Raw genomic sequence first — 64,405 nt, forward strand, 5'->3', positions numbered from 1 at the left:
ATGTATAACACAGGCAGACACATAAACACTCAAAATCTGGGATTTGGCGATCTTTGTTCGACGGGGAGGTATTTAGGGAAAGGCCAGGATGTGATGGCCAGCTCTGGTTTCCCGAGGAGATGTCGGTGAGGTGACTTTGTGAAAGGAAGCTGCCAGGGGGACTTGCAGCAACTCTGACCCATCAACAATGAAGAGATAATGATGTTTTTCCAAACAGGGTAGGACAGGTCACAGAGTGAGTGTGCAGGATCGGCAGGAACTCACCGAGGCTCCTTCGACAGCACCGTCCAAATCCGCCACCTCTACCATCCAGAGGGACAAGGGCAGCAGACACATGGGCAACACCCACTGCCTGCAAGTTCCAAACCCCTCACTCGCCATCCTGACTGGGGAATACATCGGCCGTTCCTTCACTGTCGCAAGAGTCCCCGACACTGTGGTAACCACTGTGCCACCCCCACTGGTTGGAATCGATTGGGTCGTTGATTGAGTCCCGGTGTTGGCCATTCACTCTAGACTGAACTGTACTCGTGAACAAAAAGGATGTGAGTCGTCCAGAAGGCAGTGTGTGTGTGTGTGTGTGTGCGCGCGCGCGTGTGTATAACCAGGTTCATGCCAGCTACTTGAGTTCCAAGCATTGGCCATTTGGAGCAGTTTATTTTCTACCTGTGAAGTATTTGCTTGGGACACTGACCGGCCATCAGTTGCCACCCTGAACATGTGAGGATCTGACAGGAATGAATCTCCCGCCACCCCGCCCAAGGGTAGGAGCCAACATTTCCCCAGCGCGCTACCACGCGTGCAGACCTGGTATAGGAGCTCAGGATTAAAACAGCCACAATACAAACACAGCAAATAGAACATCTCTCTTTATGGAGAGCTTTGGAAACATATATATTCAGCTTCATTAGGTAGAAAGACGCCCTGTACAATTAATTACAAGCTATTGAAATCTGACACAAACCCGAGTGGAAGACACGGAGTGGCAGATCCCAGCAGCACTTCGACTGCAGGAGGCCTCTCAGGTCAGGCCTCCCATCAGCAGTTAATACGTGCCCACATCTGCCCCGACAGAAATGTTCCATCTTTTCCAATCCCACGCGCTGCCAGACACCATTCCTGGCCGGCACTCAGCAAGCGCACACCCGTACGTCAATAACATCCTCACTCTCCATATCGTTTTCCAGTGGGGTGCTGCTCTCCAATAACTCGGTGCCGTCAAAGTGGAAGGTCATTCGACTTCTCTGTAGTCCCATCTTGTTCTTATAGTCGTCCATAAGCCTCTTTAGAGACTCAGCCTGTCTCAGGAGGGGGAGAGAACAGATAGAAAGCGAGTTACTGACTGGAATCTAATCGAAGGGTTCGGGGTGGTTTATATATAGAATAACAGATACCCGGGGGTGAGTTACACACTGGAATCTAATCGAGGGGTTCGGGGTGGTTTATATATAGAATAACAGATACCCGGGGGTGAGTTACAGACTGGAATCTAATCGAGGGGTTCGGGGTGGTTTATATATAGAATAACAGATACCCGGGAGAGAGTTACAGACTGGAATCTAATCGAGGGGTTCGGGGTGGTTTATATATAGAATAACAGATACCTGGGAGTGAGTTACAGACTGGAATCTAATCGAGGGGTTCGGGGTGGTTTATATATAGAATAACAGATACCCGGGAGTGAGTTACAGACTGGAATCTAATCGAGGAGTTCGGGGTGGTTTATATATAGAATAACAGACACCCGGGAGTGAGTTACTGACTGGAATCTAATCGAGGGGTTCGGGGTGGTTTATATATAGAATAACAGATACCCGGGGGTGAGTTACCGACCGGAATCTAATCGAGGGGTTCGGGGGGGTTTATATATAGAATAACAGATACCCGGGAGTGAGTTACAGACCGGAATCTAATCGAGGGGTTCAGGGTGGTTCATATATAGAATAACAGATACCCGGGAGTGAGTTACAGACTGGAATCTAATCGAGGGGTTCAGGGTGGTTTATATATAGGATAACAGATACCCGGGAGTGAGTTACAGACTGGAATCTAATCGAGGGGTTCGGGTGGTTTATATATAGAATAACAGACACGCGGGAGTGAGTTACAGACTGGAATCTAATCGAGGGGTTCGGGGTGGTTTATATATAGAATAACAGATACCCGGGAGTGAGTTACAGACTGGAATCTAATCGAAGGGTTCGGGGGGGTTCATATATAGAATAACAGATACCCGGGGGTGAGTTACAGACTGGAATCTAATCGAGGGGTTCGGGGTGGTTTATATATAGAATAACAGGTACCCGGGAGTGAGTTACAGACTGGAATCTAATCGAGGGGTTCGGGTGGTTTATATATAGAATAACAGGTACCCGGGAGTGAGTTACAGACTGGAATCTAATCGAGGGGTTCGGGTGGTTTATATATAGAATAACAGATACCCGGGAGTGAATTACAGACTGGAATCTAATCGAGGGGTTCGGGGTGGTTTATATTTAGAATAACAGATACCCGGGAGTGAGTTACAGACTGGAATTTAATCGAGGGATTCAGGGTGGTTCATATATAGAATAACAGATACCCGGGAGTGAGATACAGACTGGAATCTAATCGAGGGGGTCGGGGTGGTTTATATATAGAATAACAGATACCCAGGAGTGAGTTACAGACTGGAATCTAATCGAGAGGTCCGGGGTGGTTTATATATAGAATAACAGATACCCGGGAGTGAGTTACAGACTGGAATCTAATCGAGGGATTCAGGGTGGTTTATATATAGAATAACAGATACCCGGGAGTGAGTTACAGACTGGAATTTAATCGAGGGATTCAGGGTGGTTTATATATAGAATAACAGATACCCGGGAGTGAGTTACAGACTGGAATTTAATCGAGGGATTCAGGGTGGTTTATATATAGAATAACAGATACCCGGGAGTGAGTTACAGACTGGAATCTAATCGAGGGATTTAGGGTGGTTTATATATAGAATAACAGATACCCGGGAGTGAGTTACAGACTGGAATCTAATTGAGGGGTTCGGGGGGGTTCATATATAGAATAACAGATACCCGGGAGTGAGTTACAGACTGAAATCTAATCGAGGGGTTCGGGTGGTTTATATATAGAATAACAGGTACCCGGGAGTGAGTTACAGACTGGAATCTAATCGAGGGGTTCGGGTGGTTTATATATAGAATAACAGATACGCGGGAGTGAGTTACAGACTGGAATCTAATCGAGGGGTTTGGAGTGGTTTATATATAGAATAACAGATACCCGGGAGTAAGTTACAGACTGGAATCTAATCGAGGGGCTCGGGGTGGTTTATATATAGAATAACAGATACCCGGGAGTGAGTTACAGACTGGAATCTAATCGAGGGGTTCGGGGTGGTTTATATATAGAATAACAGGTACCCGGGAGTGAGTTACAGACTGGAATCTAATCGAGGGGTTCGGGTGGTTTATATATAGAATAACAGGTACCCGGGAGTGAGTTACAGACTGGAATCTAATCGAGGGGTTCGGGGTGGTTTATATACAGAATAACAGATACCCGGGAGTGAGTTACAGACGAATCTAATCGAGGGGTTCGGAGTGGTTTATATACAGAATTACAGATACCCGGGAGTGAGTTACAGACTAGAATCTAATCGAGGGGTTCAGAGGGGTTTATATATTGAATAACAGATACCCGGGAGTGAGTTACAGACCAGAATCTAATCGAGGGGTTCGGGGTGATTTATATATAGAATAACAGATACCCGGGAGTGAGTTACAGACTGGAATCTAATCGAGGGGTTCGGGGTGGTTTATATATATAGAATAACAGATACCCGGGAGTGAGTTACAGACTGGAATCTAATCGAGGGGTTCGGGGTGGTTTATATATATATAGAATAACAGATACCCGGGAGTGAGTTACAGACTGGAATCTAATCGAGGGGTTCGGGGTGGTTTATATATATAGAATAACAGGTACACGGGAGTAGTTACAGACTGGAATCTAATCAAGGGGTTTGAGTGGTTATGTATATAACAACAGACACCCGGGTGTGGATTGCATACTGGAATCTAATTGAGAATTCAAAGTGCTTCTTTCACTTGTATTTCTCTGGATCTGATTACTCCACCCATCGCAAAGTTCTCCATATCTGCACTTTTAATCCAAATTGTTGTCTGTCCCTCTGCATGATTAAGCCTCACAATGTTATGATCACTACTCCCTAGTTGCCCTCCGACTGACCTTCTCCACTAGACCCCTCCATTGTCCGGGCTTCAATTCAGTACCAACTCCTTGCTCTTTGGACTGGAGGCTCCCTGCCTCGCTCACCGCCCCGGAAACCCATGGTGGGGTTAGTGTAACGGTTGGTAACCCCCCCCCCCCCCCCGCCATCCTCCTCCTCTTCCCCCCCCCCCCATCCTCCTCCTCCCCCCCCCCCCCCCCCCCCCCCCACCCCCACCACGCAGGCCTTCCCTCTGCACTCTTCACCTCAAAATGTCCCCACTTGATACTTGGGTTCCCCCTCATTCCCGTCTCCCTCCTGCAGTCATCCGGGCTGACCTTTCCAATGGTGATGAGTTGGAAGGAGTTTTTCTCCACTCCCCGCACCCTCAGGCAGATCTTGTCCTGAGGCAGGGACTGCTGAGCGGGAGCCGACAAGACGAAGCAATCTGCAGAAAATAAACAGAGAAGCAACAATGTCAGCAGAACACTCAGTCCTTGAGGAGGTGGGAGAACATGTGGGCAGGTTATTATTTCAGAGATAATGTTTGAGGTTGGGCCAAGATTCTCGCTGTCAAGAGGAGGCAAATGAAAAACGCTGGTCCTTCCTGATTGCAAAGACAGTGAACAGAAAATGGGAGGTCCAAAGGTTACTCCTCAAGTGGAGCCCAAATCCTGCGGACGCTCGCGGTCTGAAATAGAATTAAAAAATCAACACCGCCCCCTCCATCAGTGATGTACACACCGCCCCCCGCACCACCCCCTCCCTCGGTGATGTCCATACCGCGCCCCCCCACACACCGCCTACCCCACACCGACCCAACCTCAGTGATGACCACACCGCCCCCACACACACCCCCGACACCACCCCCTCCCTCGGTGATGTCCATACTGCCCCCCCCGCCCCCTCCCTCGGTGATGTCCATACCGCGCCCCCCCACACACCGCCTACCCCACACCGACCCAACCTCAGTGATGACCACACCGCCCCCACACCACCCCCCCACACCGCCCCCTCCCTCAGTGATGACCACACCGCCCCCCCCCACAGCGCTCCTTCCCTCAGTGATGACCACACCGCCCCCCCCCACACCGCCCCCTCCCTCAGTGATGACCAGACCGCCCCCCCCCCCACAGCGCTCCTTCCCTCAGTCATGACCACACCGCACCACCCCCAGACGGCCCCCTCCCTCAGTGATGACCACACCGCCCCCCCCACACGGCCCCCTCCTTCAGTGATGACCACACCGCCCCCCCCACACGGCCCCCTCCTTCAGTGATGACCACACCGCCCCCCCCCCCCACACCGCCCCCTCCCTCAGTCATGACCACACCGCACCACCCCCTCAGTGATGACCACACCGCCCCCCCCCCACACCGCCCCCTCCCTCAGTCATGACCACACCGCACCACCCCCTCAGTGATGACCACACCGCCCCCTCCCTCGGTGATGTCCAGACCGCCCCCCCCCCACACCGCCCCCTCCCTCGGTGATGTCCACACCGCGCCCCCCCCCACACCGCCCCCTCTCTGTGATGACCACACCGCCCCCTCCCTCAGTGATGACCACACCGCCCCCTCTCTGTGATGACCACACCGCCCCCTCCCCCAGTGATGACCACATCGCCCCCCTCACAGTGATGACCAAACCGCCCCCCTCCCACACACCACCCCTCCCTCAGTGATGACCACACCGCCCCCTCCCTCAGTGATGAACACACTGCCCCCCCCCACCGCCCCCTCCCTCAATGATGACCACACCGCCTCCCCCACACCATCCCCTCCCTCAATGATGACCACACCGCTCCCCCCAACACCGCCCCCTCCCTCTGTGATGTCCACACCACCCACTCCCTCGGTGATGACCACACGCCCCCCCCCCACACCGCCCCCTCCCTCAGTGATGACCACACCGCCCCCTCCCTCAGTGATGACGACGGCGCCCCCCCCACACCGCCCCCTCCCTCAGTGATGACCACACCGCCCCCCTCCCTCAGTGATGACCACACCGCCCCCCCCCCCACACCGCCCCCTCCCTCAGTGATGACCACACCGCCCCCCCCCCCACACCGCCCCCTCCCTCAGTGATGTCCACACCGCCCCCTCCCTCAGTGATGTCCACACCGCCCCCTCCCTCAGTGATGACCGCACCGCCCCTCCCTCAGTGATGTCCACACCGCCCCCTCCCTCAGTGATGACCACACCGCCCCCCTCCCTCAGTGATGTCCACACCGCCCCCTCCCTCAGTGATGACCACACCGCCCCCTCCCTCAGTGATGTCCACACCGCCCCCTCCCTCAGTGATGACCACACCGCCCCCCTCCCTCAGTGATGTCCACACCGCCCCCTCCCTCAGTGATGACCACACCGCCCCCTCCCTCAGTGATGTCCACACCGCCCACTCCCTCAGTGATGTCCACACCGCCCCCTCCCTCAGTGATGACCACACCGCCCCCTCCCTCAGTGATGTCCACACCGCCCCCTCCCTCAGTGATGACCACACCGCCCCCCACACCACCCCCTCCCTCAGTGATGACCGCACCGCCCCCTCCCTCAATGATGACCACACCGCCCCCACACACCACCCCCTCCCTCAGTGATGACCACACCGCCCCCCCCCACCCACAGTGATGACCACACCGCCCCCCCCCACCCACAGTGATGACCACACCGCCCCCCCCACTCCGCCCACTCCCTCAGTGTTAACCACACCGCCCCCTCCCTCAGTGATGTCCACACCGCCCCCCCCACACCGCCGCCTCCCTCAGTGATGTCCACACCGCCCCCTCCCTCAGTGATGACCACACCGCCCCCTCCCTCAGTGATGACCACACCGCCCCCTCCCTCAGTGATGACCACACCGCCCCCTCCCTCAGTGATGACCACACCGCCCCCTCCCTCAGTGATGTCCACACCGCCCCCTCCCTCAATGATGACCACACCGCCCCCTCCCTCAGTGATGTCCACACCACCACCCCCACACCGCCCCCTCCCTCAGTGATGCCCACACCGCCCCCTCCCTCAGTGATGTCCACACCACCACCCCCACACCGCCCCCTCCCTCAGTGATGCCCACACCACCCCCCCCACACCGCCCCATCCCTCAGTGATGCCCACACCGCCCCCTCCCTCAGTGATGTCCACACCACCCCCTCCCTCAGTGATGACACCGCCCCCTCCCTCAGTGATGTCCACACCACCCCCCCCACACCGCCCCATCCCTCAGTGATGCCCACACCGCCCCCTCCCTCAGTGATGTCCACACCACCCCCCCCACACCGCCCCATCCCTCAGTGATGCCCACACCGCCCCCTCCCTCAGTGATGCCCACACCGCCCCATCCCTCAGTGATGCCCACACCGCCCCCTCCCTCAGTGATGTCCACACCACCCCCTCCCTCAGTGATGACACCGCCCCCTCCCTCAGTGATGTCCACACCACCCCCCCCACACCGCCCCATCCCTCAGTGATGCCCACACCGCCCCCTCCCTCAGTGATGACACCGCCCCCTCCCTCAGTGATGTCCACACCACCCCCCCCACACCGCCCCCTCCCTCAGTGATGCCCACACCGCCCCCTCCCTCAGTGATGACACCGCCCCCTCCCTCAGTGATGACCACACCGCCCCCTCCCTCAGTGATGCCGACACCGCCCCCTCCCGCAGTGATGACCACACCGCCCCCTCCCTCAGTGATGCCGACACCGCCCCCTCCCTCAGTGATGCCGACACCGCCCCCTCCCTCAGTGATGACACCGCCCCCTCCCTCAGTGATGACCACACCGCCCCCTCCCTCAGTGATGTCCACACCGCCCCCTCCCTCAGTGATGCCCACACCGCCCCCTCCCTCAGTGATGACACCGCCCCCTCCCTCAGTGATGACCACACCGCCCCCCCCCACACCGTCCCCTCCCTCAGTGATGTCCGCACCGCCCCCTCCCTCAGTGATGACCACACCGCCCCCCCTCAGTGATGACCACACCGCCCCCTCCCTCAGTGATGACCACACCGCCCCCCCCCACACCGCCCCCTCCCTCAGTGATGACCGCACCGCCCCTCCCTCAGTGATGACCACACCGCCCCCCCCTCAGTGATGACCACACCGCCCCCCCCCCCACACCGCCCCCTCCCTCAGTGTTAACCACACCGCCCCCTCCCTCAGTGATGACCACACCGCCCCCTCCCTCAGTGATGACCGCACCGCCCCTCCCTCAGTGATGACCACACCGCCCCCTCCCTCAGTGATGACCACACCGCCCCCTCCCTCAGTGATGTCCAGACCACCCCCTCCCTCAGTGATGACCACACCGCCCCCTCCCTCAGTGATGACCACACCGCCCCCCCTCAGTGATGACCACACCGCTCCCTCCGTCAGTGATGTCCAGACCACCCCCTCCCTCAGTGATGACACCGCCCCCCCCCCACACCGCCCCCTCCCTCAGTGATGTCCACACCACCACCCCCACACCGCCCCCTCCCTCAGTGATGTCCACACCACCACCCCCACACCGCCCCCTCCCTCAGTGATGCCCACACCGCCCCCTCCCTCAGTGATGTCCACACCACCACCCCCACACCGCCCCCTCCCTCAGTGATGCCCACACCACCCCCTCCCTCAGTGATGACACCGCCCCCTCCCTCAGTGATGTCCACACCACCCCCCCCCACACCGCCCCATCCCTCAGTGATGCCCACACCGCCCCCCCCACACCGCCCCCTCCCTCAGTGATGTCCACACCGCCCCCCCCACACCGCCCCCTCCCTCAGTGATGACCACACCGTCCCCCCCCACACCACCCCCTCCCTCAGTGATGACCACACCACCCCCTCCCTCAGTGATGACCACACCGTCCCCCCCCCACACCACCCCCTCCCTCAGTGATGACACCGCCCCCTCCCTCAGTGATGTCCACACCACCCCCCCCCCTCAGTGATGTCCACACCACCCCCTCCCTCAGTGATGCCCACACCGCCCCCTCCCTCAGTGATGACCACACCGTCCCCCCCCACACCACCCCCTCCCTCAGTGATGACACCGCCCCTCCCTCAGTGATGACCACACCGCCCCCCCTCAGTGATGACCACACCACCCCCTCCCTCAGTGATGACCACACCGCCCCCTCCCTCAGTGATGACCACACCGCCCCCTCCCTCAGTGATGTCCACACCGCCCCCTCCCTCAGTGATGACCACACCGCCCCCTCCCTCAGTGATGACCACACCGCCCCCTCCCTCAGTGATGACCACACCGCCCCCTCCCTCAGTGATGACCACACCGCCCCCTCCCTCAGTGATGACCACACCGCCCCCTCCCTCAGTGATGTCCACACCGCCCCCTCCCTCAGTGATGTCCACACCGCCCCCTCCCTCAGTGATGACACCGCCCCCTCCCTCAGTGATGTCCACACCACCCCCTCCCACAGTGATGACACCGCCCCCTCCCTCAGTGATGTCCAAAACTGCCCCCTCCCTCAGTGATGCCGACACCGCCCCCCCCACACCGCCCCCTCCCTCAGTGATGACACCGCCCCCTCCCTCAGTGCTGCCCACACCGCCCCCCCCACACCGCCCCCTCCCTCAGTGATGCCCACACCGCCCCCTCCCTCAGTGATGCCCACACCGCCCCCACCCTCAGTGATGCCCACACCGCCCCCACCCTCAGTGCTGCCCACACCGCCCCCTCCCTCAGTGCTGCCCACACCGCCCCCCCCACACCGCCCCCTCCCTCAGTGATGCCCACACCGCCCCCTCCCTCAGTGATGCCCACACCGCCCCCTCCCTCAGTGATGCCCACACCGCCCCCACCCTCAGTGATGCCCACACCACCCCCTCCCACAGTGATGACACCGCCCCCTCCCTCAGTGATGACACCGCCCCCTCCCTCAGTGATGCCGACACCGCCCCCCCCACACCGCCCCCTCCCTCAGTGATGACACCGCCCCCTCCCTCAGTGATGACACCGCCCCCTCCCTCAGTGATGTCCACACCGCCCCCCCTCCCTCAGTGATGCCCACACCGCCCCCCCCACACCGCCCCCTCCCTCAGTGATGCCCACACCGCCCCCTCCCTCAGTGATGCCCACACCGCCCCCTCCCTCAGTGATGCCCACACCGCCCCCTCCCTCAGTGATGACCACACCGCCCCCAGCCTCAGTGATGACACCACCCCCTCCCTCAGTGATGTCCACACCGCCCCCTCCCTCAGTGATGCCCACACCGCCCCCTCCCTCAGTGATGCCCACACCGCCCCCACCCTCAGTGATGACACCACCCCCTCCCTCAGTGATGTCCACACCGCCCCCTCCCTCAGTGATGCCCACACCGCCCCCTCCCTCAGTGATGACCACACCGCCCCCTCCCTCAGTGATGACCACACCGCCCCCACCCTCAGTGATGACACCACCCCCTCCCTCAGTGATGTCCACACCACCCCCTCCCTCAGTGATGCCCACACCGCCCCCTCCCTCAGTGATGACCACACCGCCCCCTCCCTCAGTGATGCCCACACCGCCCCCACCCTCAGTGATGACACCGCCCCCACCCTCAGTGATGACACCGCCCCCTCCCTCAGTGATGACCACACCGCCCCCTCCCTCAGTGATGTCCACACCGCCCCCTCCCTCAGTGATGACCACACCGCCCCCTCCCTCAGTGATGACCACACCGCCCCCTCCCTCAGTGATGACCACACCGCCCCCCTCACACCGCCCCCTCCCTCAGTGATGCCCACACCGCCCCCTCCCTCAGTGATGACCACACCGCCCCCTCCCTCAGTGATGACCACACCGCCCCCTCCCTCAGTGATGACCACACCGCCCCCTCCCTCAGTGATGACCACACCGCCCCCCCCCACACCGCCCCCCTCCCTCAGTGATGACCGCACCGCCCCTCCCTCAGTGATGACCACACCGCCCCCCCTCAGTGATGACCACACCACCCCCTCCCTCAGTGATGACACCGCCCCCTCCCTCAGTGATGTCCACACCGCCCCCTCCCTCAGTGATGCCCACACCGCCCCCCCACAGCGCCCCCTCCCTCAGTGATGCCCACACCGCCCCCTCCCTCAGTGATGACCACACCGCCCCCTCCCTCAGTGATGACCACACCGCCCCCTCCCTCAGTGATGCCCACACCGCCCCCTCCCTCAGTGATGACCACACCGCCCCCTCCCTCAGTGATGACCACACCGCCCCCTCCCTCAGTGATGACCACACCGCCCCCTCCCTCAGTGATGCCCACACCGCCCCCTCCCTCAGTGATGACCACACCGCCCCCTCCCTCAGTGATAACCACACCGCCCCCTCCCTCAGTGATGACCACACCGCCCCCTCCCTCAGTGATGCCCACACCGCCCCCACCCTCAGTGATGACACCGCCCCCTCCCTCAGTGATGACCACACCGCCCCCTCCCTCAGTGATGCCCACACCGCCCCCTCCCTCAGTGATGCCCACACCGCCCCCTCCCTCAGTGATGACCACACCGCCCCCACCCTCAGTGATGACACCACCCCCTCCCTCAGTGATGTCCACACCGCCCCCTCCCTCAGTGATGCCGACACCGCCCCCTCCCTCAGTGATGACCACACCGCCCCCTCCCTCAGTGATGACCACACCGCCCCCTCCCTCAGTGATGACCACACCGCCCCCACCCTCAGTGATGACACCAACCCCTCCCTCAGTGATGTCCACACCGCCCCCTCCCTCAGTGATGCCCACACCGCCCCCTCCCTCAGTGATGACCACACCGCCCCCTCCCTCAGTGATGCCCACACCGCCCCCACCCTCAGTGATGACACCGCCCCCACCCTCAGTGATGACACCGCCCCCTCCCTCAGTGATGACCACACCGCCCCCTCCCTCAGTGATGTCCACACCGCCCCCTCCCTCAGTGATGACCACACCGCCCCCTCCCTCAGTGATGACCACACCGCCCCCCTCCCTCAGTGATGACCACACCGCCCCCCCTCACACCGCCCCCTCCCTCAGTGATGCCCACACCGCCCCCTCCCTCAGTGATGACCACACCGCCCCCTCCCTCAGTGATGACCACACCGCCCCCTCCCTCAGTGATGACCACACCGCCCCCCCCCACACCGCCCCCTCCCTCAGTGATGACCGCACCGCCCCTCCCTCAGTGATGACCACACCGCCCCCCCTCAGTGATGACCACACCACCCCCTCCCTCAGTGATGACACCGCCCCCCTCCCTCAGTGATGTCCACACCGCCCCCTCCCTCAGTGAAGCCCACACCGCCCCCCCCCACAGCGCCCCCTCCCTCAGTGATGCCCACACCGCCCCCTCCCTCAGTGATGCCCACACCGCCCCCACCCTCAGTGATGACACCACCCCCTCCCTCAGTGATGTCCACACCGCCCCCTCCCTCAGTGATGACCACACCGCCCCCTCCCTCAGTGATGACCACACCGCCCCCTCCCTCAGTGATGACCACACCGCCCCCTCCCTCAGTGATGCCCACACCGCCCCCTCCCTCAGTGATGCCCACACCGCCCCCTCCCTCAGTGATGACCACACCGCCCCCTCCCTCAGTGATGACCACACCGCCCCCTCCCTCAGTGATGACCACACCGCCCCCTCCCTCAGTGATGACCACACCGCCCCCTCCCTCAGTGATGACCACACCGCCCCCTCCCTCAGTGATGCCCACACCGCCCCCACCCTCAGTGATGACACCGCCCCCTCCCTCAGTGATGACCACACCGCCCCCTCCCTCAGTGATGACCACACCGCCCCCTCCCTCAGTGATGTCCACACCGCCCCCTCCCTCAGTGATGACCACACCGCCCCCTCCCTCAGTGATGACCACACCGCCCCCTCCCTCAGTGATGACCACACCTCCCCCCCCCACACCGCCCCCTCCCTCAGTGATGCCCACACCGCCCCCCTCCCTCAGTGATGACCACACCGCCCCCTCCCTCAGTGATGACCACACCGCCCCCTCCCTCAGTGATGACCACACCGCCCCCTCCCTCAGTGATGACCACACCGCCCCCTCCCTCAGTGATGACCACACCGCCCCACCCACACCGCCCCCTCCCTCAGTGATGACCGCACCGCCCCTCCCTCAGTGATGACCACACCGCCCCCCCTCAGTGATGACCACACCGCCCCCCCCTCAGTGATGACCACACCGCCCCCTCCCTCAGTGATGACCACACCGCCCCCCCACTCCGCCCCCTCCCTCAGTGTTAACCACACCGCCCCCTCCCTCAGTGATGACCACACCGCCCCCCCCCACACCGCCCCCTCCCTCAGTGATGACCGCACCGCCCCTCCCCAGTGATGACCACACCGCCCCCCCTCAGTGATGACCACACCGCCCCCCCCACACCGCCCCCTCCCTCAGTGATGACCGCACCGCCCCTCCCTCAGTGATGACCACACCGCCCCCCCTCAGTGATGACCACACCGCCCCCCCACTACGCCCCCTCCCTCAGTGTTAACCACAGCGCCCCCTCCCTCAGTGTTAACCACAGCGCCCCCTCCCTCAGTGATGTCCACACCGCCCTCTCCTCAGTGATGACCACACCGCCCCCTCCCTCAGTGATGTCCACACCGCCCCCCTCCCTCAGTGATGACCACACCGCCCTCTCCCTCAGTGATGTCCACACCGGCCCCCTCCCTCAGTGATGTCCACACCGCCCCCCCTCCCTCAGTGATGACCGCACTGCCCCCTCCCTCAGTGATGACCACACCGCCCCCCTCCCTCAGTGATGACCACACCACCCCCCTCCCTCAGTGATGACCACACCGCCCCCTCCCTCAGTGATGACCACACCGTCCCACCCCCACACCGCCCCCCTCCCTCAGTGATGACCACACCGCCCCCACCCCCCACACCGCCCCCTCCCTCAGTGATGTCCACACCGCCCCCTCCCTCAGTGATGTCCACACCGCCCCCCTCCCTCAGTGATGTCCACACCACCCCCTCCCTCAGTGATGTCCACACCGCCCCCTCCCTCAGTGATGACCACACCGTCCCACCCCCCACACCGCCCCCTCCCTCAGTGATGACCACACCGCCCCCACCCCCCACACCGCCCCCTCCCTCAATGATGTCCACACCGCCCCCTCCCTCAGTGATGTCCACACCACCCCCTCCCTCAGTGATGACCACAACACCCCCCACACCGCCCCCCTCCCTCAGTGATGACCACACCACCACCCCCCGCACCACCCCCTCCCTCAGTGATGTCCACACTGCCCCCTCCCTCAGTGATGCCCACACCGCCTCCACCCTCAGTGATGTCCACACCGCCCCCTCCCTCAGTGATGACCACACCGCCCCCCTCCTTCAGTGATGCCCACACCGCCCCCACCCTCAGTGATGTCCACACCGCCCCCTCCCTCAGTGATGACCACACCGCCCCCTCCCTCAGTGATGACCACACCGCCCCCCCCCACACCGCCCCCTCCCTCAGTGATGACCACACCGTCCCCCCCCACACCGCCCCCTCCCTCAGTGATGACCACACCGCCCCCTCCCTCAGTGATGACCACACCGCCACCCCCCACACCGCCCCCCTCCCTCAGTGATGACCACACCGCCCCCTCCCTCAGTGATGACCACACCGCCCCCTCCCTCAGTGATGTCCACACCGCCCCCTCCCTCAGTGATGACCACACCGCCTCCTCCCCCCACACCGCCCCCTCCCTCAGTGATGTCCACACCGCCCCCTCCCTCAGTGATGACCACACCGCCCCCACCCCCACATCGCCCCCTTCCTCAGTGATGTCCACACCACCCCCTCCCTCAGTGATGACCACACCGCCCCCACCCCCCACACCGCCCCCTCCCTCAGTGATGTCCACACCGCCCCCTCCCTCAGTGATGACCACACCGCCCCCTCCCTCACTGATGACCGCACCGCCCCCTCCCTCAGTGATGACCACACCGCCCCCCCCCCCACACCACCCCCTCCCTCAGTGATGTCCACACCGCCCCCTCCCTCAGTGATGACCACACCGCCCACTCCCTCAGTGATGACCACACCGCCCCCCTCCCTCAGTGATGACCACACCGCCCCCTCCCTCAGTGATGACCACAGCGCCCCCTCCCTCAGTGATGCCCACACCGCCCCCTCCCTCAGTGATGACTACACTCCCCCCCACACCGCCCCCTCCCTCCGTGATGACCACACCGCTCCCCCACACCGCCCCCTCCCTCGGTGATGTCCACATTGTTATGGGCCAGGGTTCAGAGAACCCCAAAGTGTATCATGGAGTTGACCCACAACTTTTAATAGATTGTGGTATGGGGAGCACACGGCCCACTCTACAGGTGTGGGACGGCAGAAATGGAAAAGTATTTTTTAAAGCAAAACAATGTTTATCCTATGAACTCAAGTTAACCTTTTTGAAACATACAGTGAACATCTTAGCAACCATCAATTCAGATACAATCCCCAAAGAATACAACACTAAGTAATCCTTAATAACTTCCCAAACAACACCCAGAAGACAGAAGAAACACCTTTTACCAGAAGCACATCAGGTTTATATTCACCACTGAAAACATTTATAATTCTGAATTCACCAAATGATCAAGAGATAGTATTTTCATGGCAGAGAGATCAACAGTACACCTGCTCTGTCTGGCTTCAGCTCCAACACTGAAAACGAAACTAAAACACACCCTGCAGCAAACAGCCTAAAACGAAAGTAAAAAGCTGACAGACAGCCCAGCTCCACCCACACTCTGACATCACTGATAAACACCCATTTCTTAAAAGTACTCTCACATGACAACATCGCCCCCCTCCCTCAGTGATGTCCACACCACCCCCTCCCTCAGTGGTGTCCACACCACCCCCGAGGACTCGACTCACCCAGAATGTCGGCCACACTGATATTCTGAGACTCCGGAGTCTCCGAGCTCAACACTTCCACATCCTTCAGCAGCATGAGAAGCCGAGCAGAGTCCACCCCCAGTCTGTCTGCCACGTAGTCTGTCACCTTCTGCAGGCGGTCCGTCTGCCAGAGAGAGAGAGAGAGAGAGAGAGAGAAAAGGGGGTGGGTCAAGAAGTGGAGAGTGGGATGAAGGGGAGATGAAGAAAGGGCGGGGAAGAGGGGGAAAGATTGGAGGATGGAGAGGGCGTGGGAGAAATGCAGGGAGTGAGTGTTACAAACAGAACAAGCGCAATCCTGGTCAGCACAATTAATACTGGGCTATGGAGAGAGCAGGGCAGTGGGATTAGTTTGGGGTTGATACAGGGCTATGGAGAGAGCAGGGCAGTGGGATTAGTTTGGGGTTGATACAGGGCTATGGAGAGAGTGTGGCAGTGGGATTAGTTTGGGTTTGATACAGGGCTATGGGGAGAGAGCGGGGCAGTGGGATTAGTTTCGGGATTGACACAGGGCTATGGGGGGAGAGCGGGGCAGTGGGATTAGTTTGGGGATTGACACAGGGCTATGGGGGGAGAGTGGGGCAGTGGGATTAGTTTGGGATTGATACAGGGCTATGGGGAGAGAGCGGTGCAGTTGGATTAGTTTGGGTTTGATACAGGGCTATGGGGAGAGAGTGAGGCAGTGGGATTAGTTTGTGATTGATACAGGGCTATGGGGAGAGTGCGGGGCAGTGGGATTAGTTTGGGATTGATACAGGGCTATGGGGGGGGAGAGTGGGGCAGTGGGATTAGTTTGGGTTTGATACAGGGCTATGGGGAGAGAGCGGGGCAGTGGGATTAGTTTGGGATTGATACAGGGCTATGGGGAGAGAGTGGGGCAGTGGGATTAGTTTGGGGATTATTACAGGGCTATGGGGAGAGAGCGGGACAGTGGGATTAGTTTGGGATTGATACAGGGCTATGGGGAGAGTGCGGGGTAGTGGGATTAGTTTGGGGTTGATACAGGGCTATGGAGAGAGTGTGGCAGTGGGATTAGTTTGGGTTTGATACAGGGCTATGGGGAGAGAGTGGGGCAGTGGGATTAGTTTGGGGATTATTACAGGGCTATGGGGAGAGAGTGGGGCAGTGGGATTAGTTTGGGGATTGATACAGGGCTATGGGGAGAGAGGGGGGCAATGTGATTAGTTTGGGACTGATACAGGGCTACGGGGAGAGAGTGGGGGCAGTGGGATTAGTTTGGGGATTGATGCAGGGCTATGGGGAGAGAGTGGGGCAGTGGGATTAGTTTGGGTTTGATACAGGGCTATGGGGAGAGAGTGGGGCAGTGGGATTAGTTTGGGGATTATTACAGGGCTATGGGGAGAGAGCGGGACAGTGGGATTAGTTTGGGATTGATACAGGGCTATGGGGAGAGTGCGGGGCAGTGGGATTAGTTTGGGGTTGATACAGGGCTATGGAGAGAGTGTGGCAGTGGGATTAGTTTGGGTTTGATACAGGGCTATGGGGAGAGAGTGGGGCAGTGGGATTAGTTTGGGTTTGATACAGGGCTATGGGGAGAGAGTGGGGCAGTGGGATTAGTTTGGGGATTATTACAGGGCTATGGGGAGAGAGTGGGGCAGTGGGATTAGTTTGGGGATTGATACAGGGCTATGGGGAGAGAGGGGGGCAATGTGATTAGTTTGGGACTGATACAGGGCTATAGGGAGAGAGCGGGGCAGTGGGATTAGTTTGGGGATTAATACAGGGCTATGGGGGGAGAGCGGGACAGTGGGATTAGTTTGGGGTTGATACAGGGCAATGGGGAGAGCAGGGCAGTGGGATTAGTTTGGGATTGATACAGGGCTATGGGGAGAGAGCGGGGCAGTGGGATAAGTTTGGGGTTGATATAGGGCTCTGGGGAGAGAGCGGGGCAGTGGGATTAGTTTGGGGTTGATACAGGGCTATGGGGAGAGCGGGGCAGTGAGATTAGTTTGGGATTGATACAGGGCTATGGGGGGAGAGCGGGACAGTGGGATTAGTTTGGGGTTGATACAGGGCTATGGGGAGAGAGTGTGGCAGTGGGATTAGTTTGGGATTGACACAGGGCTATGGGGAGAGAGTGGGGCAGTGGGATTAGTTTGGGATTGATACAGGGCTATGGGGAGAGAGCGGGACAGTGGGATTAGTTTGGGGTTGATACAGGGCTATGGGGGAGAGCGGGGCAGTGGGATTAGTTTGGGTTTGATACAGGGCTATGTGGGGAGAGCGGGACAGTGGGATTAGTTTGGGATTGATACAGGGCAATGGGGAGAGCGGGGCAGTGGGATTAGTTTGGGGTTGATACAGGGCTATGGGGAGAGAGCGGGGCAGTGGGATTAGTTTGGGATTGATACAGGGCTATGGGGAGAGAGTGGGGCAGTGGGATTACGTTGGGGATTGATACAGGGCTATGGGGAGAGAGTGGGGCAGTGGGATTAGTTTCGGGTTGATACAGGGTTATGGGGAGAGTGCGGGGCAGTGGGATTAGTTTGGGATTGATACAGGGCTATGGGGAGAGAGCGGGCCAGTGGGATTAGCTTGGGATTGATACAGGGCTATGGGGAGAGAGTGGGGCAGTGGGATTAGTTTGGGGTTGATACAGGGTTATGGGGAGAGTGCGGGGCAGTGGGATTAGTTTGGGATCAATACAGGGCAATGGGGAGAGAGCGGGGCAGTGGGATTAGTTTGGGGATTGATACAGGGCTATGGGGAGAGAGCGGGGCAGTGGGATTAGTTTGGGGATTGATACAGGGCTATGGGGAGAGAGCGGGGCAGTGGGATTAGTTTGGGATTGATACAGGGCTATGGGGAGAGAGCGGGGCAGTGGGATTAGTTTGGGGATTGATACAGGGCTATGGGGAGAGAGCGGGGCAGTGGGATTAGTTTGGGGATTGATACAGGGCAATTTGGAGAGAGCGGGGCAGTGGGATTAGTTTGGGGATTGATACAGGGCTATGGGGAGATAGAGGGGCAGTGGGATTAGTTTGGATTGATACAATTGATTTACCATCCTCATGGGAACACGGTAGATGTGGCCCCGACACCGGACCTTGACGGTAATCTCCCGCGGTGTTCTCGGTGCTGCCGGTGACACACCCACCAGAATCACATCATCAGACTCACAGTGGACCCTGCCCTGCAGTGGTGGTGAGCGGAGAGCCTCAAGAGCCTTCAGGTTTCTGTCTGCTTCCCTGTGACCGTGCGAGAGGGGGCGGGGAACGAGGGGGGGGCCAACGGGGAACGAGGGGGGTCAAAGAGGGGGGAACGAGGGGTCAAAGAGGGGGGAACGAGGGGTCAAAGAGGGGGGAACGAGGGGTCAAAGAGGGGGGAACGAGGGGTCAAAGAGGGGGGAACGAGGGGTCAAAGAGGGGGGAACGAGGGGTCAAAGAGGGGGGAACGAGTGGTCAAAGAGGGGGGAACGAGGGGTCAAAGAGGGGGGAACGAGGGGTCAAGGAGGGGGGAACGAGGGGTCGAGGGGGGAACGAGGGGTCAAGGAGGGGGGAACGAGGGGTCAAGGAGGGGGGATCGAGGGGTCAAGGAGGGGGGTCAAGGAGGGGGGATCGAGGGGTCAAGGAGGGGGTCAAAGAGGTCAAAGCGGGGGGAGGGGTCAAAGAGGGGGAGGGGTCAAAGAGGGGGAGGGGTCAAAGGGGGGAGGGGTCAAAGGGGGGGAGGTGTCAAAGGGGGGAGGGGTCAAAGGGGGCGAGGGGTCAAAGGGGGCGAGGGGTCAAAGGGGGCGAGGGGTCAAAGGGGGCGAGGGGTCAAAGGGGGGGGAGGGGTCAAAGGGGGGGAGGGGTCAAAGGGGGGGAGGGGTCAAAGGGGGGGAGGGGTCAAAGGGGGGGAGGGGTCAAAGGGGGGGAGGGGTCAAAGGGGGGGAGGGGTCAAAGGGGGGGAGGGGTCAAAGGGGGGGAGGGGTCAAAGGGGGAGGGGTCAAAGGGGGGGAGGGGTCAAAGGGGGGGAGGGGTCAAAGGGGGGAGGGGTCAAAGGGGGGAGGGGTCAAAGGGGGGGAGGGGTCAAAGGGGGGGAGGAGTCAAAGGGGGGGAGGGGTCAAAGGGGGGAGGGGTCAAAGGGGGGAGGGGTCAAAGGGGGGGAGGGGTCAAAGGGGGGGAGGGGTCAAAGAGGGGGGGAGGGGGTCAAAGAGGGGGGAGGGGGTCAAAGAGGGGGGAGGGGTCAAAGAGGGGGGAGGGGTCAAAGAGGGGGAGGGGTCAAAGAGGGGGAGGGGTCAAAGAGGGGGAGGGGTCAAAGAGGGGGAGGGGTCAAAGAGGGGGAGGGGTCAAAGAGGGGGAGGGGTCAAAGAGGGGGAGGGGTCAAAGAGGGGGAGGGGTCAAAGAGGGGGAGGGGGTCAAAGAGGGGGGAGGGGGTCAAAGAGGGGGGAGGGGGTCAAAGAGGGGGGAGGGGGTCAAAGAGGGGGGAGGGGGTCAAAGAGGGGGGAGGGGGTCAAAGAGGGGGGACGGGGTCAAAGAGGGGGGACGGGGTCAAAGAGGGGGGACGGGGTCAAAGAGGGGGGACGGGGTCAAAGAGGGGGGACGGGGTCAAAGAGGGGGGACGGGGGTCAAAGAGGGGGGACGGGGTCAAAGAGGGGGGACGGGGTCAAAGAGGGGGGACGGGGTCAAAGAGGGGGGACGGGGGTCAAAGAGGGGGGACGGGGGTCAAAGAGGGGGGACGGGGGTCAAAGAGGGGGGACGGGGTCAAAGAGGGGGGACGGGGTCAAAGAGGGGGGACGGGGTCAAAGAGGGGGGACGGGGTCAAAGAGGGGGGACGGGGTCAAAGAGGGGGGACGGGGTCAAAGAGGGGGGACGGGGTCAAAGAGGGGGGACGGGGTCAAAGAGGGGGGACGGGGTCAAAGAGGGGGGACGGGGTCAAAGAGGGGGGACGGGGTCAAAGAGGGGGGACGGGGTCAAAGAGGGGGGACGGGGTCAAAGAGGGGGGACGGGGGTCAAAGAGGGGGGACGGGGGTCAAGAGGGGGGACGGGGGTCAAAGAGGGGGGACGGGGGTCAAAGAGGGGGGACGGGGGTCAAAGAGGGGGGACGGGGGTCAAAGAGGGGGGACGGGGGTCAAAGAGGGGGGACGGGGGTCAAAGAGGGGGGGCGGGGGTCAAAGAGGGGGGACGGGGGTCAAAGAGGGGGGACGGGGGTCAAAGAGGGGGGACGGGGGTCAAAGAGGGGGGACGGGGGTCAAAGAGGGGGGACGGGGGTCAAAGAGGGGGACGGGGGTCAAAGAGGGGGGACGGGGGTCAAGAGGGGCGACGGGGGTCAAGAGGGGCGACGGGGGTCAAGAGGGGCGACGGGGGTCAAGAGGGGCGACGGGGGTCAAGAGGGGCGACGGGGGTCAAGAGGGGCGACGGGGGTCAAGAGGGGCGACGGGGGTCAAGAGGGGCGACGGGGGTCAAGAGGGGCGACGGGGGTCAAGAGGGGCGACGGGGGTCAAGAGGGGCGACGGGGGTCAAGAGGGGCGACGGGGGTCAAGAGGGGCGACGGGGGTCAAGAGGGGCGACGGGGGTCAAGAGGGGCGACGGGGGTCAAGAGGGGCGACGGGGGTCAAGAGGGGCGACGGGGGTCAAGAGGGGCGACGGGGGTCAAGAGGGGCGACGGGGGTCAAGAGGGGCGACGGGGGTCAAGAGGGGCGACGGGGGTCAAGAGGGGCGACGGGGGTCAAGAGGGGCGACGGGGGTCAAGAGGGGCGACGGGGGTCAAGAGGGGCGACGGGGGTCAAGAGGGGCGACGGGGGTCAAGAGGGGCGACGGGGGTCAAGAGGGGCGACGGGGGTCAAGAGGGGCGACGGGGGTCAAGAGGGGCGACGGGGGTCAAGAGGGGCGACGGGGGTCAAGAGGGGCGACGGGGGTCAAGAGGGGCGACGGGGGTCAAGAGGGGCGACGGGGGTCAAGAGGGGCGACGGGGGTCAAGAGGGGCGACGGGGGTCAAGAGGGGCGACGGGGGTCAAGAGGGGCGACGGGGGTCAAGAGGGGCGACGGGGGTCAAGAGGGGCGACGGGGGTCAAGAGGGGCGACGGGGGGTCAAGAGGGGCGACGGGGGTCAAGAGGGGCGACGGGGGTCAAGAGGGGCGACGGGGGTCAAGAGGGGCGACGGGGGTCAAGAGGGGCGACGGGGGTCAAGAGGGGCGACGGGGGTCAAGAGGGGCGACGGGGGTCAAGAGGGGCGACGGGGGTCAAGAGGGGCGACGGGGGTCAAGAGGGGCGACGGGGGTCAAGAGGGGCGACGGGGGTCAAGAGGGGCGACGGGGGTCAAGAGGGGCGACGGGGGTCAAGAGGGGCGACGGGGGTCAAGAGGGGCGACGGGGGTCAAGAGGGGCGACGGGGGTCAAGAGGGGCGACGGGGGTCAAGAGGGGCGACGGGGGTCAAGAGGGGCGACGGGGGTCAAGAGGGGCGACGGGGGTCAAGAGGGGCGACGGGGGTCAAGAGGGGCGACGGGGGTCAAGAGGGGCGACGGGGGTCAAGAGGGGCGACGGGGGTCAAGAGGGGCGACGGGGGTCAAGAGGGGCGACGGGGGTCAAGAGGGGCGACGGGGGTCAAGAGGGGCGACGGGGGTCAAGAGGGGCGACGGGGGTCAAGAGGGGCGACGGGGGTCAAGAGGGGCGACGGGGGTCAAGAGGGGCGACGGGGGTCAAGAGGGGCGACGGGGGTCAAGAGGGGCGACGGGGGTCAAGAGGGGCGACGGGGGTCAAGAGGGGCGACGGGGGTCAAGAGGGGCGACGGGGGTCAAGAGGGGCGACGGGGGTCAAGAGGGGCGACGGGGGTCAAGAGGGGCGACGGGGGTCAAGAGGGGCGACGGGGGTCAAGAGGGGCGACGGGGGTCAAGAGGGGCGACGGGGGTCAAGAGGGGCGACGGGGGTCAAGAGGGGCGACGGGGGTCAAGAGGGGCGACGGGGGTCAAGAGGGGCGACGGGGGTCAAGAGGGGCGACGGGGGTCAAGAGGGGCGACGGGGGTCAAGAGGGGCGACGGGGGTCAAGAGGGGCGACGGGGGTCAAGAGGGGCGACGGGGGTCAAGAGGGGCGACGGGGGTCAAGAGGGGCGACGGGGGTCAAGAGGGGCGACGGGGGTCAAGAGGGGCGACGGGGGTCAAGAGGGGCGACGGGGGTCAAGAGGGGCGACGGGGGTCAAGAGGGGCGACGGGGGTCAAGAGGGGCGACGGGGGTCAAGAGGGGCGACGGGGGTCAAGAGGGGCGACGGGGGTCAAGAGGGGCGACGGGGGTCAAGAGGGGCGACGGGGGTCAAGAGGGGCGACGGGGGTCAAGAGGGGCGACGGGGGTCAAGAGGGGCGACGGGGGTCAAGAGGGGCGACGGGGGTCATGAGGGGCGACGGGGGTCAAGAGGGGCGACGGGGGTCAAGAGGGGCGACGGGGGTCAAGAGGGGCGACGGGGGTCAAGAGGGGCGACGGGGGTCAAGAGGGGCGACGGGGTCAAGAGGGGCGACGGGGGTCAAGAGGGGCGACGGGGGTCAAGGGGGGCGACGGGGGTCAAGGGGGGCGACGGGGGTCAAGGGGGCGACGGGGGTCAAGGGGGCGACGGGGGTCAAGGGGGGGACGGGGGTCAAGAGTGGGAGGGGGGTCAAGAGGGGGAGGGGGTCAAGAGGGGGAGGGGGGTCAAGAGGGGGAGTGGGGTCAAGAGGGGGAGGGGGGGTCAAGAGGGGGAGGGGGGTCAAGAGGGGGAGGGGGGTCAAGAGGGGGGTCAAGAAGGGGAGGGGGGTCAAGAAGGGGAGGGGGGTCAAGAAGGGGAGGGGGGTCAAGAAGGGGAGGGGGGTCAAGAGGGGGAGGGGGGTCAAGAGGGGGAGGGGGGTCAAGAGGGGGAGGGGGGTCAAGAGGGGGAGGGGGGTCAAGAGGGGGGAGGGGGGTCAAGAGGGGGGAGGGGGGTCAAGAGGGGGGAGGGGGGGTCAAGAGGGGCGACGGGGGTCAAGAGGGGCGACGGGGGTCAAGAGGGGCGACGGGGGTCAAGGGGGGCGACGGGGGTCAAGGGGGCGACGGGGGTCAAGGGGGGCGACGGGGGTCAAGGGGGCGACGGGGGTCAAGTGGGCGACGGGGGTCAAGGGGGGGACGGGGGTCAAGGGGGGGACGGGGGTCAAGAGGGGGAGGGGGGTCAAGAGGGGGAGGGGGTCAAGAGGGGGAGGGGGGTCAAGAGGGGGAGTGGGGTCAAGAGGGGGAGGGGGGGTCAAGAGGGGGATCAAGAGGGGGAGGGGGGTCAAGAGGGGGAGGGGGGTCAAGAGGGGGGTCAAGAAGGGGAGGGGGGTCAAGAAGGGGAGGGGGGTCAAGAAGGGGAGGGGGGTCAAGAGGGGGAGGGGGGTCAAGAGGGGGAGGGGGGTCAAGAGGGGGAGGGGGGTCAAGAAGGGGAGGGGGGTCAAGAGGGGGAGGGGGGTCAAGAGGGGGAGGGGGGTCAAGAGGGGGAGGGGGGTCAAGAGGGGGGAGGGGGGTCAAGAGGGGGGAGGGGGGTCAAGAGGGGGGAGGGGGGTCAAGAGGGGGGAGGGGGGTCAAGAGGGGGGAGGGGGGTCAAGAGGGGGGAGGGGGGTCAAGAGGGGGGAGGGGGTCAAGAGGGGGGTAAGTAGGGGGAGCGGTATGTAGGGGGTGGGGGTAAGTAGGGGGAGGGTGGAAAGAATGGGGTTCGAAAAGGGTGAATGAGAAGGAGCAGGGATGGAGACAGAGAGCGAGAGAGAGAGTGAGAGAGAGAGAGAGAGAGAGAGAGAGTGGTGGGGGGGAGAGAGAAGGAGCCGGAACAGAGAGAGGGAGGTGTGAAAGAGAGACAGGATGGTGAGAGATATAAATTTAATGGTTGAGAAGCAGGAAGACCCACAGCACATGAACCAGGAAATGACGGAGTACGGGAGACTGAGAATCCCAGAGATCCAACTCATCCCACTGAATACTGGGAGAGAGAGAGGCAGAGAGAGAGAGAGAGAGAGAGAGCAGAAAGAAAGAGAGAGAGGCAGAGAGAGAGAGAGAGAGGGAGCACGGAGCGCGAGAGGGGGGGCACGGAGCGCGAGCGGGGGGGCGCTGAGCGCGAGCGGGGGGGCGCTGAGCGCGAGCGGGGGGGCGCGCAGCGCGAGCGGGGGGGGCGCGCAGCGCGAGCGGGGGGGGCGCGCAGCGCGAGCGGGGGGGCGCGCAGCGCGAGCGGGGGGGGCGCGCAGCGCGAGCGGGGGGGGCGCGCAGCGCGAGCGGGGGGGGCGCAGAGCGCGAGCGGTGGGGCGCAGAGAGCGAGGGCACAGAGCGCGAGCGGGGGGGTGCAGAGAGCGAGCGGGGGGGCGCAGAGCGCGTGCGGGGGGGCGCAGAGCGCGAGCGGGGTGGGCGCAGAGCGCGAGCGGGGGGGCGCAGAGCGCGAGCGGGGGGGCGCAGAGCGCGAGCGGGGGGGCGCAGAGCGCGAGCGGGGGGGCGCAGAGCGCGAGTGGGGGGCGCGCAGGGGGGGCGCGGGGCGCGCGCGGGAGGGGGGGGCGGCGCGCGGGGGGGGGGGGCACGGAGCACGCGCGGGGGGGGGCGCGGAGGGGGGGGCGCGCGCGGGGGCCACAGGGCACGCACGGGGGGCGCTGCGCGCGGGGGGCACAGGGCGCGCGCGGGGGGCACAGGGCGCGCGCGCGGGGGGCACAGGGCGCGCGCGGGGGGCACAGGGCGCGCGCGGGGGGCACAGGGCGCGCGCGGGGGCACAGGGCGCGCGGGGGCACAGGGCGCACGCGGGGGGCACAGGGCGCGCGCGGGGGGCACAGGGCGCGCGCGGGGGGGCGCGCGCGGGGGCATAGGGCGCGCATGCGGGGGGGGCGCGCGTGGGGGGCACAGGGCGCAGTCGCGCGGGGGGCACAGGGCGCGCGCGGGGGGGCACAGGGCGCGCGGCGGGGGGCACAGGGGCGCGCGCGGGGGGCACCGGGCGCGCGCGGGGGGCACCGGGGCGCGCGCGGGGGGCACCGGGCGCGCGGGGGGGGGCACCGGGCGCGCGCGGGGGGCACCGGGCGCGCGCGGGGGGGCACCGGGCAGCGCGCGGGGGGCACCGGGCTCGCGCGGGGGGCACCGGGCTCGTGCGGGGGGCACCGGGCTCGCGCGGTGGGGGGCACCGGGCGCGCGGGGGGGCACAGGGCGCGCGCGGGGGGGCACAGGGCGCGCGCGGGGGGCACAGGGCGCGCGCGGGGGGCACAGGGCGCGCGCGGGGGGCACAGGGTGCGCGCGGGGGGCACAGGGCGCGCGCGGGGGGGCACAGGGCGCGCGCGGGGGGCACAGGGCTGCGCGCGGGGGGCACAGGGCAGCGCAGCGGGGGGGCACAGGGCGCGGCGCGGGGGGCACAGGGCGCGCGCGGGGGGCACAGGGCGCGCGCGGGGGGCACAGGGCGCGCGCGGGGGGGCACAGGGCGCGCGCGGGGGGGCACAGGGCCGCGCGCGGGGGGCACAGGGCGCGCGCGGGGGGCAGAGGGAACCCCGCACTGTCGGAGGGTCAGTACTGAGGGAGCGCCTCACAGTCGGAGGGTCAGTACTGAGGGAGCGCCGCACTGTCGGAGGGTCAGTACTGAGGGGCGCGCCGCACTGTCGGAGGGTCAGTACTGAGGGAGCGCCGCACTGTCGGAGGGTCAGTACTGAGGGAGCGCCGCACTGTCGGAGGGTCAGTACTGAGGGAGCGCCGCACTGTCGGAGGGTCAGTGCTGAGGGAGCCGGAGACGGAGTGGGCCGGGCCGGAGACGGAGCGGGCCGGAGACGGTGCGGGCAGGAGACGGAGCGAGCAGGAGACGGAGCGAGCAGGAGACGGAGCGAGCAGGAGACGGAGCGAGCAGGAGACGGAGCGAGCAGGAGACGGAGCGAGCAGGAGACGGAGCGAGCAGGAGACGGAGCGAGCAGGAGACGGAGCGAGCAGGAGACGGAGGCGAGCAGGAGACCGAGCGAGCAGGAGACCGAGCGAGCAGGAGACCGAGCGAGCAGGAGACCGAGCGAGCAGGAGACCGAGCGAGCAGGAGACCGAGCGAGCAGGAGACCGAGCGAGCAGGAGACCGAGCGAGCAGGAGACCGAGCGAGCAGGAGACCGAGCGAGCAGGAGACCGAGCGAGCAGGAGACCGAGCGAGCAGGAGACCGAGCGAGCAGGAGACCGAGCGAGACCGAGCGAGACGGAGACGGAGCGAGCAGGAGACGGAGCGAGACGGGAGACGGAGCGAGACGGAGACGGAGCGAGACGGAGACGGAGCGAGACGGAGACGGAGACGGAGCGAGACGGAGCGAGCAGGAGCGACAAGCATGGGGTCCGGGAGTGGGCACCGATGATCGAGTGAGTTACCTGATGACTTTGCAGGCTCGGCTGGTCTGCAGGGCAGGAGTGCTTGGTGACGAGGGTGGGGAAGGGGGAGCCGGCCCTCTGACCAATGGAGCTATGGAGACAAAATGACAGAGGTATCAGAGCTTAGTAACACAGTCCAGGATTAAACCTCTTCACAGGCGACGTTTGCTCAGAGCTTCACCCTTCATCTAACCCCGTGCGGTACCTGTCCTGGGAGTGTTTGATGGGGACAGTGTAGAGGGAGCTTTACTCTGTATCTAACCCCGTGCTGTACCTGTCCTGGAGTGTTTGATGGGGGACAGTGTGGAGGTAGCTTTACTCTGTATCTAACCCCGTGCTGTACCTGTCCTGGGAGTGTTTGATGGGGACAGTGTAGAGGGAGCTTTACTCTGTATCTAACCCCGTGCTGTACCTGTCCTTGGAGTGTGATGGGGGACAGTGTAGAGGGAGCTTTACTCTTTATCTAACCCCGTGCTGTACCTGTCCTGGGAGTGTTTGATGGGGACAGTGTAGTGGGAGCTTTACTCTATATCTAACCCCGTGCTGTACCTGTCCTGGGAGTGTTTGATGGGGACAGTGTAGAGGGAGCTTTCCTCTGTATCTAACCCCGTGCTGTACCTGTCCTGGGAGTGTTTGATGGGGGACAGTGTAGCGGGAACTTTACTCTGTATCTAACCCCGTGCTGTACCTGTCCTGGGAGTGTTTGATGGGGACAGTGTAGAGGGAGCTTTCCTCTGTATCTAACCCCGTGCTGTACCTGTCCTGGAGTGTTTGATGGGGGACACTGTAGAGGGAGCTTTACTCTGTATCTAACCCCGTGCTGTACCTGTCCTGGGAGTGTTTGATGGGGACAATGTAGAGGGAGCTTTACTCTGTATCTAACCCCGTGCTGTAACCTGTCCTGGGAGTGTTTGATGGGGACAGTGTGGAGGGAGATCTACTTACAGGCTCAGATCCAATTCTTGGTCCTCATCGGAGTCGGAATGCTGTGCAGTCCTCCGCTTTCTCTTCCGGCCCGGAGTACTCTTCGACTCACTGTCTGAATCCGGATCATCTTCTGAATCTGTGGTCAAACAGAGATATCAGCAGTATGTCCCCTGTGAGAGCACAATCAGCTGGGAGAACCCTTCTCCTCTCCTAGTCTGCCTAACACAACCAGATCACACCTGATAGACTGAATCATTTAGACATTAACAATGACTGTCAGCCCCGCTTTATTGCCCCTCCTTCCACAAACATTCAAACCCTCCATCACCGATGAACAGTGGCAGCCGTGTGCACCATCTACAAGATGCACTGCAGTAACTCACCAAGGATCCTAGACAGCACCTTCCAAACCCACGACTGCTACCATCTAGGACAAGGACAGCAGATACCTGGAAACCCCACCACCAGGAGGTTCCCCTCCCAGTCATTCACCATCCTGACTGGGAAATATATCACCGTTCCTTCACTGTCGCTGGGGCAACATCCTGGAACTCCCTCCCTAACTGCACTGTGGGTGTACCTACACCTCAAGGACTGCAGCGGTTCAAGAAGGCAACTCACCATCTCCTTCTGAAGGGCAACTAGGGAGAGGCAACAAATGCTGCCCGAACCAGCGACACCCACACCCCTTAAATGAACAGAAGAAAAGCTGTCCAATTGATCCCACTCTCCCCCATGCCCCACCCCATCCTGTGAATTGTCCCCTCAGTAGTCGTCCAACTCTCCATTTTGAGTGAATTTATTGAATCTCCGCATTGACTCCATCAGAGCACCTTTCTGATTCCTCGATTCAATCTCTCCTCCCCCCCACCCCCGATCCTCCGACAGTGCGGCGTTCCCTCAGTACTGACCCTCCAACAGTGCGGCACTCCCTCAGCACTGATCCTCTGACAGTGCGGCGCTCCCTCAGTACTGACCCTCCAACAGTGCGGCACTCCCTCAGCACTGATCCTCTGACAGTGCGGCGCTCCCTCAGTACTGACCCTCTGACAGTGCGGCGCTCCCTCAGCACTGATCCTCTGACAGTGCGGCGCTCCCTCAGCACTGACCCTCCAACAGTGCGGCGCTCCCTCAGTACTCCCCTTCCGACAGTGCTGCGCTCCCTCAGTACTGCCCCACTGACAGTGCGGCGCTCCCTCAGTACTGCCCCACTGACAGTGCAGCGCTCCCTCAGTACTGATCCTCTGACAGTGCGGCACTCCCTCAGTACTGACCCTCTGACAGTGCGGCTCTCCCTCAGTACTGACCCTCCGACAGTGCGGTGCTCCCTCAGCACTGACCCTCTGACAGTGCGCGCTCCCTCAGCACTGACCCATTGACAGTGCGCGCTCCCTCAGCACTGACCCTCCGACAGTGCGGGGCTCCCTCAGCACTGACCCTCCGACAGTGCGGTGCTCCCTCAGCACTGACCCTCCGACAGTGCGGCACTCCTTCAGTACTGACCCTCTGACAGTGCGCGCACCCTCAGCACTGACCCTCCGACAGTGCGGGGCTCCCTCAGCACTGACCCTCCAACAGTGCGGCACTCCCTCAGCACTGATCCTCCGACAGTGCGGGGCTCCCTCAGTACTGACCCTCCGACAGTGCGGCACTCCCTCAGGACTGACCCTCTGACAGTGCGGGGCTCGCTCAGCACTGATCCTCTGACAGTGCGGCTCTCCCTCAGTACTGACCCTCCGACAGTGCGGTGCTCCCTCAGCACTGACCCATTGACAGTGCGCGCTCCCTCAGCACTGACCCTCCGACAGTGCGGGGCTCCCTCAGCACTGACCCTCCAACAGTGCGGCGCTCCCTCAGTACTCCCCCTCCGACAGTGCGGCGCTCCCTCAGTACTGAACCTCTGACAGTGCGGCGCTCCCTCAGCACTGACCCTCTGACAGTGCGGCTCTCCCTCAGCACTGACCCTCCGACAGTGCGGGGCTCCCTCAGCACTGACCCTCCAACAGTGCGGCGCTCCCTCAGTACTCCCCCTCCGACAGTGCTGCGCTCCCTCAGTACTGACCCTCTGACAGTGCGGCGCTCCCTCAGTACTGATCCTCTGACAGTGCGGCGCTCCCTCAGTACTGACCCTCCGACAGTGCGGCACTCCCTCAGCACTGACCCTCCGACAGTGCGGCGCTCCCTCAGTACTGACCCTCTGACAGTGCGGTGCTCCCTCAGTACTGACCCTCTGACAGTGCGGCACTCCCTCAGTACTGACCCTCCGACAGTGCGGCGCTCCCTCAGTACTGACCCTCCAACAGTGCGGAGCTCCCTCAGTACTGACCCTCCGACAGTGCGCCGCTCCCTCAGTACTGACCCTCCGACAGTGAGGCACTCCCTCAGGACTGACCCTCTGACAGTGCGGGGCTCCCTCAGCACTGATCCTCTGACAGTGCAGCTCTCCCTCAGTACTGACCCTCCGACAGTGCGGTGCTCCCTCAGCACTGACCCTCTGACAGTGCGCGCTCCCTCAGCACTGACCCATTGATAGTGCGCGCTCCCTCAGCACTGACCCTCTGACAGTGCGGGGCTCCCTCAGCACTGACCCTCCAACAGTGCGGCGCTCCCTCAGTACTCCCCCTCCGACAGTGCGGCGCTCCCTCAGTACTGACCCTCTGACAGTGCGGCGCTCCCTCAGCACTGACCCTCTGACAGTGCGGCTCTCCCTCAGTACTGACCCTCCGACAGTGCGGTGCTCCCTCAGCACTGACCCTCTGACAGTGCGCGCTCCCTCAGCACTGACCCACCAACAGTGCGGCGCTCCCTCAGTACTCCCCCTCCGACAGTGCGGCGCTCCCTCAGTACTGCCCCACTGACAGTGCGGCGCTCCCTCAGTACTGCCCCACTGACAGTGCGGTGCTCCCTCAGTACTGACCCTCTGACAGTGCGGCGCTCCCTCAGCACTGACCCTCTGACAGTGCGGCTCTCCCTCAGTACTGACCCTCCGACAGTGCGGTGCTCCCTCAGCACTGACCCTCTGACAGTGCGCGCTCCCTCAGCACTGACCCTCCAACAGTGCGGCGTCCCTCAGTACTCCCCCTCCGACAGTGCGGCGCTCCCTCAGTACTGCCCCACTGACAGTGCGGCGCTCCCTCAGTACTGCCCCACTGACAGTGCGGTGCTCCCTCAGTACTGACCCTCCGACAGTGCGGGGCTCCCTCAGTACTGACCCTCCGACAGTGCGGTGCTCCCTCAGTACTGACCCTCCGACAGTGCAACGCTCCCTCAGTACTGACACTCCGACAGTGCGCCGCTCCCTCAGTACTGACCCTCTGACAGTGCGGGGCTCCCTCAGCACTGATCCTCGGACAGTGCAGCGCTCCCTCAGTACTGATCCTCTGACAGTGCGGCGCTCCCTCAGTACTGACCCTCCGACAGTGCGACTCTCCCTCAGTACTGACCCTCCGACAGTGCGGCACTCCCTCAGCACTGACCCTCCGACAGTGCGGCGCTCCCTCAGTACTGACCCTCTGACAGTGCGGCGCTCCCTCAGTACTGACCCTCTGACAGTGCGGCACTCCCTCAGTACTGACCCTCCGACAGTGCGGCGCTCCCTCAGTACTGACCCTCCAACAGTGCGGAGCTCCCTCAGTACTGACCCTCCGACAGTGCGGCGCTCCCTCAGTACTGACCCTCCGACAGTGCGGTGCTCCCTCAGTACAGACCCTCCAACAGTGTGGTGCTCCCTTAGTACTGACCCTCCTACAGTTTGGCGCTCCCTCAGTACTGACCCTCCGACAGTGCGACTCTCCCTCAGTACTGACCCTCCGACAGTGCGACTCTCCCTCAGTACTGACCCTCCGACAGTGCGGCACTCCCTCAGCACTGACCCTCCGACAGTGCGGCACTCCCTCAGCACTGACCCTCCGACAGTGCGGCGCTCCCTCAGTACTGACCCTCCAACAGTGCGGAGCTCCCTCAGTACTGACCCTCCGACAGTGCGGCGCTCCCACAGTACTGACCCTCCGACAGTGCGGCGCTCCCTCAGTACTGACCCTCCGACAGTGCGGCGCTCCCTCAGTACTGACCCTCACGTTAAGGGCCTTTTGTTCTTGCCGGGGAGGCTGGGTATGTTCTCCACGGAGCAGAGCAGGTTGAGAGGGAGATAGACTTGAGGCATTTGTGAGTCAGGGAGGGATTGTGAACCGAGGTGACACAGGAATATTTCAGAGAGAGCGGTTAGTGTTTTGTGTCTGCTGCCTGATATTTGCTGGGAATGGGGGGGATGGGGATGGGGGTGGGGGGTGGGGGGTGGGGGGTGGGGGGGGTGACAGCGGCTCCACAATCTTCTCACCTGACCCAGTCGCCTGCCTCTGAAGCTCCCGCTCCACAGCATCGGGGAACTCCTGGTAAAGCTTCAAAGTCCGGTTAACCTGCCGGAGACAGAACAACCCAACAAGCAGTCAGAATGGAAAAGGTCGATCCCGCAAAGGGGTACACACCCGGCAAGTGGTCAGATCGGAGATGATCCCGCAGAGAGAAAGGGGTGGGGTCTGTCGGGACACACACGTCAGTGACGTCAGGCAAGGTGTTGCTTACCCTGCCAGAGTAAACGGGGACCGTGACAACGTTCCTGCAGTCGAGGATCTTGCGCCTTTTGATTCCAGTGCTCCGGACCACACGAGGACATTCAACCACATCAACCTCTTCACCCTCACTGTCGCTGCTGCACTCGACCTGGACAAAGGGCGGACGGAGTGTCAGGCCAAGCCAATCTTCTCCCTCGGGCAGGGTTCACACGCTCACAGAATCACTCTCCGGCGGAGGGAGTGACTGACTATGTGATTCTGCCACTGTGCGAGGGAGAGTGAGTGTCCCAGTGCGCGGAGGGGTGTCCCCCAGTGCGCGGAGGGGTGTCCCCCAGTGCGCGGAGGGGGGTCCCCCAGTGCGCGGAGGGGGGGTCCCCCAGTGCGCGGAGGGGGGTGTCCCAGTGCGCGGAGGGGTGTCCCCCAGTGCGCGGAGGGGTGTCCCCCAGTGCGCGGAGGGGGGTCCCCCAGTGCGCGGAGGGGGGTCCCCCAGTGCGCGGAGGGGGGTCCCCCAGTGCGCGGAGGGGTGTCCCCAGTGCGCGGAGGGGGGGTCCCCCAGTGCGCGGAGGGGGGTCCCCCAGTGCGCGGAGGGGGGTCCCCCAGTGCGCGGAAGGGTGTCCCCCAGTGCGCGGAGGGGGGTCCCCCAGTGCGCGGAGGGGGTCCCCCAGTGCGCGGAGGGGGGTCCCCCAGTGCGCGGAGGGGGGTCCCCCAGTGCGCGGAGGGGGGTGTCCCAGTGCGCGGAGGGGGGTGTCCCAGTGCGCGGAGGGGGGTGTCCCAGTGCGCGGAGGGGGGTGTCCCAGTGCGCGGAGGGGGGTGTCCCAGTGCGCGGAGGGGGGTGTCCCAGTGCGCGGAGGGGGGTGTCCCAGTGCGCGGAGGGGGGTGTCCCAGTGCGCGGAGGGGGTGTCCCAGTGCGCGGAGGGGGGGTGTCCAGTGCGCGGAGGGGGGTGTCCAGTGCGCGGAGGGGGGTGTCCCAGTGCGCGGAGGGGGGTGTCCCAGTGCGCGGAGGGGGGTGTCCCCAGTGCGCGGAGGGGGGTTGTCCCAGTGCGCGGAGGGGGTGTCCCAGTGCGCGGAGGGGGTGTCCCAGTGCGCGGAGGGGGGTGTCCCAGTGCGCGGAGGGGGGTGTCCCAGTGCGCGGAGGGGGGTGTCCAGTGCGCGGAGGGGGTGTCCCAGTGCGCGGAGGGGGGTGTCCCAGTGCGCGGAGGGGGGTGTCCCAGTGCGCGGAGGGGGGTGTCCCAGTGCGCGGAGGGGGGTGTCCCAGTGCGCGGAGGGGTGTCCCCCAGTGCGCGGAGGGGTGTCCCCCAGTGCGCGGAGGGGTGTCCCCAGTGCGCGGAGGGGAGTCCCCCAGTGCGCGGAGGGGTGTCCCCCAGTGCGCGGAGGGGTGTCCCCCAGTGCGCGGAGGGGTGTCCCCCAGTGCGCGGAGGGGTGTCCCCCAGTGCGCGGAGGGGTGTCCCCCAGTGCGCGGAGGGGTGTCCCCCAGTGCGCGGAGGGGTGTCCCCCAGTGCGCGGAGGGGTGTCCCCCAGTGCGCGGAGGGGTGTCCCCCAGTGCGCGGAGGGGTGTCCCCCAGTGCGCGGAGGGGTGTCCCCCTGTGCGCGGAGGGGTGTCCCCCAGTGCGCGGAGGGGTGTCCCCCAGTGCGCGGAGGGGAGTCCCCCAGTGCGCGGAGGGGAGTCCCCCAGTGCGCGGAGGGATGTCCCAGAGGCGGGAGTGCGCGTACCAGAGCGGGAGTGTGTGTCCCCCGCCCTCCCTCTCACTCCCCCCTCCCCCGCTTCTCCCCCACCCTCCCCCCTTCTCCCCCCTCCCCCCCCTTCTCCCCCCCCTCCCCCCCCCTTCTCCCCCACCCTCCCCTTCTCCCCCACCCTCCCCCTCTCGCTACCCCACCTCCCCCGCTCGCCCACACTCTCCCTCAACCTGCCCTCCCCCCGACCCACCCACCCCCATCACCCGCCCTCCCTCACTCTCACCCCCTCTTCCACCCCCCGCCCTCCCTCTCCCTCCCCCCTGTCCCTCGCCTTCCCTCCATCTCCCCCTCCCACACCCCCGCCCTCCCTCTCTCCCTCCCCCCCTCTCCCCCACCCACCATCCCTCTCCCCCCCACCCACTCCCCCACCTCTCCCCCACCCACCATCCCTCTCCACCCCCACCCACTCCCCCACCTCTCCCCCCACACCCACCCTCTCCCTCCACCCACCCTCTTCCCAACCCCGCTCCCCCCACCCCCCCTCTCCCCCCGCCCCCCCCACACCCACCCTCTCCCCCACCCCCCCTCCCTCTCCTCCACCCACCCTCTTCCCAACCCCGCTCCCCCCACCCCCCCTGCCCCCACCCACCCTCTTCCATTTTAATTAATTGACGCAATGTCAGTTAGAGGGGTGCTGTGCTCTGACTGTGAGATGTGGCAGGTCCTGGAGGCTTCCAGCGTCCCGGATGGCTTCATCTGCAGAAAGTGCACCCAACTGGAGCTCCTCACAGACCGCATGGTTCGGTGGAGCAGCAATTGGATGCACTTAGGAACATGCAGGTGGCGGAAAGCGTCATAGATCGCAGTTCTGTAAATGTGGTCACACCCAGGGTGCAGGCAGAGAAATGGGTGACCACCAGAAAGGGCAGGTAGTCAGTGCAGGAATCCCCTGTGGTTGTCCCCCTCTCGAACAGGTATACCCCTTTGGATACTGTCGGGGGGATAGCCTATCAGGGGAAAACAGCAGCAGTCAGAGCAGTGGCACCACGGCTGGCTCTGATGTTCAGAAGGGAGGGTCAAAGCGCGGAAGAGCAATAGTAATAGGGGACTCTATAGTCAGGGGCACAGATAGGCGCTTCTGTGGACGTGAAAGAGACTCCAGGATGGTATGTTGCCTCCCTGTGCCATGGTCCAGGGATGTCTCCGAACGGGTAGAGGGCATCCTGAAGGGGGAGGGCAAACAGGCAGAGGTCGTTGTACATATTGGTACTAACGACATAGGCAGGAAGGGGCATGAGGTCCTGCAGCAGGAGTTCAGGGAGCTAGGCAGAAAGTTAAAAGACAGGACCTCGAGGGTTGTAATCTCGGGATTACTCCTGTGCCACGTGCCAGTGAGGCTAGAAATAGGAAGATAGAGCAGCTAAACACGTGGCTAAACAGCTGGTGTAGAGGGAGGGTTTCCGTTATCTGGACCACTGGGTGCTCTTCCGGGGCAGGTGTGACCTGTATGAGAAGGACGGGTTGCATCTAAACCGGAGAGGCATAAATATCCTGGCCGCGAGGTTTGCTAGTGTCACACGGGAGGGTTTTAAACTAGTATGGCAGGGGGGTGGGCACGGGAGCAATAGGTCAGAAGGTGAGAGCATTGAGGGAGAACTAGGGAATAGGGACAGTGGGGCTCTGAGGCAGAGCAGACAGGGAGAAGTTGCTGAACACAGCGGGTCTGGTGGCCTGAAGTGCATAGGTTTTAATGCAAGAAGTATTACGGGTAAGGCAGATGAACTTAAGAGCTGGGATTAGTACTTGGAACTATGATGTTGTTGCCATTACAGAGACCTGGTTGAGGGAAGGGCAGGATTGGCAGCTAAACGTTCCAGGATTTAGATGTTTCAGGCGGGATAGAGGGGGATGTAAAAGGGGAGGCGGAGTGCGCTACTGGTTCGGGAGAATATCACAGCTGTACTGCGGGAGGACACCTCAGAGGCAGTGAGGCTATATGGGTAGAGATCAGGAATAAGAAGGGTGCAGTCACAATGTTGGGGGTTTACTACAGGCCTCCCAACAGCCAGCGGGAGATAGAGGAGCAGAGTAGGTAGACAGATTTTGGAAAAGAGTAAAAGCAACAGGGTTGTGGTGATGGGAGACTTCAACTTCCCCAATATTGACTGGACTCACTTAGTGCCAGGGGTTTAGACGGGGTGGAGTTTGTAAGGAGCATCCAGGAGGGCTTCTTTAAAACAATATGTAGACAGTCCAACTAGGGAAGGGGCGGTACTGGACCTGGTATTGGGGAATGAGCCCGGCCAGGTGGTAGATGTTTCAGTAGGGGAGCATTTCGGTAACAGTGACCACAATTCAGTAAGTTTTAAAGTACTGGTGGACAAGGATAAGAGTGGCCCGAGGATGAATGTGCTAAATTGGGGGAAGGCTAATTATAACAATATTAGGCGGGAACTGAATAACATAGATTGGGGGCGGATGTTTGAGGGCAAATCAACATCTGACATATGGGAGGCTTTCAAGTGTCAGTTGAAAGGAAATCAGGACCGGCATGTTCCTGTGAGGAAGAAAGATTAAATACGGCAATTTTCAGGAACCTTGGATAACGAGAGATATTGTCGGCCTCGTCAAAAAGAAAAAGGAGGCATTTGTCAGGGCTAAAAGGCTGGGAACAGACGAAGCCTGCGTGGAATATAAAGGAAAGTAGGAAGGAACTTAAGCAAGGAGTCAGGAGGGCTAGAAGTGGTCACGAAAAGTCATTGGCAAATAGGGTTAAGGAAAATCCCAAGGCTTTTTACACGTACATAAAAAGCAACAGGATAGCCAGGGAAAGGTTGGCCCACTGAAGGATAGGCAAGGGAATCTATGTGTGGAGCCAGAGGAAATGGGCGAGGTACTAAATGAATACTTTGCATCAGTATTCACCAAAGAGAAGAAATTGGTAGATGTTGAGTCTGGAGAAGGGTGTGTAGATAGCCTGGGTCACATTGAGAATCCAAAAAGACGAGGTGTTGGGTGTCTTAAAAAATATTAAGGTAGATAAGTCCCCAGGGCCTGATGGGATCTACCCCAGAATACTGAAGGAGGCTGGAGAGGAAATTGCCGAGGCCTTGACAGAAATCTTTGGATCCTCACTGTCTCAGGTGATGTCCTGGAGGACTGGAGAATAGCCAATGTTGTTCCTCTGTTTAAGAAGGGTAGCAAGGATAATCCTGGGAACTACAGGCCGGGGAGCCTTACTTCAGTGGTAGGAAATTACTGGAGAGGAATTCTTCGAGACAGGATCTACTCCCATTTGGAAGCAAATGGACATATTAGTGAGAGGCAGCACGGTTTTGTGAAGGGAAGGTCGTGTCTCACTAACTTGATGGAGTTTTTCGAGGAGGTCACTAAGATGATTGATGCAGGTAGGGCAGTGGATGTTGTCTATATGGACTTCAGTAAGGCCTTTGACAAGGTCCCTCATGGTAGACTAGTACAAAAGGTGAAGTCCCACGGGATCAGGGGTGAGCTGGCAAGGTGGATACAGAACTGGCTAGGTCATAGAAGGCAGAGAGTAGCAATGGAAGGATTGCTTTTCTAATTGGAGGGCTGTGACCAGTGTGTTCCACAGGGATCAGTGCTGGGACCTTTGCTCTTTGTAGTATATATAAATGATTTGGAGGAAAATGGAACTGGTCTGATTAGTAAGTTTGCAAGACGACACAAAGGTTGGTGAATTGCGGATAGCGATGAGGACTGTCAGAGGATACTGCAGGATTTAGATTGTTTGGAGACTTGGGCGGAGAGATGGCAGATGGAGTTTAATCCGGACAAATGTGAGGTAATGCATTTTAGAAGGTAGGGAATATACAGTGAATGGTAGAACCCTCAAGAGTATTGAAAGTCAAAGAGATCTAGGAGTACAGGTCCACAGGTCATTGAAAGGGCAACACATGTGGAGAAGGTAGTCAAGAAGGCATACGGCATTGCTTGCCTTCATTGGCCGGGGCATTGAGTATAAGAATTGGCAGTCATGTTGCAGCTGTATAGAACCTTAGTTAGGCCACACTTGGAGTATAGTGTTCAATTCTGGTCGCCACACTACCAGAAGGATGTGGAGGCTTTAGAGAGGGTGCAGAAGAGATTTACCAGAATGTCGCCTGGTATGGAGGGCAATAGCTATGAGGAGCGATTGAATAAACTCGGTTTGTTCTCACTGGAACGAAGGAGGTTGAGGGGCGACCTGATAGAGGTATACAAAATTATGAGGGGCATAGACAGAGTGGATAGTCAGAGGCTTTTACCCGGGGTAGCGGGGTCAATTACTAGGGGGCATAGGTTTAAGGTGAGAGGGGCAAGGTTTAGAGTAAATGTACGAGGCAAGTTTTTACGCAGAGGGTAGTGGGTGCCTGGAACTCGCTACCGGAGGAGGTAGTGGAAGCAGGGACGATAGTGACATTTAAGGGGCATCTTGACAAATATATGAATAGGATAGGAATAGAAGGATACGGACCCCGGAAGTGTAGAAGATTGTAGTTAGTCGGGCAGTATGGTCGGCACGGGCTTGGAGGGCCGAAGGGCCTGTTCCTGTGCTGTACATTTCTTTGTTCTTTGTAACCCCTCCACCCTCCCTCACCCCTCTCCCCACTACACCCTCTCTCACCCACCATCTCTCTCTCTCTCTCTCTCTCCTCTCTCCCTCTCTCTCTCTCTCCCTCTCTCTCCTCCCCTCCCCCCACCTCTCCCTCCCCCCTCCCTCTCTCTCCCTCACCCTCCCCCTCTCACCCACCCTCTCATCCTCCCCTCCCACCCTACCCCACCCTCACCCACCCACCCCTCCCCCACTATCCACCCTCTCCCTCACCCCCTCTCTCTCCCTCTCTCTCTCTCACCCCCTCTCTCTCACCCTCTCTCTCTCCCACCCTCTCTCTCTCTCCCACCCTCTCTCTCTCTCACCCTCTCTCTCTCTCACCCTCTCTCTCTCCCACCCTCTCTCCCTCTCCCTCTCTGTCTCTATTTTACCTTCGTCGCCATGTTTTCAGTCTCTGGACTTGGGCACAGATTCCCTCATCGTCGATTGGTGATCATCAGAGAGCCCGCCCCCTGCTCCCATTGGCTGCATCCACATGTCAATCATATTGAGGCCGCCCCCTGCTCCTATTGGCAGTCCTCATCTGTCAATCACATGGAGCCCGCCCATGCTCCCATTGGCCGCATGCACCTGTCAATCAGATAGAGTCCGCCCCCTGCTTCCATTGGCCGCATCTACCTGTCAATCAGAGAGAGCCCGGCCCATGCTCCCATTGGCCGCATGACCTGTCAATCACAGAGAGCACGCTCCCTTCTCCCATTGGCCGGATGTCAAGAGAGCACGCCGCCCCACTCCCATTGGCCGGATCCACCTGTCAATTACAGAGCCCGCCTCTTGCTCCCATTGGTCCGACCTACTTGTCAATCATATCTGTCAAGAGAGCACGGCCGCCCTCTCCTCCCAATGGCCGGATCCAACTGTCACTCACAGAGAGCCCGCCTTACCAACCTCCCATTGGCTGAAACCCTCTGTCAATATTCTGTCCCGCCCTCCCATTGGCCGATCCGCAATGCCGTTTTCGCAACTTTGTCTTTTATTGCTGGGAGAGTCTCAGTGACCGGACCCCTGGACCACTGACCAGTCCCCTCCCGCTGCTCCCACACTCACACAGAGGCCATTTCCATCCCCGACAGCTCGGCGGAGACAACCGTCATTCTGCCCGCGGGGTAGCAGCCGCCTCCCATTGTCCCGTCCACCTATCAGTCACCCAGAGCCCGCCTTCTCCCTCCCTCATTGGCTGTTGCTCGCGTCCCTCTCCTCATTGGACGCTGCCCTTCCAAGCACACTGATTGGTCAATCCCGCCGCGCTCATTGATTGGCCAGTCCCTCTGCACACACTGATTGGTTAATCTCTCCACGTGAATTGATTGGCTAGTCCCTCCGCACACACTGATTGGCCAGCGGCTTGCTGCCTTCCTATTGGCTGGCGAGCCGCCAGGTTGGCTGAGGTGTGACTCGATGGGCGGGTTTTATCCTGCTCTTCCATTGGAGGAGCCTTCAGTCGCTGTGTTGATTGGCTGCCTCAGCAATCCATCTGAAGCGCTGTCCCGCCCTCCTCTGTCCATTGGCGGATGGCTGCACGGCCTCCGCCGGTGATTGGTCCCAATTGGCGGGCCGACCTGGTAGTTGGGCAGGGCTGCTGTTTTGAAATGGATGCCGCCCCCTCTTAAAGGGGCAGCGCCCTCATTGACCCTCGACCGGACACCCCAACCAAATTAAAGGGGTAGCACAGTGGTTAGCACAATTGCTTCACAGCTCCAGGGTCCCAGGTTCGATTCCAGCTTGGGTCACTGTCTGTGCGGAGTCTGCACGTTCTCCCCGTGTGTGCGTGGGTTTCCTCCGGGTGCTCCGGTTTCCTCCCACAGTCCAAAGATGTGCAGGTTGGGTGGATTGGCCATGCCAAATTGTCCTTAGTGTCCAAAATTGCCCTTAGTGTTGGGTGGGGTTACTGGGTGATGGGGATCGGGTGGAGGTGTTGACCTTGGGTAGGGTGCTTTTTCCAAGAGCCGGTGCAGACTCAATGGGCCGAATGGCCTCCTTCTGCACTGTAAATTCTATGATAATCCTATGTGGGGGGGGGGGGCTGGGTTGTCGGCTCTGAATGAGTTGCCATTGGCTGAGAAGGAGCCAGGGAGTGGGGCCAGTGGGGAGTGGTGGAGGGGTGTTGGCGGTATCCTGCACAGCAAGATGCCACAGGGCAGCCAACTGAGCTGCCGGACTGGTTAGGGTGGGGGCGGACGAACGGAGACGTCTGCCTCCTTCTCACCCCTCGTCCAACCCCAACAATGTCTTAGCTGCGTCCCTACACGTCGGCCATTCCGCCAGGCCGGCGGGGAGGTTCTATGATACGTGTTAGGATACCAGACCAGAATGCCAAAGTCCACCATAAGTGAATTAACCAATAATTCATGTTTTCCTGAGATCTTTAACCCTTGACTGCTCCAATAAGTTACAGACACCAGATTTATAAGTAAAACATTAACAAACTGTTTATCTGTAGCAAGAGTAAAAGGTGGACATATAAAGGAAATAATCAAACGATGGTCTATTTGTCTACTTCTTCCCAATCCCCCGTCCCACCCTCCACCCAGACACACACAAGACAGACACATGGTAAGGGGAGGGGGAGAATTAAAACAATGGGAGTTGAAGGAAAAGCTTTGAAAGAATCTTTACTGCTGTGGTTGTGGCCTCTGTAGATGCCGGTTTTCTCCCAATGTGACCCTCTGGGAAATTGGTTTATACAAGAGATTCACGGGCGGTCGAGGGTGCCATCCGGCCCGACTGTCTGCCCCTCTTCCGCGGCCTTGTTCGCGGCCGGGTGTCCCTGGAGCGGGAGCATGCGGTGACCACGGGCACACGTGAGTTGTTCCGTGGGCGGTGGGCACCGCAGGGGTTGGACTGCCTTATTGGTCCCGATCTTTGCACTTTGATTTGACGGGAATTTTGATAAGGTTTTGTTGCCTTTACCGTTCTGTTTGGGCCGCGCTCCACCCGCTGTTTTGGGGCACCCCCCACATTTGTTTTTATCCCTCAGTTATTTCTGTTCTTTATGCTAAGTTGGAACTAGCGCCTCGCCGATTAGTGGCGGGCGCTACTTTAACCGTGCACGCACCAAATGAGTACGTGCAGGCCACACACAAAAAAAAACACAAAACATATTGAATAAAATTAAAAAGTAACATCAATAGTTCAACCTTATAAAAGGTATACAAGAGATTCAGGTCAGTGCAGTTCTGACCTTGAACACCAGATGGAGCCTTACACAGGAGATTCAGGTTGGTGCAATTCTAACCTCCGTGCACCAGATGGAGTCTCCATCTCCCTGAGACATTAATGAAGCTTTTAACCTGGGAAATCACAGACTTTTTCTAATCGCCTGATCTCTATGCAGAAACGTTGGCTGTATTATAAAGAGAGTTCTCATCTGGGTTCTCCCCAGCTATTCAGATGGTAAGAAACTGCTTGCAGCCTTCCATTCCAGGAGTTCCCTTTGCAGTTCAGACTGCTGTCTGTCTTTTAAACAGGTGTGCCTTCACAGGTCTGACTCGGGAGTTTTTAAAATCGACTGGCAGTGAGGGAGAGAGCAAAGAAAGAGTGTCTTCCAGCTGATTCCTGGCTGATTCTTACGGAACTCAGGTCAAAAATGGAGCTCTTCCCATGACCTGCCTTTCTTCCGGAAGATTCCAAATGGCTCCAACAATCACAAGCAAAAATCAGAGTTGGCTTAGAATTCCAGACACACTGATTGGCTGCTTGCCAAGTTTATCAAACTGACATCATGCCACAGAACCTGAAAGGCAAGTCCTGGGCTATTCCATCAGACCAGGGGTGCTTTTGGTTTTTAGCAGATAGAATTAAAAGGGAAACGCAGAACAGACGAAGGTTTTACAACAGTATCCTAACAATCCTTCTTAAAATCCTTCTGTCTTGTCAGACTCAAATCCTCTGGCTAACTGCAATACTACAGGCAGACCTGGCTCCTCCCATCAGGTAAATTATCTGTATCCCATTAAGATGTCACATGAGGGGCTGCACAGTGGCACAGTGGTTAGCATTGTTGCCTCACAGCGTTAAAAGCTTGGGTTCAATTCCGATTTCGGTTAACTCTCAGTGTAGAGTTTGCACGTTCTCCCCGTGTCCGCATGAGTTTTGTCCGCATATCACAGTCCAAAGATATGCAGATTAGGTGGATTGCTAAATTGCCCCTCGGTGGGGTAGCACGTTGGCACAGTGGGTTTGCCTTGTGGTGCCATAGTCCCAGGTTCAATCCCGGCCCTGGGTCACTACCTGTGTGGAGTTTGCCCATTCTCTCTGTGTTTGCGTGGGTTTCACCCCCACAATCCAAAGATGTGCAGAGTAGGTGGATTTGCCACGCTAAATTGCCCCTTAACTGGAAAAAATTAATTGGGTAGTCTACATTTATTTTGAATTTTTTTTAAAATTGCCCCTAGTTGGGGTTACAGGGATAGGGTGGGGGATTGAGCTGGTTAGGGTGCTCATTCAGAGAGTGGGCGCAGACTCGATGGGCCAAATGGCCTCCTCTTGCACTGTAGAGATCCTATGATTCTTGTTCTTCTATGATTCTATGACTTGCTTAGGTAGGACTAAATACAACCCCTTAGAAATGAGCTACCCGCTGGGGAATCTCCTGCAAACACATTTTTTAAAATATTTTTATTGGTACTTTTTAGTTTTTACAAAATAACAACTTAACATATAGTGCGCCTGATATTTACATGTTGCGACGTTTCTTATTTACAAATGTTTACAAACATTCTCTCCGAATGCCCTCCCCCTCCACCCAAACGTTGGGAGTCTGGTTCCTCCCCAACTTTTGCCCTGGGTGTCATAATACTGAGCTCCGCTCCTCTCTTCTGCTGTTTTAATTGTTGTCCTTGTGGGTTCAACCCCATGATTCTCTCTGCGACTCCCTTAGGTTCCCTCTGATGCTTTGGGTAGGCTGGGTCGAGGTGAACTGCACTTGATGCAGTGTAGCGAGAGACAGACCTCCAAGACTTGATAAAATGCAACACGATTTTACTCAACATCCAAACTATTATACAGGTTCAACTGTGGGTCGACACTATGCTGACTTGACTGGCGACCTGGCACTAGCCTGACCAGACGTACTAGCTACCACATGGTGTAGGCACTGGCTAGCTCATGAGCTCCGACTGTCTCAGAGGCTGGGTCCCGAGAGAGCGGGAAAACTGGTGCCCTCTGGCTTTATAGTGGTCGTGTCCTGTCTGGTGATTGGCTGCTCTGTTCTGTGTGCTTACTGGTCATCCTGTGTGTCAATCACTGCCTGTCTGCACTCCATTGTATACATAGATGTATATTATGACACCCTCCTCACCTCCTCTCCCATTCCCCCTCTGCTCCTCTCCATTGTGAGTGTTCTTGTCTGCTCTTCTCCTCCCCCCCACTCTCTTTCTAGTCGCTGTTGGCTTCAAACAGGCTGACGAATATCCCCCACGCTTTGTGGAAGCCCTCGGGTGGCGTATTTGATCCTCTCCAGAATGGAGGAATTCCGAGAGGCCAGCGAGCCAGTCTGTAACTGTGGGTGGTGCTGCCGATCGCCAGCCGAGCGGGATTCTCCGGCCGTGCGATTAGGGAAGCGAAAGCGAGTGCGCGGCCCCCTTCCCCATGTGTAACTCTGGCTGCTCCGATGCCCCGAAGATTGCCACTCTCGGGCACGGCTCCACCCTCACCCCCACAACCTTGGACATTGCCTCGGAAGGCTGTCCAGAACCCAGCAAGTCTGGGACAGGCCCAGAACATGTGGGTGTGGTTGGCTGGGCCACTCTGGCACCGCTCACATTTGTCCTCCACCTCCGGGAAGAACCTGCTCATTCGGGTTCTGGTCAGGTGCGCTCTGTGCACCACTTTGAGCTGCATGAGGCTGAGCCTTGCGCAGGAGGAGGTGGAGCTCACCCTGCTCAGTGCTTCACTACAGAGTCCCCAGGCCACTCCTGTCCCCAGTCCGTCTTCCCATTTTCGTCTGGCTCCGTCCAGTGGTGTCCTCGTCTTTTCCAGTAACCGTCCATAGACGCACCCACAGAATCCCCTCTCCTTACTGGCCGTGTTTATTAGTTCTTCCAGTAATGTGTCTCTCGGGGTCCTAGGGTCCCTTGCTGTCTACTTGCGGAGAAAGTGTTTGATTTGTCGGTGCCGGAGTTCCTGTCCTGTCGGGAGCTCCAGGTCTTCCGTCAGTTCGCCTAAGGTCGCGGGTCTATCCCCTCTGTAAACGTCCCCGATTGTTCGTCGTGCCCTCCATCCTGTCTCCATTTTCTAAAGGTGGCGTCGAGCTGGTGGGAATTTGTGGTTGCTGCAGATGGGGGCCATGGAGGTCATCTCGGTTAGATCGAAATGCTGCCTCATTTGGTTCCGTCTTCAGTGTGGCTACTGTCATGTGAGAGTACCTTTAAGAAATGGATGTTTAAGCAATGTACCTTTAAGAAAACAGTGATGTCAGAGAGTGGGTGGAGCTGAGCTCAGTTCAGCCATTTTGTAGTTTCAGTTTTGAGGAAAAGAGCTTGGGTGTGTCTGTGTTTGCAGTGAGCTGGATCTGCTGTGATCTCTGCCATGAAAGACTATCTCTGGATCATTTGGGTGATTTAAAATCATAAAAGTAAAGCCTTTAACCTGATGTGTTTCTGTTTAAAGGTGTTAAGTCTCTGGGGTGTTGAAAGGAATAACTGAAGGATTATTTAGTGTTGTAATATTTTTGGAGTTATCTTTGAAGTAAGGGGTGTTAAGAGATCCAATGTTTATTTAAGAGGTTAAGTTGAGTTCATGGAATAAACATTGTTTTGTGTTTAAAAACCCACGTGTCCATAATTGTAATATCGCACCTGGGGAACAAGCCGTGTGCTCGGAAAAACAACAATAGCATTAAAGGGGGAGGTTGGTTGAACTCCATGATACATTTTGGGATTCTTAAAACGCCTCGCCCATAACACTACCACGACCGGGCAGGATGTACATTTCAGCGGGGTGGGGGGGGGAGCACTGCCGTGGCGAGAGCTCGGAGGGTCCTTCCCTTGTCGAACTCCTCCAGTCTCACCCATTCCGTATTGGGTTCTCCTATCCATCCCCTCACTCTCTCGGCTGCCCCGTGGTAGTATTGCAGGTTGGGCCAGACCGGACTGGGGACAGGAGTGGCCTGGAGACTCTCGGGAGCTTTCCCTCCCACACAAACGCCATAATCATTTGTCTATCCCTTGGAAGAAGGCCTTGGGGATGAAGGTCGGTATGGATCTTGCAGGCGGTGGGTGTTGCCCATGTGTCTGCTGCCCCTGTCCCTCTGGACGGTAGAGGTGGCGGGTTTGGTAGGTGCTGTCGAAGGAGCCTTGGCCAATCGCTGCAGAGCATCTTGTAGACGGTACACACGGCTGCTGCTGTGTGTCGGTGGTGGAGGGAGTGAGTGTCTGTGGATGGGGTGTCGATCGAGCGGGGCTGCTTTGTCCTGGATGGTGTCGAGCTTCTCGAGTGTTGTTGGAGCCGCCACTCATCCAGACAAGTGGAGAGGGTCCCATCACACTCCCGACTTGTGTCCTTGTCGATGGTGGACAGGCTTTGGGGGGGGAGTCAGGAGGTGAGTTACTCTCCGCAAGATTCCCAGCCTCTGGCCTGCCCTGGTAGCCACAGTATTAATAATGCTGGGGCCAGTTCAGTTTCTGGTGTAACCCCCGCAGGACGTTTGTTTAAATTTAGAGTACCCGATTAGTGTTGTGTCGACCAGCTGCCCCTCCGTCTCCCAGGGCCCTATGGGCACCGAGCGGGAGGAGGAAGCGCTGGGGGTTAGATACAGAGTAAATTTCCCTCCACCACTGTACCCATCAAGCACTACCTAGACAGGTACAGCGCCAGGTTAAGCTGCTTCCTTGTGTAACTGGAGTGAGCAGCGGAGAAGGAGGGAGGAGGGTGTTGACGGGTACACACCCTGACCCACTTGATGGAATTTCCCTGCTGTCAGAATCCTGGAGATTTGGGGGCTTCCTCCCTTTCTCTTTGATGTGAAGGACTCTGACAGGCACAGAAACCTTTTCACCTGCTTGGCACCTGGCCACGATTCATACGTCAATCTTATCCCTCTCCACCTTACATACAACCTCCCTACGGTTCCAGTAAGGAAGATAAACCACTTAATCTTCATAACGTACAGCCTCAGAGGAAACCATGCTAACCTTTTGTGTCGACATGAGCCACAATATTGTGAACCATTTCCCCCTTTAAAACCCTCACTCAATCGCCGCAGAGCTTCCTGGGCCTCAAGCAGGTATCCAGGTCCTTGTCGGAGATTTGAAATGCTCGTGACGGCTGCCACTACAGCACATCGGGGGAAGCCACTGACTGAGGCCGTTCAGCCACGGTGCACAGTGTGGAGCCCCTCGGCTTGCTTTACACAACGTGCGTCGCAAAGGGTCTTGTGTTGTGGCAGAGCCCAGGGTGGGATGTACTGTACGGAGAAAAGATTAATTTTATTGCACCTGTTGTAAGAAAAGTTGAATTTTATTACAGCCGCCACTCCGAGTGCCCGCCAGGTGGAACCGTGAGGGAACCACGCGGGCGGGAACTCGGCCAGCTGAGAATCGCCGCGGGGGCCTCTTTCAATGACCCCTGACTGGCGCCGCGTCGACCGCGCGCGACTGGCGGCGATTCTCCGGTCCCCGGAGAATCGCGGGAAGGTGTCGGACCCGATCGCGGGTCTAGCGACCCATTCTCCGCCCCCGCGCCGAGCACAATTTCGGCACGGAGGCTCGGAGAACCCCCCCCCCCCCCCCCCCCCACATGTTTTTAAAAATAAATGTATAGTACCCAATTCTTTTTTTCAATTAAGGGGCAATTTAGCGCGGCCAATCCACCTAGCCTGCCCACCTTTGGGTGGTGGGGGTGAAACCCACGCAGACACGGGGAGAATGTGCAAACTCCACACGGACAGTGACCCAGAGCCGGGATCGTACCCAGGTCTTCAGCGCAGTGAGGCAGCAGTGCTAACCATTGCCCCACCGTGCATCCCCCCCCCCCCCCCCACAACCCCCCCCACAACCCCCACCATTCCCATGTTTTTGTAAACCTTCCCTTCCTGGTCCAGCCTTGCCCTTCCTCACGGCGGAACAAACTGCCGATCGCACCCGGCTCTCGTTTAAAAAGGAAGGGATGATGGAAGTGATCGAGGGCTGTTGTGGATTAACTCCCTTTGAGAGCGCCTGGGATGTGAGAGTTCACCCCAGTTCCCTTTGGCAGAGAGAGACCTCCCCCCGCCCCCCCCCCCCCCCCCCCCCCCCCCCGCCCCGGCAGTAAGTAGGCCGAACCTGATCTCCTGAAAGCTCGGGTTCCTTTCGAGAATCTGGTCGGGGCAGGTGCCAGGGGAATGTCCCCGGTGCTTGTTCAGGGAGGGAAGTGCCTGACGTTGATCCGTGTGTGTCAGAGAGAGAGGGTGAGGCGTTTGACAAGCTGCCAATCTGTGGAATGTGACTCCACCCCCCCCCCCCCCCCCCGCTCTCTATAAATACCCAGAGAGATCCTGGCAGACACAGACAGAGAGAGAGAGGCAGAGAGAGAGAGAGGCTGACTGAGATCTCGGACCGCACTAACATACAGGGACAGACGTATCGCAGCATGGATCACACATTGGGTGAGTAGAGAAGGGTTCTGGAAACTCACAGCAAAAGGCGCCGGAATGTGGCGACTAGGGGCTTTTCACAGGAACTTCATTTGAAGCCTACTTGTGACAAGAAGCGATTTTCATTTCATTTCATTTCAACTGTCTTGCAACTCTTCCAGCCAGGCAAAATCGCTTTCTCCCCACCCCCCCCCCTCCCCCCACTTCTTTCCTTCCATCCCCATCTCTAATTTTCTCTCCAACTCTCCCTCTCTCTTGCTCTGTCGCTATCTCTCTCTCACACATTCTCTCTTCCTCTCATGCTCTTTGTCTCTCTTTCTCTCTCCATCTCCATCTCTCTCTCTTCCTTTCTCTATCTCTCTCACACTCACTCTCTCATGCTCTCTGTCTCTCTTTCTTTCTCCATCTCTCTCTCTCCATCTTTCTCTCTCGCTCCCTCTCTCTATCTCTCTCACACTCTCTCTCTCATGGTCTCTGTCTCTCTCCCTTTGTCTCTCTCTCTCTCTCCCTCTCTCTATCTCTCTCACACTCTCTCTCTCATGGTCTCTGTCTCTCTCCCTTTGTCTCTCTCTCTCTCCCTCTCTCTATCTCTCTCACACTCTCTCTCTCATGGTCTCTGTCTCTCTCCCTTTGTCTCTCTCTCTCTCTCCCTCTCTCTATCTCTCTCACACTCTCTCTCTCATGGTCTCTGTCTCTCTCCCTTTGTCTCTCTCTCTCTCTCCCTCTCTCTATCTCTCTCACACTCTCTCTCTCATGGTCTCTGTCTCTCTCCCTTTGTCTCTCTCTCTCTCCCTCTCTCTATCTCTCTCACACTCTCTCTCTCATGGTCTCTGTCGCTCTCCCTTCATCTCTCTCTCTCTCTCTCTCGGATTTTCTCATGCTCTCTGTCTCTCTCCCTCTCCCTCTGGTCTCTCTCCATCTCTTTCTATCTCTCACACTCTCTCTCTCATGGTCTCTGCCTCTCTCCCTTTGTCTCTCTCTCTCCCCGTTTTTCTCATACTCTGTCCCTCTCCCTCTGTCTCTCTCCCTCTGTCCTTCTCCCTCTGGTCTCTCTCTTTCTCTCACACACTCTGTCTCTCTGTCCCAATCTCTTTCTCTCTGTCTCCCAATCTCTCTCTCGAATTTCTTTCTTTCCAACTCCCCCACCCCACCCCATCCGACCCTGTCTGCCCCTCGCACACACACACCCTCTCTCTCCTCCTGTGCGTCTTTCTCTCTCTCTCGCTCAACCCTTTCCCCAACTCTCTCGGTTCCTCCCTCTCCCTGTTTTCGTGCCTCCACTGTATCTCCCTGCCTCTCCTCTCTCCCCCTCGTTCTGTCTCTTTCACTGTCTAAAAGGCTAAAGAGAGTCTGAGAGATAGAGACAGACAGAAACTGAGGAAGACTGAGAGAGAGAGAGAGAGAGGGAGAGAGGGTGAGAGTGAGAGGATGTATGAGAGTGAGACAGACTGAGATGCGGGAGATAGAGAGAGATTGAGACCAAAGTGTGGGGGTCTGGGGAGCGGTGGGGGAGGGGGGGGAGATTGTGTGAGAGATAGTGACTGTGACAGAGAGAGAGAGCCAGGAGAGATGGAGAGAGGAAGGAGAGAGAGGAAAAGAGAGAGAGAGAGTGAGGCAAAGGAGAGAGTGGGGAGGGAAGATAGAGACAGAGAAAGAGGGAGATAGAGAGAGACAGAAAATAGAGAGGGGAGAGAGAGAGAGACAGAAAGGAGAAGAGAGAGAGGGAAGGTGAGAGAGAGACAGAGAAAGAGGGAGAGAGAAAGAGGGAGACAGAGAGAAAAAGAGGGAGAGAGACAGAAAAAGAGGGGAGAGAGAGAGAGAGAGACGGAAAAAAGAAGAGACAGGGAGGGTGAGAGAGAGACAGAGAAAGCGAGAGAGACAGAGGGAAACAGAGAGAAAATAGAAGGAAAGAGAGAGGGAGGGGAGAAAGAAAGAGGGGGAGCGAGACATAAAGGAGAGAGTGGGAGGGGGAGAGAGAGACAGAGAAAGTGAGAGGCAGAGCAAAAAGAGAGAGAGAAAATAGAGGGGGGGAGAGCGAGAGAGACAGAAAGAAGGAAAGAGAGGGAGGGTGAGAGAGAGGGAGCCAGAGAGAGAGAAAATGCAGAAGAAAGAGAGGGAGAGGAAGGGAGAGAGGGACAGACAGAAAGGAGACATAGGGAGAGAGAGAGAGAGAGACAGAGAAAGAGTCAGAGAGAGGGAGAGAGAGCCTTCTTGGATTGTTGACTGGTGTGATTATGATCAAAATACAATGATCTCGATTGGAGCTTCTTGTTTGATTCAGTCTCTCTCTCCCTCTCTCTCTCTCGCGCTTTGCAGTGATCCTTTGCGTTGTGAGCTCTCTGCTCATTGGAAGCCAGGAATCAGCATCTGTGGAGGTCAGCAAGCTCCTCAAGGATATCTGCGACCACGTGCTGAACCTCCAGAACAGGACACAGGGCCTATTGGACACATACGTGAGTATCTTGGGATGGAGGGGAGCAGGGCGGGCCCAGCAAATGGTGCACCCTCTGTCATCTTGTAACACCACCTGCAGGCACCCGCGTCAGGTCCATCTCCTGGGTGGGGGCAGTGGGGGGTGGGGGGGGGGGGGGAGACCCCAAAGACTCGGGGAGCACAACGCAGATGTGAAGGGGAAGCCTGAGGCCAACTTGACATCAACTGAAGCTTGACGCCTGCCTCAGCTTGACATCAACTGAAGCCTTCGGCCTACTCTTGCTGGGTATCAATTGAAGCCTGAAACCGTGGCACCAACTGAATCCTGCGGCCTCTCATGCTCATGGCAACAACTGAAGCCATAGGCCTACCCCTGCTTGATGTCATTAAGAAATTTAATTTTAAATTTAGAGTACCCAATTCATTTCTTTTTTCCAATTAAGGGGTAATTTAGCGTGGCCAATCCACCTAGCCTGCACATCATTTGTTGCAGAAGGTTAATTGTTGCAGAAGGTTAAAGCTCACGGGATCCAGGGTGAGGTTGCCAATTGGATTCAAAATTGGCTGGACGACAGAAGGCAGAGGGTGGTTGTAGAGGGTTGTTTTTCAAACTGGAGGCCTGTGACCAGTGGTGTGCCTCAGGGATCGGTGCTGGGTCCACTGTTATTTGTGATTTATATTAATGATTTGGATGAGAATTTAGGAGGCATGGTTAGTAAGTTTGCAGATGACACCAAGATTGGTGGCACAGTGGATAGTGAAGAAGGTTATCTAGGATTGCAACGGGATCTTGATCAATTAGGCCAGTGGGCTGACGAATGGCAGATGGAGTTTAATTTAGATAAATGTGAGGTGATGCATTTTGGCAGATCGAATCAGGCCAGGGCCTACTCAGTTAATGGTATGGCGTTGGGGAGAGTTATAGAACAAAGAGATCTAGGAGTACAGGTTCATAGCTCCTTGAAGGTGGAGTCGCAGGTGGACAGGGTGGTGAAGAAGGCATTCGGCATGCTTGGTTTCATTGGTCAGAACATTGAATACAGGAGTTGGGACGTCATGTTGAAGTTGTACAAGACATTGGTACGGCCACACTTGGAATACTGTGTGCAGATCTGGTCACCCTATTATAGAAAGGATATTACTAAACTGGAAAGAGTGCAGAAAAGATTTACTAGGATGTTGCCGGGACTTGATGGTTTGAGTTATAAGGAGAGGCTGGATAGACTGGGACTTTTTTCCCTGGAGCGTAGGAGGCTTAGGGGTGATCTTATAGAGGTCTATAAAATAATGAGGGGCATAGATAAGGTAGATAGTCAACATCTTTTCCCAAAGGTAGGGGAGTCTAAAACTAGAGGGCATAGGTTTAAGGTGAGAGGGGAGAGATTCAGAAGGGCCCAGAGGGGCAATTTCTTCACTCAGAGGGTAGTGAGTGTCTGGAATGTGCTGCCAGAGGTAGTAGTAGAGGCGGGTAGAATTGTGTCTTTTAAAAAACATTTAGATAATTACATGGGTAAGATGGGTATAGAGGGTTATGGGCCAAGTGCGGGCAACTGGGACTAGCTTAATGGTAAAAACTGGGCGGCATGGACTGGTTGGGCGAAGGGCCTGTTTCCATGCTGTAAACTTCTATGATTCTATGATCATGGGTTGGGTTGTGGGGCGAAACCCACGTAAACACGGGGAGAATGTGCAATCTCCCCCCAACACTCCATACGGACAGTGACCCAGGGCCGGGATTCGAACCTGCGACCTCGGCGGTGGTGAGGCATCAGGGCTAGCCCACTGTGCCACCGTGCTGCCCCTCCTGGGACCTTACCTGGCTCATGAAGTCAACTCCAGCCTGAGGCCCACTTGGCCTGAGGCCTAGACTTCGCAATCCAGCAAAATGAGTTCCAGTTTTTTTTATTTGTTCATGGGATGCGTGTATCACATTTATTGCCCATTCCTGAGGACAGTTAAGAGTTAACCACATTGCTGTGGGTCTGGAGTCACATGTAGGCCCGACCAGGTCAGGATGACAGATTTCCTTTCCTAAAGGGCATCAGTGGACCAAATGGGTATTTACTACAAACGACCAATGGTTTCATGGTCAGCATTAGATTTTTAATTCCAGATTTATATTGAATTCAAGAATTCAAATGCACCACTTGCCGTGGTGGGATTCGAAGGTCCTTGGTAAATAGTCCAGTGACTCTCTATGTTGGGGACACAAATAATCTGTACTCACAGAGAAAAACAATCCTAAAAGGGACTCACCTCACCTAAAATACTTTTGACAAAATGGTGCATTAGAATTCTCCTCACTCTCTTGCACAAACAACTTCCAATAATATTGCTCCTTACGTGACCTCAGCATGTCCCAAAGCATTTTACAGCCAATTAAGTGTTCTCTTTGAAGTGAAATGCCTGGTGTCTTAGTTGTTGTAGCAACCAGTTAGTACAAAATAAACAAATGGCCAATTTGTTACAGATGGTGACTGTAAATTATTATTCCCACGAAGCGAAGGAGAAACCCACTCCTCTTCCTCCAATAGAGAAATATCTGACAGCACGGCGCTCTCTCAGTACTGACCCTCCGACAGTGCAGCACTCCCTCAGCACAGACCCTCTGACAGTGCGGCGCTCCCTCAGTACTGACCCTCCGACAGTAGCGGCTCTCCCTCAGTACTGACTTCTACGACAGTGCAGCGCTCCCTCAGCACTGACCTCCGACAGTGCAGCGCTCTCTCAGTACTGACCCTCCGACAGTGCAGCGCTCTCTCAGTACTGACCCTCTGACAGTGCGGCACTCCCTCAGTACTGACCCTCTGACAGTGCAGCGCTCCCTCAGTACTGACCCTCCGACAGTGCGGCGCTCTCTCAGTACTGACCCTCCGACAGTGCAGCACCTCCCTCAGTACTGACCCTCCGACAGTGCGGCGCTCTCTCAGTACTGACCCTCCGACAGTGCGGCGCTCCCTCAGTACTGACCCCCTGACAGTGCAGCACTCCCTCAGCACTGACCCTCTGACAGTGCGGCGCTCCCTCAGTACTGACCCCCTGACAGTGCAGCACTCCCTCAGCACTGACCCTCTGACAGTGCGGCGCTCCCTCAGCACTGACCCTCTTGACAGTGCGACACTCCCTCAGCACTGACCCCTCCGATAGTGCGGCACTCCCTCAAGCACTGACCCTCCGACAGTGCGGCACCTCCCTCAGCACTGACCTTCTGACAGTGCGGCACTCCCTCAGCACTGACCCTCCGACAGTGCGGCGCTCCCTCAGCACTGACCACCCGACAGTGCGGCACTCTCTCAGTACTGACCCTCTGACAGTGCGGCACTCCCTCAGCACTGACCCCTCTGACAGTGCGGCACTCCCTCAGCACTGACCCTCTGAACAGTGCGGGCGCTCCCTCAGCACTGACCCTCCGACAGTGCGGCACTCCCTCAGCACTGACCCTCTGACAGTGCGGCACTCCCTCAGCACTGACCCTCCAACAGTCCGGGGCAGGAAGGATTTGGTGTCACATGCGGGATTTCTCTCCCCCCCCCCCCCCCCCCCCCCTCCCCCCCCCCGCCCACCCGCCTCTCCCAATAATTCTGAATCCTCTCTCTTTCTTTACAGCTGTCCAATCAAGGCACTCCATTCAATGGGAGCCTCTTCTCCGCCGAGCAGCTGCAGCTAGGAGGCCTCCCGAAGGCCTCCATCCCATACCGAGCCTGGAGGAGCAAGACCGATGAAGAACGGCTGCTGGAGAATTATCAGGCCTACTCCGTTTTTCCAGGAATACTTCCAGCTGGTTCTGGATGACCAGCGGGATCTCAGTCCTGACAAGACCGCCCTGCTCCATCTCCTGGATGAGCTCCGTGATGACCTGGCCCAGCTGCTGAAGCAACTCTCCTCTGCCCTCGATGCCTTCCGGGCTGCCCAGGCCTCTGCCCCTCGAAGACCCCCTCAGCTCCCTGGACCAGCAGTCCAGCCCCTTCCAGAGGAGGTTTGCGTGGGTACCTGGTCTTCAAGGAGTACCAGCTCTGGCTGCTTCGCACTCAACGGTCCCTTCACTCTCCTGAGAAGCCAGTCCGTGAGGCCCAGTGAGCTCAGCGGTCCTCATTCCCAAATCTCTGAATGCCTTCCATATTTTTCCAGGAGCCTCTGGACCTCTTGGTGGGTGCCCAGTCCTGGGCACAGACTGCTCTCTCATTCCCTCTTTGCTCCTCACATTTCCTCCTCGAGGTACGAAGAGGGAGGATCGGGAGAATTCGGCCAGTCTGGATACATACTATCGTCCGTGTGAAAGAGACGCTCTGCATCAGGCCTGCTGTGTATATTGTACTGTATATAAGAATCATTGTGAATAAATTTGACCAGAACTTTACATATCAACTTTTGAGTCGAAAGCATTTGTTTGTATTCCTGGGAGATGTTTGTGTTGAGAGTTAAGGTGCAGAGTCTGGAGCTGTGGGAGGGAGAGAGAATCAATTGTGGTGTGTATGTGTGTGAGTGTGTGAACGTGAGTGTGTGTGTCAGTATGTGTATGTGAGGGGTGAGCGTGTGAGTGGGGTCTGTGAGTGAGTGTGTGTGTACGTAAGTGTGTGTGTGTACGTAAGTGTGTGTGTGTGTGAGTGTGAGAGTGTGTATATGAGTGTGTGTGTGTGAGAGTGAGTGTGTGTATGTGCATGTGACTGTGTATGTGAGTGAGTGTTGAGTGGGTGTATTTGTGTGTGAGTGTGGCTGAGTGCGTGAGTGATTGAGTGGGTGTGTGTGAGTGATTGTGTTTATGAGTGAGTGTTTATGAGTGAGTGTATGTGTGAATGAGTGTGTATTTGCATGACTCTGAGTGAGTGTAAGCGTGCCTGTGTGAGAGTGTGTGTGAATGGGTGACTGTATGTGAGTTGAGTGTGAGCGAGAGCGAGTGGGTTTGTGTGTGTAAATGAGTGAGTGTGTGTGTTGATGTGTGAATGTTTATGTGAGTGTGCACGTGTATCTGTGTGTTAATGTGTGAATGTGTGTGAGTGTGCACGTGTATCTGTGTGTTAATGTGTATGAGTGTGCACGTGTGTCTGTGTGAATGTGTGAGTGTGCACGTGTGTCTGTGTGTGTTAATGTGAATGTGAGTGTGCACGTGTGTCTGTGTTAATGTGTGAATGTCTGTGAGTGTGCACGTGTCTGTGTGTTAATGTGTGTGAGTGTGCACGTGTGTCTGTGTGAATGTGTGTGAGTGTGCACGTGTGTCTGTGTGTGTTAATGTGTATGTGAGTGTGTATGTGTATCTGTGTGTTAATGTGTGAATGTGTGTGAGTGCACGTGTGTCTGTGTGTTAATGTGTGAGTGCACGTGTGTGTGTGTTAATGTGTGTGTGTGCACGTGTGTCTGTGTGTGTTAATGTGTATGTGAGTGTGTATGTGTATCTGTGTGTTAATGTGTGAATGTATGTGAGTGTGCACGTGTATCTGTGTGTTAATGTGTGAATGTGTGTGAGTGCACGTGTGTCTGTGTGTTAATGTGTGAATGTCAGTATGTGAGTGTGCACGTGTGTCTGTGTGTGTTAATGTGTGAATGTCTGTGAGTGTGCACGTGTAGCTGTGTGTGTGTTTATCTGTGCTTGTGTGTCTCTGTGTATTTGCATGTTTTAACTTGTGAATTTATGTGTGTATCTTTGTGTACGCATGTTTCATGTGATTGTGTGCGCACGTATGAATTTGCATGTATGTATCTGCGGGGGGCGTGCATGTGTTCTCATGTGAATTTGCACGTGTGTGAGTGTGTACACTATAACTAACCCGAAGCTGAACTGGGCCAGCACTATCATGATGACCTTGGAATTATACACAGAAATAATGGACTTTTAAAAAATCTGAGCATGATGTTCCGGTTCCCCCACACCCGTGTTTCTCGGCGTGTGCCATCGACTGGCTGTGGGATTCTAACTTCCCATCGCTTATCCCAGTGTAACCACCCCTCGTCGCCGGGAAACTCACAGGCGGGGATGCGTTGCCAGCGGGAAAAGTGTGGGAGGTGTCCTGGCGAGGGGGGGGGGGGGGGAGGGGGGGGCGCGGGGGTATCCGACCCCGGGGGGGGGCGGGGGGGGGGGCCCCATGGTGGCCTGGCCCGCGATCGGGGCCTACCGATCCTGCGGGAGGGCTGTTTCCGTGGGGCCTTCTTTCCTCTGCGCCGGGTCCCTGCCAGGGCTCCGCCACATTGGCCGAGGGCCGGCGCGGAGAAGAGAGCCCCCCGCGCAGGCGCGGGAATACGCCGGCCGGTCTGCACATGCGCGGGAATACGCCGGCCGTTCCGCGCATGCTCGAACTCGCGCCAGCCCTTCGCAGCCAGCTGGAGCGGCGCCAACGACTCCGGCGTCAACCTAGCCCCCCCCCCCCGAAAGTTTGGAGAAGTCCTCACTTTGTGTGTGTGTGAGTATGTATCTGTACACGTGTGTGTATGTCTGTGTATGAGGAGAGACTGGTCCCGGTGAGCTGCACGTGGAGGAGGAGTGAGGATCGCTCAGAAACGGTCTGAAAGCCGTAGCACGGAGACGATAACACAAAAACAAAATAATAACTTTTTTAATTCAACCTTTCGTGTTCCTCTCCTGAAAAGTCTGAGAAAAAACTTTTCCAAAAAAAATTTCAAAGGTAAAAAAAAATAATTCATTCTTATATTTTTTTAAAAATCGTTTTCTTTGGGGGGGGGAACCGAATTTCCGCACCAAAACCCAGGAAAAAAAGAGAAAGGCACTTCACAGAAATAAATCACGGGGGACGGCGAGGTGCAAGAAGGAGCAGCAGCGAAGGCGAAGGAAAAAGGCAGGAGCTGCGGCCGGCCAGGCAGAAGACCCCACGGGGCGAGGCGGAGGTTCAGGCGGAACCAGGAAGCGGAAAAGCTGGCCAGCCGAGCAGCGGAGCAGGAAGAGGACGCGGCGACCCCCCCCCCCCCCCCCCCGCACAGGGGGAGGAATGGAGAAGCGTACTGAAACCGGAAATAAGCGCCATAGACGAGATAAAAACGGAGACAAACGCCATGAGGGAGGCACCCAAGACGGAGCTCCACACAATGGTGGAGGAGACGACACCGGACAAAAATGCAGCGAACCATCGATGGCCTGGAAAGCAAGGCGGAGGCGCAGGAGAAAACGATTCAGGGGGTGGAGAGGGCCGCCTCGGACCAGAGCGACAGGATGGTAACTCAGGAAACCGAGGTGAAAAGGCTGGTAACGACCCAGGGGAGCCGAAGAGGGAAAGTGGAGGACCAGGAAAACAGGTCCAGACGGCAGAACGTCAGAATAGTGGGTCTGCCAGAGGGGATGGAGGGCAGAGACCCAACGGGCTACATCGCCCGAATGCCGGGCAAGCTGGTGGGGAGAGAGAAATTTCCAAACCCCCCCCCCCCCCCAGAAACCGACAGGGCACACAGGTCGCTCCGACCCAGGCCCAAAGCCGGGGAGCAGCCCAGAGCGATTATCGTGAAGCTGCACAGGTTCCAAGACAGGGAAAGAAATCCTAAAGTGGGCCCGGCAGACAAAATCGAGCACGTGGGAAGGGAAGACCATAAGGGTGTACCAGGACATTGGGGCGGACCTGGCCTAAAGAAGGGCTGAATTCAACAGGGCCAAATCCGCACTCTACAAAAGTAGTGTGAAATTTGGGATTCTATTCCCGGCCAAGCTCTGGGTAACATTTGAGGCGAAGGAGCTGTTTTTTAACCCCAGTGGCAGCGTAGGAGTGTGGTAATACCAGGTATTGCAGTACCTGAGAGGTGGGTGCCCATTGGCTAGACCTAGTAGCCTACCATTGGCCAACGTACGTAGCTCCGCCCTGAGAGGCGGGGTATAAGAACCAATGCCGTCCCAGCAGCCTTCACTTTCTGTATCGAAGCTGCTGGGTACAGTTCCAGCTGATTAAAGCCGATTCGTGTGACTCTCCTTGTCTCACGAGTAATTGATTGAGCATCAAGGAGTTCGTTAGAGTGAACAAACTGGGGGAGGGACAGACGCAACGGCCCCCATGAAAGCGATGGGGATGGAAAAGAAAGGAGGAATTGGAACATAGAGCAGCGGGCAGACCGCAAACAGAGACAATACGATCACGAACTGTACACACGTGTTTGGTGCACTGCGCGGGACTGTGCCGACTCGTTCCCGGGCTCGCTCCATCTCTCAATGCAATGGGGGGGAACGAAGCAAGGTGAATGAGGGTGAGAAAGGCGGACAGGAGGGCGAGACAAGGACTAGCAAAAGGAAGGTAAAACAGGGCCAGAGGAGGGCTAACACGGGAAGGCAGGAAGAAAGGAGGGCCGCAGCGCACCTCTCAGGGGAGAGGGGGCGCCTGGCACAAAGGGAAGGGGGGGGGACAGGGCAGAAGGGGGGGGGAAGAACATAGTGGGGGTGGACAGAGGAACAGGGACTAAGGGAGGGGGGAGAGGAGTCGGGGGGAGAGCGCAGAACAAAAGAGAAGCAAAGAGAAGGGTGAGGTAGATAAGCAGCTCGAACACAGGCCTCGGCAGACATGGAGCAGGGCGAGGAACCAAGATGGCGCCACAAACAGCCACTCGGGAGGTCTTCAGGGCGAAGGGAGACCCTGGAGTGCAGGGGCGCAGCCACATGGCGTACACACAGCTGGCGGCCATGTTGGGTGCCCCCTGGACAAAAGGAAACCCCGGAGCCCAGGGCCCGACCTCATGGCGAGAGCGGCGACCGCGGCCATTTTGTACGGCCCCCTAACGAAGGGAAACCCCGGAGGGCAGGGGCTCGTCCACCAGGTAAGTATGGGTGACCCCGCAGGACCGGGGGGGTCGAAAACCCCTCACCAGGATTGTTACCTGGGACATAAGGGGACTCAACGGCCCGGTCAAAAGATTCAGAGTCTTCACCCACCTAAGAAGCCTAAAAGCAGACATAATCTACCTACAAGAGACGCACCTGAGGGAGAAGGACCGACGGCTGGTAAGGAAGGGCTGGGTGGGACAGACATACCACTCGTGCTACGGGACGAAGGCTAGCGGGGTAGCAATATTAATTAGTAAGAGGACGAGGTTTACGGAAACCAAGACAGTTACGGACCCAGGGGGACGGTACGTCACGGTCAGCGGTGTCCTGGAAGGGGCACCGGTCGTACTGGTAAATGTGTACGCTCCCAACTGGGACGACACAGAATTCATAAAGACCATGGCGGAAATCCCCGACCTTGACACACACCGACATCATGGGGGGCGACTTCAACTGTGTACAGGACCCACTGACCGACCGATCAAACCCCAGAGCAGGAAAAAAGACTGGCATGGCCAGGGATCTAGGAGCATTTATGGAGCAGATGGAGGAGGTGGATCCATGGAGATTCCTGCACCCGGGAGAGAAGGAATTTTCATACTTCTCACAAGTGCACAAGGTATACACCCGTATCGACTTCTTTGCAGTGGGGAAATCGGTGCTTCCAGGGATCACGGGAATGGAATACTCCGCGATCGTTATTGTCATGATATCCATATTAACATATCATGGTGCAATCACACACACACTGATGGACAGGTAGTTGGACCAATCAACACACACACATCACTGCCAATCACCAGTGAGAGCACACGCACTATAAAACAGGGAACACCACAGTTCCCGCTCATTCCAGCGGGAGATAGCTCAGAGCACAGAGCTCACAGCGTGTCACTCAGACATACACCGTGTGCTGAGTGCCTCACTAAGATAGTGCTAGGGCTGGGTCCACAGGTTAGCTGGTGAAGTACGAACCACAGCCAGAAGTTAACAGTTGTTATTGTACAGAATAATAAAACAGAGTTGTACCATCTACAGCCGTGTTGGTTCGTTTGTGTATCGGAACACCCAACACGACATGATACCAGGACTGGAAACTCGCCAGCGACTGTGAGACCTACCTGCACATCTTCAGAGATCCGCCGTCCTGCGCCATGGAAACCATCAGCCTGCCGCAGCCGCTCCGGATCGCTGGAAACCTCGGCGCCAACTGGAAGCTGTTTAAACAGCGCTTCCAGCTCTTCCTAGAAGCCACAGAAAGGGAGAATGCATCGGACACCAGAAAGATCGCCCTCCTCCTCTCCACGGCGGGGCAACACGCCATCCACATCTACAACTCCCTGGCATTCGCGGAAGGTGAGGACAAGACGAAGTACAAGACGGTCCTTCTAAAATTTGAGGAACACTTCAGCGTGGAAGTTAACGAGAGCTTCGCGAGGTACCTCTTCCAGCAGCGCCTGCAGGGTAAGGATGAGCCTTTTCAATCTTATCTGACACACCTCCGTATCCTCGCGCAGTCCTGCGGCTATGAGGCCACCTCCGACTCCATGATTCGGGATCAGATAGTTTTTGGGGTCACCTCGGGCACCCTACGCCAGCAGCTCCTCAAAATAAAGAGCCTCACCCTAGCCACCGCCATCGAAACCTGCGTCCTCCACGAAAACGCGACCAGCCGGCACTCCCAATTCCAGGCGACCGAATCGGCATGGCAGGGGTCCTACGAGGCCGAGCGGGTCCAATCGATTGAGTTCCTCCCGGCCCGGATGAGGGCGGCCATTTCGCGCGCTTTCCACGGCCTCCCGCGCTTGTACGCGCCAAAAGTGACGTCGACGCAGAGGGACGTGATGCGCAGGCGCGCTCTCGCAGGACCGCACCACGCATGCGTGGTGGCGCAACGAACGCCATGACATCACGACGTGCGGCAACTGTGAATCACTAGATTGGAACCTGTAAGGAACCAGACAGCACTGAAACCAGCAGCCATCTGCATAGTAATGCAGCAGCCACCTGCATAGTAATGTGCGATTCCAGGGCACAATGGCAACAGTTAAGGTAAATAAAGCCAAGCCAGACTCCTCGGCGCCAGCAGGAGCCAAGACAAAGGGAGGCCAACGGACACTTAGGGACCGCCCAACGATCAGAGAACCGCTCCAGCATTGGAGAAATCGATCCAAGTGATCGGGACGCAGTCCAATCACTTGGAACCAGGTACGGGGTCCACCCTGAAGGGCGGGAAGCCCCTGGGGACTATAAAGTAAAGCCCCCCAAGGTCAAATTGTCCTTCTGTGGCAGGGTCACTCAGCAACTTGAATCAACCCGTGAGAGTGACCTGTCCAAGCTGCCGCATCAACCAAGTAAGTCTCCAGTCAACGCTCGCTACGAGATAGGCGCTCCGAGCTACCAGTCCATACCAGCTTTGAATCCTGCAGACTCAGGACCTGAACGAAAGGCCATTTGTTCCCCTGACCTGGTGGGCCAATTCCGAAGCTAAGTATAGGCCTGTTAGTGATAGGAATAGTCTAGAAAGTAGAGTTTATGCATGAGTAGTGATTTACTGTGTATAATAAATGTGCTTTGATTTGAATCTTACTAATTGGTGTGTTGAGTTATTGATCATTACTTGAACTTGAACCTCGTGGCGGTATCATAAAGATACCTGGCGACTCGAGAGCAAAGGTTATAAAACAGAGCCAATTGAACCAACCAAAAGTTAGCAACAGCACTACATGGATGTGAGGTTGGAGCCAGGCCTGGCCCAGCGCCCCACCTGGAGGCTGGACACGGGCCTCCTGGCCGACAAAGCCTTCTGCCAAAAAACATCGCGGGCCAAAGGCAACTACGTTGGTAACAACCAAAACGGGGAGGTCTCACCCTCCACGTTCCGGGAGGCACTGAAGGCCGTGATTAGAGGAGAGATCACAGCCTACAAAGCAAGGAGAGATAGGGAAGAGAGGGTGGCCAGGCAACAACTGGTGGACTCCATCCTGGAAGCCGATAGAAAATACTCCGAGGCCCCGACCGTAGAGCTGCTGGCGGAGAGAAAAAAGCTGCAAATGGACTTTAACCTGCTATCCACTGGGAAAGCCGTGTACCAACTCCGCCAGACACGGGGGGCCTTCTACGAACACGGAGACAAGGCTGGCCGCCTATTGGCTCACCAGCTGAGAAAGCAGGCAGCCACGAGGGAAATAGCGCAGGTTAAGGATAGCAGAGGCAGACTGGTAACAGAACCAAAGGAGGGCAATCGGGCATGTGAGACCTTCTACCGGGGACTGTACACCTCCGAGCCCCCCCAACGGGGACGCGGGGATGGAACTGTTCCTAAACGGACTGGAACTACCAGTTGTGGGGGAAGACAGACGGGCGGAGCTGGAAGCACCAATAGACCTGGGAGAAATCATGGAGAGCATCAGCTCCATGCAGGCGGGGAAGGCACCGGGACCCGACGAGTTCCCGACGGACTTCTACAAAACATTTGCACCAGTCCTGGCCCCACACCTAAGGGACATGTTCGCGGACTCACTGGCAAGGGGCACCCTGCCCCCAACACTAGCGCAAGCCACAATCTCACTGATACCCAAAAAAGATAAAGACCTGACGGAATGTGGATCATACAGACCCATTTCACTGCTGAACGTGGATGCGGAAATACTCGCAAAGGTCCTGGCCAAAAGGCTGGAGGGCTGTGTACCAGAGTTGGTCGCAGAGGACGAAACCGGCTTTGTCAAGGGTAGGCAGTTCACAGCGAACATCATGCAGCTGCTGAACGTAATAATGACCCCCTCCGGGGAGAGAACACCAGAGGTGATCGTCTCCCTGGACGCAGAAAAGGCCTTCGACAGAGTCGAATGGAAATACCTCCTCGAGGTACTGGAACGGTTTGGGCGAGGAGCGGGGTTCGACGAGCGTCCGAACTAACACCACCAGCTCTAAATACTTCCAGCTGCAGGGAGGAACAAGACAGGGCTGCCCCCTGTCCCACTCTTGTTCGCGCTAGCGATCGAACGCCTGGCGATAGCCCTGCGAGACGATTAAAGCTGGAATGGAATCCAGAGAGGAGACAGAGAGCACAGAGTCTCACTCTATGCAGATGACCTGCTCCTCTATATCTCGAAGCCACAGGAGGGACTGAAGGCAATACTGCAAACACTGAAAGAGTTTGGAACCTTCTCGGGCTACAAACTTAACCTGGGCAAGAGTGAGGCTTCCCAGTGAACCCAAACGGGGGAGGGAGAGAGCTGGAGGGGCTCCCGTTCAAAACAGCCCAGAACAGATTCCGCTACCTGGGGATCCAGACAGCCAGAGACTGGACACCGATCCACAAGTGGAACCTGACCAGCCTGGTGGAGGAAGTAAGAAGAGACCTTCAAAGGTGGGGCTCACTCCCACTCTCCCTGGCGGGGAGAGTGCAGACGATCAAGATGAACGCACTGCCAAGGTTCCTCTTCCTGTTTAGATCCATTCCGATCTTCATCCCCAAGGCCTTTTTCCAAAACATAGA

At 58.8% G+C, this 64,405-nt stretch overlaps 1 protein-coding gene and 1 pseudogene across 1 annotated transcript; one reads left to right on the forward strand and one right to left on the reverse strand.

Annotated features, from left to right (window-relative positions):
• Nucleotides 1-851: 851 nt before the first annotated feature.
• nfatc2ip (nuclear factor of activated T cells 2 interacting protein) lies at nt 852-39,698 on the reverse strand. The gene is given in 10 exon segments (XM_072484164.1): nt 852-1,298; nt 4,567-4,676; nt 16,072-16,216; nt 19,115-19,298; nt 27,353-27,417; nt 27,419-27,443; nt 28,298-28,415; nt 32,616-32,694; nt 32,861-32,998; nt 39,529-39,698. Coding segments are annotated over 10 exon segments (1,044 nt in total). The 5' UTR covers nt 39,541-39,698; the 3' UTR covers nt 852-1,130.
• An 8,760-nt stretch (nt 39,699-48,458) lies between these two features.
• On the forward strand, nt 48,459-55,526 carry LOC140396065 (cardiotrophin-2-like; annotated as a pseudogene).
• Nucleotides 55,527-64,405: the final 8,879 nt, after the last annotated feature.

The sequence above is a fragment of the Scyliorhinus torazame genome, chromosome 19 (genome assembly GCF_047496885.1).
Source record: "Scyliorhinus torazame isolate Kashiwa2021f chromosome 19, sScyTor2.1, whole genome shotgun sequence".
NCBI lineage: Eukaryota > Metazoa > Chordata > Chondrichthyes > Carcharhiniformes > Scyliorhinidae > Scyliorhinus > Scyliorhinus torazame.